The sequence below is a fragment of the Condylostylus longicornis genome, unplaced genomic scaffold (assembly GCF_029603195.1).
Source record: "Condylostylus longicornis isolate FDR11 unplaced genomic scaffold, ASM2960319v2 ptg000100l, whole genome shotgun sequence".
NCBI classification, from domain to species: domain Eukaryota; kingdom Metazoa; phylum Arthropoda; class Insecta; order Diptera; family Dolichopodidae; genus Condylostylus; species Condylostylus longicornis.
In genome coordinates, this window is record NW_026578068.1 from 600,023 (window position 1) to 661,519 (window position 61,497).

At 25.1% G+C, this 61,497-nt stretch overlaps 10 protein-coding genes across 12 annotated transcripts; 5 read left to right on the top strand and 5 right to left on the bottom strand.

Annotated features, from left to right (window-relative positions):
• The first annotated feature begins 7,789 nt into the window (after positions 1-7,789).
• LOC129614037 (beta-sarcoglycan) lies at positions 7,790-9,114 on the top strand. Its single transcript, XM_055528420.1, has one exon. The coding sequence runs from the start codon at positions 7,940-7,942 to the stop codon at positions 8,933-8,935; it is 996 nt and encodes a 331-aa protein (XP_055384395.1). The 5' UTR covers positions 7,790-7,939; the 3' UTR covers positions 8,936-9,114.
• On the bottom strand, positions 8,986-10,691 carry LOC129614036 (interleukin enhancer-binding factor 2 homolog). Of its 2 annotated transcripts, XM_055528419.1 has the most exons (5): positions 10,626-10,690; positions 10,395-10,563; positions 10,275-10,326; positions 10,089-10,217; positions 8,986-10,021 (listed from the first exon to the last, which is right to left on the bottom strand). In XM_055528419.1, exons 2-5 carry the CDS (start codon positions 10,505-10,507, stop codon positions 9,134-9,136), a joined length of 1,182 nt encoding a protein of 393 aa, XP_055384394.1. In that variant the 5' UTR covers positions 10,508-10,563; positions 10,626-10,690; the 3' UTR covers positions 8,986-9,133. The 2 variants fall into 2 exon arrangements, with proteins under 2 accessions (XP_055384394.1, XP_055384393.1); XM_055528418.1 differs by having other exon boundaries at positions 10,395-10,691.
• Positions 10,692-11,738: 1,047 nt separating this feature from the next.
• On the top strand, positions 11,739-12,969 carry LOC129614044 (proteasome subunit alpha type-2). Its single transcript, XM_055528430.1, has 5 exons — positions 11,739-11,761; positions 11,819-11,956; positions 12,060-12,392; positions 12,453-12,608; positions 12,666-12,969. The coding sequence occupies exons 2-5, from the start codon at positions 11,916-11,918 to the stop codon at positions 12,838-12,840; spliced, it is 705 nt and encodes a 234-aa protein (XP_055384405.1). The 5' UTR covers positions 11,739-11,761; positions 11,819-11,915; the 3' UTR covers positions 12,841-12,969.
• LOC129614043 (SUMO-activating enzyme subunit 1) lies at positions 12,899-14,148 on the bottom strand. Its single transcript, XM_055528429.1, has 3 exons — positions 13,977-14,148; positions 13,502-13,930; positions 12,899-13,447 (listed from the first exon to the last, which is right to left on the bottom strand). The coding sequence occupies exons 1-3, from the start codon at positions 14,066-14,068 to the stop codon at positions 12,979-12,981; spliced, it is 990 nt and encodes a 329-aa protein (XP_055384404.1). The 5' UTR covers positions 14,069-14,148; the 3' UTR covers positions 12,899-12,978.
• Positions 14,149-19,010: 4,862 nt separating this feature from the next.
• Positions 19,011-23,739, top strand: LOC129614080 (GATA zinc finger domain-containing protein 4-like). Its single transcript, XM_055528468.1, has 7 exons — positions 19,011-19,205; positions 19,353-19,631; positions 20,253-20,397; positions 20,464-20,752; positions 20,840-20,905; positions 21,085-21,188; positions 22,109-23,739. The coding sequence occupies exons 1-7, from the start codon at positions 19,060-19,062 to the stop codon at positions 23,678-23,680; spliced, it is 2,601 nt and encodes an 866-aa protein (XP_055384443.1). The 5' UTR covers positions 19,011-19,059; the 3' UTR covers positions 23,681-23,739.
• A 1,457-nt stretch (positions 23,740-25,196) lies between these two features.
• Positions 25,197-31,244, top strand: LOC129614102 (probable ATP-dependent RNA helicase spindle-E). 2 transcript variants are annotated; one of them, XM_055528502.1, is made up of 19 exons: positions 25,209-25,333; positions 25,413-25,495; positions 25,549-25,743; positions 25,807-26,460; positions 26,515-26,640; positions 26,693-26,901; positions 26,960-27,120; positions 27,328-27,494; positions 27,591-27,921; positions 27,982-28,109; positions 28,177-28,402; positions 28,474-28,846; positions 28,906-29,056; positions 29,109-29,330; positions 29,392-29,754; positions 29,869-30,465; positions 30,528-30,649; positions 30,712-30,936; positions 30,995-31,244. In XM_055528502.1, the coding sequence occupies exons 3-19, from the start codon at positions 25,555-25,557 to the stop codon at positions 31,128-31,130; spliced, it is 4,380 nt and encodes a 1,459-aa protein (XP_055384477.1). In that variant the 5' UTR covers positions 25,209-25,333; positions 25,413-25,495; positions 25,549-25,554; the 3' UTR covers positions 31,131-31,244. The 2 variants fall into 2 exon arrangements, with proteins under 2 accessions (XP_055384478.1, XP_055384477.1); XM_055528503.1 differs by lacking the exon at positions 25,413-25,495 and having other exon boundaries at positions 25,197-25,333.
• Positions 31,245-31,863: 619 nt separating this feature from the next.
• Positions 31,864-35,352, bottom strand: LOC129614051 (protein takeout). Its single transcript, XM_055528437.1, has 4 exons — positions 35,244-35,352; positions 32,682-32,922; positions 32,260-32,446; positions 31,864-32,106 (listed from the first exon to the last, which is right to left on the bottom strand). Exons 1-4 carry the CDS (start codon positions 35,350-35,352, stop codon positions 31,864-31,866), a joined length of 780 nt encoding a protein of 259 aa, XP_055384412.1.
• A 2,890-nt stretch (positions 35,353-38,242) lies between these two features.
• Positions 38,243-43,329, top strand: LOC129614052 (circadian clock-controlled protein daywake). Its single transcript, XM_055528438.1, has 5 exons — positions 38,243-38,307; positions 42,263-42,276; positions 42,340-42,378; positions 42,451-42,825; positions 43,013-43,329. The coding sequence occupies exons 1-5, from the start codon at positions 38,243-38,245 to the stop codon at positions 43,327-43,329; spliced, it is 810 nt and encodes a 269-aa protein (XP_055384413.1).
• A 256-nt stretch (positions 43,330-43,585) lies between these two features.
• LOC129614082 (protein takeout-like) lies at positions 43,586-46,500 on the bottom strand. The gene is made up of 5 exons (XM_055528470.1): positions 46,399-46,500; positions 44,839-44,928; positions 44,530-44,767; positions 44,313-44,446; positions 43,586-44,013 (listed from the first exon to the last, which is right to left on the bottom strand). Exons 2-5 carry the CDS (start codon positions 44,915-44,917, stop codon positions 43,712-43,714), a joined length of 753 nt encoding a protein of 250 aa, XP_055384445.1. The 5' UTR covers positions 44,918-44,928; positions 46,399-46,500; the 3' UTR covers positions 43,586-43,711.
• Positions 46,501-51,083: 4,583 nt separating this feature from the next.
• On the bottom strand, positions 51,084-57,158 carry LOC129614053 (uncharacterized). The gene is made up of 6 exons (XM_055528439.1): positions 57,024-57,158; positions 52,520-52,638; positions 52,331-52,452; positions 52,128-52,261; positions 51,315-51,467; positions 51,084-51,232 (listed from the first exon to the last, which is right to left on the bottom strand). Exons 1-6 carry the CDS (start codon positions 57,091-57,093, stop codon positions 51,084-51,086), a joined length of 747 nt encoding a protein of 248 aa, XP_055384414.1. The 5' UTR covers positions 57,094-57,158.
• Positions 57,159-61,497: the final 4,339 nt, after the last annotated feature.

The window sequence follows — 61,497 nt, forward strand, 5'->3', positions numbered from 1 at the left end:
CAGTTTATTAGCATAAAAATTATGTACAAGCAAAATAAAAGCAAAAAAAAAAGAATTTTTTCTCTCTGGTCTTTGGATTTTATTGATTTTTCTTTCAAAAATAATTCCTAAATGTTTTTTTTTAATTTTCATAACTTTAATGAAATATTTTATCTTTCCTGAAATAAACACACTAACAAAAAAAATGTTTTATATTTTGCCAAACTATTGTAAGTGAAAAATCTATCATTTTATTTTGACACAACTGTGACACTATCATCGCATTGAAACTTTTTCGAAGCCAAAATTAAAAATAACAGTAAAATATTTTGTTTTTGCCAATTTTAATTCAATTTTTTTTTAAAACAAATTCCTATACAATTATAGGCCATTGTTTCTATAATTACTAATTACAGTGCGGTAAGAAAAGAAGTGTCTTTTTCTATTCTAACTTACAGTGCGGTTAGAAAAAAGTGTATCTGTGTTTTGAATATCCAATATTAACTTTTCTAGTTGAATACAGTGTGTTATTTATATTTAAATAAGCAATGTGAAGAAGGTATATGCTGACTGTTAGAAACTTAATTATACTGACTTGGCAGTATTTTCGAAAACTAAGTTCAGCCCATTAGTCAAATAAGAAGTATGAAGAAGTTGGTTGCCACGTTTTTTCCTGTCAAGTATGATTTTTGTTAAATCAGTATTGCCACTTCAAATTTTTTCATAGTAGTTGACGTAAAAAATAAAGAAACTTCTTATCTTAATACCTATTTTTTTATATTTTTTTTTAATTTTGTTTTCTGCACCAATTTCCGAAATGTTACGTAAAAATTATTTTAAAAACAATATTTTCAATTTTAAAATAACCACTTCGAAATTAGTGATATATATGTATGTGTTACTTATTTTACTTATATATGTATATTGTACAGTTACGCGATATATATATATATATTTTATGGGCATTTTCACCTCTATATGCATACCAAAATAAACTTTTTTAATACATTATGTATATGTACATGCATAACTATTATCCAACAAACTGAATTCCGATTAAACTCTAATTCATGTTCTCAATACTTAAATTTACGATTCTTCTATTAAATTTAAACCTAAATCAATATTATATAAAACTTGGCAAGTAATGCTATTATCAAATTTATAAAATTATAAATAAATCACAATCTTAAAATGAGGGAAAATTTTTCATTTTTCATTTTAAAATGAAATCTGATTAAAGAAAAAAAAAAATTTTCAAGTAAAATTTATGAGAATTTATCCATCAATGTTAAAATGAAAAACAGCCATATATAAAATTTTATTTTGAAATTTCATTTTCACGATTTTTTTACAAATTTTCCATGCAATGTATACAGGATGCTTTCATGTAAGAATATTGAAAATTTTATTACTATAAATACGTAGATAAGATTTTAAAAGAAAATTTTCTGTGACGTCGAAATTGTAGTAATAGGTACTGTAATTAGTAATTAAACATAAAATTCTGAATTAAATGCTTCCCCTACATCATACACAATTATTTTGTTCTATTATCAGTGATATTAGGACTATACATTTGAAATTTTATATTTTTTTATATTCCATATGATTATGTATAATTAAAATAATTTGAATTTACCTTAGATTTAAAGTATATTTTTTTAATAAATTTTTATCTTATTGAACACACTGTATTTTATAACGTAGCCCATTTTGCTAAATATACAATTCGTCCTTCTCAGCATACATATATAGCTAATTTATTATTATTTCACAATATGTACAAACAAATACAAATCTATATACAGATCAAGTAACTAGTACCTATATATTATAAATGAAAGTAGCTATATAGACGAATTTTGAAAATGTGTAAAATTTAGATATAAAATTTTATATAAATAATGTAGATCTATTTATAATACAATAATATTACTTTTCGAATTCAGATGTTTAAAAATGTCCAACTGCTATTCATCTTAATATTTTAAGAATAAACGTACATACATATACATATGTTTATTGGTACCCACAATAACTTTATATACATATTTATTTTGTGATTATCCTATTGATATACTTATGTATATGTATGTATTACAGTATGTTTGAGGGATTTAAATTTTTTAATTTTGTATGCTCAAAGAATAAAGAGTTTAAATATCTCTTCTCAGTTTCATATAGATTTTGCTCTATTAAACTTTAAAATTTTGCTGTCTTAAGCAACGCAAAGGTTATACGTAATTTTACTTTTGTAATCAAAATTAAAATTAACTTTAAGGATACTTGTGCCTTGTAGTGCAATATTAGCAGTTAAAGTAATGCAGAATAAAAATCCGGTTGCAAGGCGTTAAGATTTCTAAGGAACCTGTTAGAAATTGAAAATCCTACAATTTATGTTTTAAGATCACTCTTAATTTCAACTGCCATTTTGTTATTTGAGTGTTTAATTATGCAGTTAGCGGCAGAAGAAGCAAACTGCTACTATTATGAGTTTACGGAATTTTGAAAAATATTAGTGGTTTTGATACATTAATTTTTAAAAAAGTAGAATTATTATAGGATTTTTAGGGTCTATAACATTTAAAGAAGGAGATTTGGGTGAAAATCTTCTATATATATGAGAAACATATTTCTAGTAAAAATCTATTCGTAAATAAAATTTTAACATCTTATCTCAAATGGTACAGAAGTTTTGTAAACAGACGCAGGCGCGAACAGACAAAATTAATACTAATAAGCATTTTTTTGTTTCAATTTTGTTCGAAAAATTCTAATACACAATCAGAGTTTAATTTTATAAATAACAAATAATTAAAAAATAATTTTATAAATTGGAAGAAAATCATTTAATTTTTGTATCTATGCCTTTAAGTATCAAATTAATCATTAGACATAAAAAAAAATCAATAGGTTTTAAGATTAGTAACTCACTTTCCAAACACATAAATGCATACATACATACATGTGTATATTTTTAAATATCAGTAAAGAAGATATCGTATCGAATCAGCTTTACTGCTTTACTGGAAGCAGATCAAGTAACTATAAATAATTTTAATATTTTCCAAAATTTTAATCCATTTGTTATCCAAACTTAAATATTACTTTAAGAGAAATTTTATTCAATGAATAACATACTCGTAGTATAGCATTATATACATACACGTATTAGCATGGAAATGCATACATAGGTTTTATTAATAAAACCATATTGTAAATGTGTCGATTACTTAATAAAGTTATAACCTTAAAACCTAAAACCATAAATTTTTTTAAAATGGATTTAAAAAAAAAAGCCTCGTGTGAATTTCTCTATTCATATGGTTTTTTTCCTTATGTTCATCTTATCATTAGTTTCAATATTTTCCTGTTTCCATTCGTTTTTTCTTTTTGTTTTTTGGGGTAAGTGAAAACAACTATCCCAGTAACAAGATTAAACCATAAATGACATTCACAATGAAAACATATTTATAAAAAAAAAATGGAAAAATATAAATTTTATTTGAGGAAATTATTATAGGATACAAATTCTCCCCAACAGTTTGGAAAAAAAACCCAGACTATGTTTAAAATTAAATTTTAAATTGAAATGTGTTAAAAATATTGCATACATTTTTTTAAATTCCCATTAAACTCTTTCGTCTCCTATTTTATGTAGTTTTTTTACATGTATGTATAGATGAAGGAGTCTGAAAGAAATGAAGGCACAGCTCTTACTTGTAAATTATTTATTTGTAATTTCTCATGTAAATTAAGTTTTAAACAAAATATCATCCTCATAAGTATGCAATAATTTTAAAAAATTTTTAAATTTAAAAGCTGGTTTTAAACTTACAAAATGGGACTTTTCAAAAATATGTACGTGCTGTAGAATATTTTAATCAAAATATTTCTAATTTCCATTAAAAATTATATTAAAAATTAATTTTAACATTATAAATGAAAAAATTCTTTTTCAATGATTTTTTATACAACAAAATTTAAAAAGACATTTTTTTTATTCTTTAAGCAACGAATAGACAAGAGTTTCTGTTAACAAAACAAATAGATAGAAAATTCAGCACAATGAATATTGGAATATAATCGCGTTATCAAGAAAATTTTTTATTTATATCCTTTTCCAAAATGTGCTTTTTGTTTTTTTTTAATTTTGTATTTATTTGGCCTTTTCTAAACACATGAAAGGACTCGATTATATAACGAATTTATTATAATACAGATAATAGAAAAGCTAAAATTTAATTTAAAAAAAGAAAAATTTAGTGTAAAAATTTCGCATTAATCATTTTAATGTTAAAAATAATAAAAACATTTTCATTAATACGAGTTAAGTACATCATAATCTGCAGCCAATTTCAATTTACTTTTTATTCTATATTTATGTACATATATAATTTTAGGCAACTTTTGTAATATTGTATGGTTAGCATGCATTATAATTATGTTCTTTAAAATAACCAATAATATTTTATTTAATTTAACAAGTTCGTCTTATTATTTTTAGGCGAATAATATAGGGAACAGCAATGGTTTAATGAAAATTTTTAAAAAATTTGAAACAATCGATTTAACTGATTCTCTCTGTCAAGTCAACTCTGAATCAACTTACATAATTTACTTCCATAATTGAGCCTTAAATTTTCGAATTAAGTCAGTAATTTTGATGATACTTAATCAAGGATATTGTCTTCAAATAACAGTATTACATTTTATATTTAACTAATTTAGGCTTAGTACCTTATAATTGCTTAATATTAGTTTAATATATTTTTCATTCCTAAGTATATATTTATGTATATAGTTATGAAAAAACGTCTTAATAAAACCAAATTTAAAAAAAATACATATGCATATATGTATGTTGTACTCGTATACAGTATACATTAGAAATGAAGATATTTTCAATTGATATAAAGGTATTAAATGAAAGTAAGATAAATAAATCCTGAATATCATCCTTTTTTGAATAAAGGGGAATATTATTATATTATACTGTTGCTGCTGGCAATTTTTTTTGCCTTCGATTTTATTAAAGGATGTATGGTCACTTGATATTTGTATTTTAACGTTATAGCCAATAATATATTTTTTATGTAAGAAAAGAAAACCAAGTCATCTGAAAGCGGACAGAATAAAAAATAAATAATAAAACGTTCACATTTTTAATATTATCCTTTGTGTGCGTATATACATAAATACAAACATACATTATATATACAACCAAGTTGTACTTGTTTTTCAATTTAAAATAAATATAGTTTAAGTTATAATATAGTTTAAGTTTTATAAGAGTCTAGTTTTGTCCCATTTACAATTCGTGTTAATTTATTTTATTTATTTATTTATATGTTATTTATTAAAAAAGGATAAGTGACGATTTTAAAAATTTTAGTAAATTCATTGATTAAAGTTATTGAGTTACTTAATTATGTTAGAATCAAATTAAAATTTGTTCAATAACTTAATCCCTGATGAAGCTTTAAAATTAAATCGAAACGTTGGTGAAAAGTTAAAGAACATTGTTTTATTTGTCCTACACCAGACTACACTAAAAATTTTAATTACTAACAATAAAGGACGCTACAATTAGAACTTCAATTTAAAGTAAAATGATTTTTATAAATTGTTCGTAATATTATTACATAATTCCCATTGAATAAAAAGATATTAAATATTATGTTAAGCGAGAATATGAATAAATTTGACTGTAGCCCCGCCTTATCATTAAATGATTCCAAATAATTGTTATAAGCATAATATTTGTTTTATATATAACTTCTATTCTTAGACATTTCGAATTTCTAGGCTGTAATATTTATTCAAATGTTAAAAAATTCTTTACGTTTATAATGTAAAAAATGTTATATTCAGTATTATATAAATATATATAATTTCATAGCAGTATGCTAAATATTAATATAAAAAATTGCCAAATGGTTATAAAAAATATGTAAAGAAAAATGCTTAATATTTTAAATACGACGAAAGCTGAACTTTGTATACAACAATTTAACAGGACAAAGAGAAAAATTTAATTGCAAAGAAAGGCCAAGACGGTATTATATAAGGCGGAAATTTTTATATAACTAGGTATAATCATATACATACATTCATGTGCGCACATACATATTCGTTTTTAAAAACGAACTTTACTTACGAAGGGAAATAATATATAATAATGATACATAAATATAATAGAAATTTTCAAGCACTTTCGTTAACACAATACTGTAAAAAGATAACCTGATGAATATGCAATATATTTTTGACAATTCTATAAAAACAAAACACTGAATTCCATAATGAATTAAGAAAGTATCAGTTACTAATTTAAGAGCCAAGATAATTCAGATAAAAAATAACATTCTCATAATATGTTGTAGCAATTACCGTAATTATTATTTCAATTGAATAACATTTAAAATCAGCAGTAATTAATAACAAATTCCTGTGCTTAATTCAATATACTAAAATGAAGGTCAGAACATAATTCCAGACATTACTTTCCATTAAAAAAAAGTAGGTATCAATTGAACACTTTTTGTTCAGGAGTACAATCGAGTGTAGACCATTCCGTGTATGCATTTAAACATTTTACATATATATATCGATATAACTATAACTATAAAAAAAACAAAACTAAACAAGATATTCATATATGTATGTATGTATTAATAAAAAACAAACACAATCTTGGCGTGAGGAAATATCAAAATAATCTTGGTCGTTCTAGATTCCATTTTTTGCGGAATCAAATCATTAAATCGGAAATCGGTGTGCCAGGTTTCACTTCCCTCAGTAAATTTTCGTTTTCATTCATTTTATTCTCAAGAATTCAGCTTTCAACAATGATGTTCTCTGTTTTGAATTCGTATAAAAAACCATGAATTGAATTCAAATTTTTAGCTTTATGTAAATTACAAGTAAAATTAATGCATGTATGTTTTATGAATTAAGTATAAGGTAGTATTTATTCCATTTATTAATAAATCATTTATTAACAAATCATTTATTCATTTATTATAACTAACTTTAATGATTACAAAACAATCAACCCTCAATTATTTAAAAGATTTTTGTTATTAATATCCGAATATTTTATTTTTAGTTTTAGAATTTGCTTCTAACATTTGCAAAAAAAAACATAATTCAAAATTTCACGTTAAAAAATTGTTTTTTATCGAAACCCAGTCACATATTTACCGTTATGGCCTTTTACCATTACACCAAATTTGTTAAATAGTTAGATTTATCGAATATTGTTTGTTGAAAGTAATTTTTTTATAAATATTTATATCGAAAATTGTTTGCTCAATTACTCAATTCCGAAAATGAAATTGAGTTATTTTAGAAAAGAATAAACGGCAAAATTGTTTTCATTTCACTCGCTTTCTGGAACAACCACGATTACTTTTTGCAATCGCGTTTGTCCAGAATATACTTAGGTATATTCTGTAAATATGTACATATTCTTTACATATGTATGTACATATATGTATATTCACATAATATGTTATTTGTTGCAAAACCTGATTTCTCAATTTTTATTAACTTTCTACTTTATTCCAGAATCTGTACGGTTTTATTCCAGAATCTTTACTAGAATTTATTAATTCCTTCCAGTTAGTACATAAATACGTACAACGTCAAAGCAATGACAAATAATGGGTAGAATTTTGCCACCTGGGATGGAAAATGGAAAATCGGAAAATCAATATTTTCAGGTATACATATATACATACACGCATATTTACATAATAGATACATACATATGAATGGATTTTCAAGTGTACTTCATTTGATATTTTGACAGACTTAAAAGACATCAAAAGCAGAAATAGAACAATTTGAACCGAAATTAATTTCATTTAATAATACTTTCAAATTTTTAAAAGTTTTAAACATTATTGGATATAAACAGTAAAAAGAAAGGAAAAGTGGCAAAATATTAAAAATGTCTAATTTTACTGAAAATACTTTTGTTCGAGGGCCATCTCCATCATATTCAGATGAAGTTTTAACAGATGGGCTACCATCTAATGAACCAATTGATCAAATTCCATTGAATAACAGCATTTTCAACAAAAAATTGCCGAATGGTTATGACCAAAATATGGTTGGAATTGAACAATATCAAATGAATATGTCGAAAAATCGAAATACTTTTGCTTTTTGGATAATTATGACTCTTTTATTTATACTTTGCATTGGAAATTTGCTAATTACGTTAACTATAATTGGTGTTCTAAAATTGGGTCGCGGAATGCAAGGAATGGAACTGATTCCAGAAGAGGAAACTATAAAGTTTTTTGGTTCAACTGATTTAGATAGAATTCTAAATAAATGTGGAGGACAAATTGATAGTTTCGTTGATGAACCCATGTCTATAACAGCTGAAGATTCGAGCTTTAATGTTAAATTAATTAGTAAAGGACAATCTCATATTAAAATGCTCATGGATAAAAGCGGAACATATTTCAGAGGTATCAACCAATTTGAAATAAAAGATCCTCATTCAGGTGACATTATTTTTACTACACATCGACCCCATTACATACTTACTTCTGGTGCAGAAAATTTGTTAACTAAAGGAATTAGTGCCACACGAATTTCAAGTCCCATCGGTAAACCTTTAACTTTTGAATCTGATGATAAACTTTCGGTGAGAGGTTCCGAAGGTCTTACGCTTGAAGGAAAATCTATGTTGTATGCTTCAGAAAACAAAATTGTGGTAAATTCAACGCAGGGATCTGTATATTTAGTGGGAGGAGATGGAGTTTACCTCGATACGTCAAAAATTCAAATGGCCAACTCTCAATATGGAACACAAATTAAGAATACTGAATATAAAATATGCGTTTGTATTCCAAGCGGTAAATTGTATCGAATTCAGTTAACAAAACACACAACTTGTGCTCATTTTAGCCCTCAACACGATCCATGCGTTTAGACCTTAACAGTGTTTCAAGGTATAATCAATACAATTTTAAAACCACATAATCACAAGCATACATAATCAATTTTTATTAAACTGCTATTGATATAAGTTCTTACATATTTATAATATACTTATTAATTTTTTCATTAAAACTGAAAACTAGATTTTCGTGAATAAAAAGTAGAATGAAATTGTCTTATATTTAATTTCTTACTCCATTATAGTATCTTCTTCTCCCATATTTTCCACAGCTTCCATATCTTCCATTCCCTCAGACTCCTTTTTATCTGCAGGCCTTTCATATACTGGTTCCACTGGAGAAACGACAACACCATCCCAAACTGACATTTCGCGAGCTATGCTTGTATTTCCTTCTAAACCTAATATATGTTTATATCCGCCATGTAAGAGAACCCTTAATAACGTTTGTGCTGTCATACAACAAGTATCTTGTTGCTCAAGCGTCATTGCTGTATGAACCCGTATATGGCCTGGTTCACATGGATCTGTTATCCCGGCTGATCCAGGTAAAAATAATCCAGCAGCTAAAAGTTGAAAAACTCTTCTAAATGCTAAGTTAATAGGCAAAGCTTGCCTGCTTGGATTATTCATAATTGCTAAATGCGCCAGCAAATCTAACATCCACGGTGAAAGAGGTGAGAAGCTCTCAAATCGTTTTGTCAAATCCCGCAAAAGTCGAATAAGCACTTTTATGGAAGAATGATGTGCATTTTCTTCAAACCATCGACTATGCCGTATGGCTGCTAAATGAGATTGCATAGCCTTTGGATCTAAGTGTATGTCATTTTCGAGTTTTCGAATATTTTGAGGTAATGTTGCAATTAAAACTCTTACTTTTGCTTGCCAGTTCGAAATATCAAAACCACGGTCATGTTGGGTGGTCGTGATTTGATCAGCCTTCGTCACAACTTCAGTTTTCATTGCATTTTTCAAATCCTCTTCTACCTTACGTGCTAATGCTTCGCAAGCCTCTTTTGTTGGCAGAGTCTTTAAAATAACAACGATATCTGCTGTATTGTTACCAGTTATCATAGTTCCTTTTTTGAAAGAACCAACTTGGCGAACTTCATCTAGTTGCTGAAATATTACGCATACTTTACATTTTCTAAGTCTCCCTATCATACGTTTAACATTTACTACTTACACATGTATTAAAATCTCCAGGTGCTACAACCAAATTGTCCAAAACTGATTGAACTTTTGTTACTAAATTTGCAATAGCAGTCTGCTCTGCAGGGGTAGGCGTTAAATCTGTGTTGCGCTTTAAAAGGGCCTTAAAAAGGAAAGACTATCTAAGTAAGCAATTAAGAGTAGGTTTCACATATCTTACCGCAGTTAAAGCTGTGTCATCTTGCTGTGGAGCCACTTTTTGAAATAGGGGTCTAAAATACCAAAAATGTTATTTCGTGAATTACTGAGTAATTGTTGTGATAAAAAATGTTAAACTTACTCAGCCAACGTTAAATCGAAAGGATGCCTGGGAACAAATGTTTTCCTAGCCGGCTTGAAAGGAGGTCTAGCGTTTCGCATAGGATTTCCACGGCGCAAATTGCCTCTCGCCATTCTAAGTTTCTTTTTAGTTTTAATTTTTACGTTGAAGTATATAACACGGGAGAACACTGAAGTTTCGACAAACTGGAGTCGATTTATTGATTTAAGTATTATGTTTGTATGTATATACCTAATTAACAGATAGTAAGTATTTATATATTCTATAGTACAAATCCACCTGCCGATCGATTCGCGTTCTATACTGAACTAAAGAGTCAAACAAATTTGACAGCATTTAAAGTTTGACATTGACAATTTATATCTTATATTCACATATTCGTTCTTTAAAGCAAATTTTAACGAATATAAGTAGAAGAGCGTTTACTTAATGAAAGTAATGTTCACCAGTATTCAATACTATAACAGACCGAATTCTAATAAATTAATTTAACCACTAAACGGTTTAAGATATCATAAATCACTTAATCAAATATATCTATGATTTCAAAATTTGCTGCTAACCATTCAGTAGACGTATTAACCAATGATAATTGACAACTAAGAAAAATCTTCAGTATTATACAAGTCAATTGTTGTACTGTTCTAACATCACAATCATGCAATTATCTCATAAGTGCAGTTAACTGCGAATTCATATTGAGGTTTATTCTGACAATCACTTAAATATAACAAAAGAAACATGAATATCATGTTTTTGTCACTTTACTTTTAAAAATCTGCTGAATTAATTACTAATTTTTAAATAGTAAAATTGTGCTATTCCCAAAAATTTAGTAAGCTAGTTGAATTTGAAGAATATGATATTTTTTGTCGTAATTATTAAAGTTAGGTTAAGAAAACCCAGAAAAGTTTTATATAGTTTTATAAGCCTGTATTATTTGAAGAGAGTAAAGGTTACAACCGTAAGGTATGCTTTATACATTTTTAAATTCTTAATTTTTTTTTTAAAGCTTTTATTCTATTTTGTATTTTTAATTCAAAATACCGAAATTTAAAGACAAATTTAGCAAAAATCAATTTTAATGTAGATTCGTGATGTTAAAAAAGTCTTACATTCGAATACGTATAAAATTGTCATAAAATTGTCATATTTTAGGTTTTGTTAAAATGTCATTCTTACAGTTCTCTCAGTATATATTCGTCATGCAAATGGTATAAGTTGGTTAAGGCAAATTTTTCAATAAAAAAGCAAAATGATAATGGTTAAAAAACATCATTTTTGCAAAATATGAAAGGAAAAGATATATTTAAAAAAAATTTGTAGGGGAAAGGGAAAAATATAGAACAAAAACGTCACTTTGAAAAGTAATTATTGTGAATTGTGATTTGTGATACGTCAAGAATTTCAGTTTTTGTTTTTAGTTTGATCTTCTCGGAGATTTTTTGAGAATCATCTTTAGTAAAATAGTAATTCAGTTACGACTTCAAAAATTTTTAAAGATATTTTGTTTATTACAACATGGCATCTGAACGTTATAGTTTTTCTTTAACAACTTTCAGGTTTTTAAAAAAAATAATTATAAGACCAAATTTTATTTTGTTTAACCTAACTTTCGGAATGACTTGTAATCTTATAAATATATACATACACATATTTTTTTAGTCCTTCAGGGAAGTTGGTACAAATCGAATATGCCTTAGCTGCAGTTGCTGCAGGAGCTCCTTCAGTAGGCATCAAGGCATCTAATGGTGTTGTCTTAGCAACTGAGAATAAGCATAAGTCAATTTTATATGATGAACATAGTGTGAATAGGGTGGAAATGATAACTGATCATATTGGAATGGTGTATTCTGGCATGGGTCCGGATTATCGACTTCTTGTACGACAAGCAAGAAAAATGGCTCAGAACTACCTCTTATATTACAGGGAGCCAATTCCAGTTTCTCAATTAGTTCAAAGAGTTGCAACTTTAATGCAAGAATATACACAATCTGGGTAATTCTTGAAGATAAATTAAAATATAAGACAAATTCAAAATATAAACTAAATTAACAGTGGTGTCAGACCGTTTGGAGTTTCACTATTGATTTGTGGCTGGGATAACGATAAACCATTCCTATTCCAATGTGATCCATCCGGAGCTTATTTCCCCTGGAAAGCTACAGCAATGGGCAAAAATGCGAATAATGGCAAAACATTTTTAGAGAAAAGGTAAAGATACAAAAAGATAAAAGGTACATTTTCACTAATTTAAAAACATTCTTTCAGGTATAGTGAAGATTTAGAACTAGACGATGCAGTTCATACAGCTATTTTGGTTTTGAAGGAAGGTTTTGAAGGTAAAATGACGGCCGATAACATCGAAATAGGAGTCTGCGACAGAAGTGGGTTTAAGCGGCTAGACCCAGCAACTGTTAAAGATTACTTGGCAAATATTCCATAAATTAATAAATTTCGTATGTTTTTACTACAAATAAAATTCACGTGAAAGATGATTTTTTTCAATAATATAATTAATAATACAGATTTTAAAATTTTTATTTTATTAAATAATATTTCAGATACAAATCCACATATATTTTTATTCAATTGCTTCAATAAAACCCTTGCAAGTGTTTGGATCGAAGAGGAACACGTTGAGATTGGGTGCTTCTTTTTTCGAAACAGTTTTAATAACTTCTTGAGCCAATTGCCCTCCTACTATAGCAGCGACGGGTGATATCTGGGCAAAAACAGTTTCAAAATCATTATCCGGCACTAATTTGTCGGCAATTTCATCACGAATTTGTTTAAGTTCCTCTATATCTTCCATCCTTTTCTCATAATTTGGATCCCTTTTATGTTTTGTCCGAAATTCTTGCAATATTCTCAATAATGGAAAGGCTGGACCAACTCTCTTCATTCTTTTTGCATATGCTGGTGTATTGTAATCAAATTCTATAACTCTTTTGAATTCTGGGAATTCTAAGGTTCTTTTCATTGTAGATGTAACCAACTCTGTTTTTGATTTCTCATGAGGTTTTGAAACCACTTTATGTTTTACTTTGTCCCTAAAAAATTTGAAAAATTATTGAAAGTTTCAATTTAATAAGAAATTAGCATACTCAACAAACTCATGAATTTGAAGGTCTGCAAATGAATATCCAAACATTCCCCAAACATCAGCCGAAAAAAACTTGATATTTTTGGAACGACATATATTATCAATTCTTAAAAGTTCCTCAATTGATGCACCAATTACTACAACTACATCAAAATTCTCAAAAAATTCATCTTTTTTCTCTGAAATATTTTCTTTATCAGCAGTAATTTCTACCATTGGATTCAGTGCACGAGCTCTATGAATTGAAGCTTCAGCTCTATTTAAACCAATAGAATCAACTGGGGACAAAAATTGCGAGCAACTATCACCTAATGTTACATTCTGATCATCTAACAAAGTAACAGATTTAACACCTGCTAAAATAATGTTTTTCGCAACTTCGGCCCCTAAACCATTAACACCAGCAATTAAAATTTTAGATCCGCGTAACCTATGAAGAGCCAAATTAACAAAGTTCCAAATTAATTTTTTTTTACCTTTTTTGAGCTTCTAAACCCCACAAACGGATTTGTCTGTCATATAACTCAGCTTCATGTTCAGTCAATGCAATATCATTATTCTCCACCATTATTTGAATATCTTTAATATTTTCTTAAGCAAAAATCTAATACTCTGCGAAATCTAAATCTAAATTAGCGGCGTCCTAACCAAAATTATATTCTTTAATGACAAATAACATTTGAAAATTCACAATAGATTATTGAACAACAAATTCAAAATAGAGTCGATTTATTAACGCCAGGCTGAACTCAGATATTTTTGTCAATTTATATATTAGACATCTTATTTTCTCACGAGATAAAATAATGACATTTTGATTTTCTCAATTTTTAAAGTTTTTTCAAATTTTATAAATAAAATTTAGTGTTTTAAAAACTTTTAAAATCTCATAACTGTCAAACATATGTTTTTCTTGGTTATGTCACAAAGTTTTACTTTTCTAAAAAAATTTTTCATCAACAATAATTTTTTTTTCAAAACTTTTCTAATTAAAAATAAACATAATTTACTTACAAATGGTTTTTCTAACTTTCACACTTTCCAAAAATGCAAAATCAATCCAAAATCATAATTTTGCATAACCAAAAAATATTTGTTTATGTTTGATAAATATTTTGAAATTTGACGTTTATCATATTTATAAAGTTTTTTCAGTTTTTCCGTCTGGTTAGTTTTGTTTTTAATGAGATTTTTTCTAAAAAATTACTTCATTGTTTCTCTTTTTAAAGTTTTTTCAAATTTCATAAATTTACCAGACAGACTACTATACCAGATGCTTAACATACGAAAACTTTATAAAGTTTTTAAAACTTCCTCATACCAGACAGACCTAATATTTTGATCAGTTTTTAAATAAAGTACAAAAACTGACAAACGTAAACGTTAACAAAACTTTTTTCTTTGAGAGTTTTGAGTTATATATACAGAAAAATTCAGTATTTTCTAAACTATTTTTAAAAAAAGCTTAGTGTTTTCGGAAAAATAACGTTGTAAATTTTACACGTATCTGCAAGTTTACATTATTATGTATATTTTCCAATGCGTTTTTTTCAAATCACAAAGAAGTCCGCTCTCTTATTGTTTAAGTTCCCTCTCTGATTATTTAGACCCAAACAAAATTTAAAAAGAATATACTTATCATATACCATATTATGTTCAATATTTGTATATGTAAGTATATGTATTATGTACACATAAGATATATAACCTATGTATACGCAAACTAAGTATAGGGCTACTGTTAAAAACAAAACCAAACGTTTTAACACTAATGTTATTGTAAGAAATCAACGAAAATCTGTGTTCTATACTGTGTTTTATTTACTTCATTTTGAGTTTACTCACAAAATTATAATTTTATGTATTTATTAAACTCTCCTAGATTTTCGAATATGAAAATTTGGTATGTATTCTGGCCTTCAGTTGTCATGGAGGACCTCCATGGTTATATACGGAACTGACCGTATTCCCAGACCATAACATGTTTTAATTACGTTAAAATTTTATTATATATGTACATATGTATGTATTTCATGTATATACTTTCATTATGTCCATTCACAAACATCCATATGAAGTTTTAGTGCGTTTAAAAACGTACGTAGTTAGGCAGTTGTGAAAACGTTGATCAAGCATTTACATATTATGTACATACATATGTGCTTATATATTTACATACTATCCTTCGAATTGGGTTTCTATCACTTATTAGAAATTAATTTTTTATCTACAATCTACAAAACTTACTTGTTTTATTATTTTATGAAAATATAAACAGTTTTGTTAGTATAAGCCGTACGTAATAATATGTAGGTACATGCATATATACTTATATGAATTACTATGAATATATAATATAATAATATGCATACATATTCATGTGAAATATGGATACAAAATCATATATATATACCAGGAAACAATATACGCACATACATGTGCATATGTACATACTACACTTGTTACCAAAATAAAATAAGCTAAATGTGGAAAAAGCTGACCAAATGTAAGTACTTTCTGGATTTTACCTTTTTGCAAAAAGTGCTTTTTTAGTATTTTTTAACCAAAAAGTTTTCTCAAACATTGACCTAGATAAAAAAAAGTACATAAAACAAAAATTAAATTCTCAAAAAGTTTAAAATAATGCACGTTTTTTATACTGTCGTTTTAATGTTAATCGTAAAGAAATTTACAAAATCTTAAATAATTTTTTTTAGAAAAGTTTTGTTTATATTGAACTTCAGCGCAAAGTAATTGAGTATGTATATATTCAGCCCTATCATGAATTTCGCTTGTAGCTCTGAAACTCGGAAAGTTACAAATATCATGGTGTCAATTACAACTTACTAGGATTTCGTTTCGAATATTCGTAATGAAGTAATCATAAATTACGTTTGTAGCAAAAATAACCCTCAAAAGTCTACGAAAGAAATAATCGCACGTAACAGTCAATTTTTTTCTTTAAGTTTTGAGTTTCTCTAACTATAAAGGGAAATAAGTTCATATTTGGTAAAAACTTTTCCACTTTTTTCCACTTTCAAAAATATTCAAAAATTAAAAAAATTTCAAAACTAATTCATACAAAAGGATATTTTAAAGAATTTACTTTTGTATGAAAATTGTTTTCACGTTCCGAAAAATGGTATTGCCATTAATGATTTATAATCTTTACAAAAGAAATTTGTGATCATTAAAAAGTCTACGTCGTTGCTAAGTTCGTAATTTGTACAATTCTATGAGTGGGCATTTATTTTGAAGTGGATATGAATTTCCATTAGAGAGAAAAGGGCTCTATCGCCACTCTAATAAATTAGTACGTCTTTGTTTTTCACAATGAAATATGACGTGTAGTGTAATATGTTTTTTTTTTTGTAATTTCAAAGAAAAATGGTTATTAAGAAAATACATACGGGAAACTTTTTCAATTTTGCCTGCCAAACAAATTAAGTAATCAGGCAGTCAAATTTTTGAAAATTTTCAAATAAAATACACAGATCTGGTAATAATTTTCTCATTTTGTACTTCTAATATTTTTACACATCTGGCTATCTCCAAAACATATTTACATATGTATGTACATAACTCATACAAGCAACTTTTTATCCTGATAAGTAATTTACATAGCATAGCAGGCTTTTATTTTATGATCAGAAAACCACAAAATTTAACTGAAATATTCATGAGAACAAATTTTCTTATAGAACAAATTGAATTATATTGCTTTTTGTTTTCGTTTGTTAAGTGTTGGAATTTGTTTCTTCCTAAAAAAAAACAATTTAGTTTGTAACCAATTCTTGCAAGAGAAAATATTTCTTATACATACTTACATTAATGAAATAATAAAATTTGATATTAATAAGTACAGTTGCCTATTAAAACAAATCCGAAATTCTTTTGCATACATGCATGCATACATAATTATGGATAAAATTGAAGAACAAACTATTGAAGACGGCGAATTAACTTCTGACTATGAAAGTGATGGCCTGACTATAAATAATCATAACAACGATACCAGTATGGATAGCCATAGTAACAATCATTCTACAAATCCGATTAAAATGAATTTGGATTTTAAAAATCTATTATCTGATTTTGAAATACAAATCAAAAACAAAAGCTTAACTGAAAATTATAAAAATAACAAGGTAATATTAAATGCTAAACCGCATTTATTTTGGCTATCATAACCTTGGCATTAAGTATACTCATAGGCAAAAATTTGAACGCTAACGCCAAACATAAGTAAATATGTATATGCAAATACATTTGTATATATGTACATATATACATACTTATGTATGAGCATATTTGCTTAAAGCATAATTTTGAAATATGACATTTTTGCATAAACCAAGTTTGAAGAGCCACTTCAATTAGATTTTGGCCTGTGGAGTGTTTCTTTTTATACAAACATATGTACATACTTTTGTACATATATGTACATACTTTTGTACATATATGTACATATACAATTATTGAAGATTTGAGGTGAAGCTTGGAAGTTAATAAGTACTGAAGTACAATTCTAAGCTGGATCGAATTTATTTGAATTGTGAAATCCATGTAAATGTCAATTTGCTATAAAAATGTTTAATAATATGTATGCATTATTATGTAATGTATACATATGTACATATACATACATAATTATATGTAACATATGTTTTTACTTTAGATTAGCATTTTTATAACGGTTCAGTTTGACATTTGAATATTTCTTAGGAAATAATACATTGAGTGGTAAATTCGAATAATACCTAAATATCTGAAATAAATATGTACATGCAGATGGTACGAATTAAATACTACATGAGTAGCAAACATTTTTGTTTTGCTTTTACATATTATGTATGCACATACATATATGTACATAAGTATGTTATAAACAAAAAAATTTAATCCTAATAAATTAGCAATTTTCGATAGCCGTTTTTAAAATGAATTGTTTTTTATTGGGTGGATTATTTACAAACATCTATGCGTTTTTTTGTTTGTTAGAAGATTTATAAGTATCCCGATGATGACCAAGCGCCAATTGAAGAAGATGATAATATTTTTGTCAGGGGTGCAAGTCCAACATCTTTTTTATTTAGTGATGCAAATTCTTTTTGTAGAAAAAAAGCGGTTTGTAAGAATAACAAAACCAAAAGTAAACGAAGTTCAAAAAAAAATTCTAAAAGCGAAAACCCTAAACGAAATCAAAATAGTCTAATAGATCAAAATGAAGTAAGAAAAAATTAAAAAATTTCATAAATATGTTTATTTTTTTTTAATTTCTTGTAGGCAAGTAATTCAAGTTCTTCCTCAACAATGTCGTCTTCTATGCAACAATTAAAAATATGCAAATATTATCTTCAAGATAAGTGCGGAAAAACTGAAAAAAACTGCACGTTTCTGCATTCACAATTTCCGTGTAAATATTATTACTTAGGATTAAATTGTCCAGACGAAAATAAATGTAAATTGAAGCATGGAGGCTTATTATCTGATGAAATGAAAGAAGCTCTTTTATTGCATATTAAAACAGCTCCCAAAGAGATTTTGGGAGATTTCAAAATGTCACATAATCATGCTAAGATGTTATTGAGCCAGCGGCTTGCAGAATTAGCATGTACTGACAAGAAATCATTAGAAAATAAATCAACATTCTACCAGACTAAATCAGAAAATAATAAAACTGATATGAATTTAGCGCATACCGGGTAAATTTTTTAATTTTATGATTTAAAACTGAATACCTATCTATTATGCATATACTCGTATATGCATAGGTATACAAATTATAATATAATACATATATCAATTTCCTATTATGTTGTTTCTTTAAACATTTGTTTTTGTTATTCAAGTAACTCTGCTCTCCCAGATCTTCTAAAAATTGAGCAGTTCAATGATATTTTTAACAAATCTCAAATAGAGGCTTTGAAGAAAATTGGAGTGCTTTTCTCATACCAACTACTTGCGCTTTCAATGATTGAATTAAATAGATGTGGAATAAGTGTAATGCAAATTGTTAAAATTCAAGAAAAAATAAAGAAAACTGATAACATCAAAGTTTTCAACACTGATAATACAAACACTGAATTGGCTGTTGGTATGCAAAGTGATGGAAACAAAAATTCTTTACAGTAAGTTTAATTATGTACAACTTAAATTTTATTTTAAAAATTAATTTTTTTATTATTTAAAATTTATATTAGCCAGTTTTTTTATTCTGTTATTTTTACCATTAGTAAGTTTTTTTTTATATTTTCCAAATAAGAAATAGAACAAGTTTGTATGGATCTATCTTATGCTTTACATAACTACATTTTCAACTTTTGGTTTAGAAATCTAGTGTTTTTGTTGATTTCAAGAAGATACCTTAAATGTTTTTAAATAGGTACATACTTACCTGATTTCAAAAAGTTCTTTAAAGTATACTAAAGAATTTTTAGACGTTCAGAATGGATTTTTGGTTGTTAGGATTGCGTAGATCAAACAGATTGCAAATAGACAGCGTAGATCAAATAACCAAATCAAAAGAATTGAGTGAAATCAAAGACATTATAATTATAGTATTTTTAATGTCTTTGGTGAAATATTATAGCTATGTACCTATTTATAAAATTTAACATTTATTACACATTATATTGAACTTACATAAATATATTTGTATGTTGCAAGTTTTGCACAGCTCATTTCATTTCTTTTCGTATTTTTTTTTCAAAAGATATACAAAGTACCTATGCATGTATTTTTTATTTAAGGGGTTGCGTTAAGGACACTTATTTTGAAAAATTGTCTCCACCGGAGTTTTCTACACATTTACTATGCAATATGGAGACAGAGGATTGTGAAGAAGAATGTGATTTAATAATAGATGAAGAAGCTTGTAGTACAAGCGATGGAGATGTAACTTGAGAATCTTAAATGTTTCATGCATAAAAATTCTTAATTATGTTTTCATATTTTTTCAAGATTGAATTTTCGAAACCCGATATTAAAAATAATGCAAAGGAAAATTATGTCAAGCAAAGTACAGAATTGCAAAATAGCAATAAACAAAATACACAAAGTTTAAAGGAAGTTGAAGTTAAGGATTTATCAAAACATTCTGAGATATTTTATAAAAAAATTCAAAAGGTTTCTAAAATTGTGGCAACTGATTTTCCACTTAAATATAATGATGATAAATTGAATACCAATGAAAGCAATGTCAGAAAAATTACTAAATGTGATCCTTTATTAGTTGAGATCAATGATTACGGTAAGTTTTAATTTCTTCCAATGATTCTTCAATGAAAAATAAAAAAAATTGTTTGCTACATAATTTTTATTTTTATTTTTATTAAAGCAAAACCCCTTAGAAAAATATCAACAAACATTAACACCCTTGAAGACATAAAGATAATTACAACCGGTAAAAATTTAAAACAAAGTTTATATTTACAATGTATAGTATTCATTATTATAAATAAGTGCACAATGTTATTATACTGTTATAATAGTATCGTTATTTCAACTTTATAATATCAATTTATGTGTTTTTCATACGTAAATTATATTATCTATAGTTGTAAATTCGTTATAATTTTGCAGGTGAACTTGATATGCGATTACCATTTAATTCAGTTCTTCAAAATTATAAGCCTGCGACAGAATGCGACGGATCCTTTGTGCCACATTCAATAATACCTTGGAAGGTTTGTATACTGAAAATTAAAATATTTACGGTACTTAGTGATAGTTATGAAAGTCTACTGGATCTAAAGAATTAATTTTAACCCTTTCCACTCCAATGTCGAGTGTCACTCGACACTGATTTTGTTCCACTAGCTCCACTTTCGTGTGAAACTCGACATGGTGTAATATCTGTCAAATGTAAAAATTTTATTGATACTACATAATAAAACTAGTTGTTATCGCACCGTTATATGTTCGCGTCGTAAACAACTTATCTCTGTGCTTCATCTGTTAGCGTGGAGCTGGTGGAATAAAAACAAAAACAGCGTTGGAGTGGAAAGGGTTAAAAGTATTGCTCTTTTTTGGAAAATTTCTGTATCAAAATTGAAAAATCCGTAATTAGAAATTTTTTTTTTGTTATTGATAAAATAATTTTTATTTCATTGAGATTTTTTTTTCATAGATATTGAAACATGTTATTTTACTTATCATATTTTTTCTTAATATTTTTTTTTTAACTCTTCCATTTTTATTTTAAGTTTATCAGAAAAGCTGGTTTTACTTCCAAACTGAACTTAAGTTAATCTAGCGGACTTTCATAATGCGAACAAGTGAATAAAAAAACTCTGTAGATTAAATGACCTATTATTAATTAATAGGTCATTTAATTTAACAGATAATTGTAATTAACGGATCTAAAAATAAATGTATGTGTGTATATCTACGTAATATGATAATATACATACATACATTTGTACGGCAATTAATACTTGTAGGATTTTATCGTTCTAGGATTTTATTTAACTTTTTCTGATTTTAATTAACCACGATTTCGTTTTTATTCTTTTAAATGAACTTTTTATTAAAAATATATTACATTAATTGAAATAAATAGCTAATCAAAGGATTATATTTGCTTTCATATTTTTACATAAACCAGCTGTTTGAAATTGTGTTACCTACAAAGGTGCCAATGTCTTTAGAACAAATAGAAAAACTGCAGCAATCAAACGACCCAAGAATTAGAAAAAGGATTATTAATCAAGAAATATATTCATTTGAAGGAAACTTTCATGATTTAAGTAAAGAATTTCCAATGGATAGTAATTGTGTTAGCAATTCTGTAGATAATAATAATAATGACAGCAAAAACAATATATTGTACAAGAAAGATTTTTTAGATCCGCGAAAACTTCATATTAGTAATTCTACATATGAACATTTTAAACAACCAACTGTCATGCAAACATTACAATATTATTTGCATCACTCAACCTGGTATAACAAACAAAATTCAAAAGCGAAAATGGAAATAAATGAACTAATAGCAGATCTGGCTGCTTATTTAAAAAAATTCAAGCAGGATAATAGGCTAAACAAAAAATTTTGCCTTAATAAATTGAAGTATCATAGTCAAATTTTAAATATTTTAAATAATTTAAAAATATTTATTGATTCTAATGGCTCTATTTTACCTGAAAAAGCAATTTCTGATATGAATTATGGCACTGAAAATACCGGATTTACGCTTTTTGGTGGTTTTGAAAGATTTTGGGGAACTTTACCGTCTAATCAACGACAATTACCAGTCATATCAAACTTAGTTCCAGTAGGTTCTTTTCAAGCACCCATGCCAGTACATTTTAATAAACCAGCATTATTGGGTTTTCATTCAAATGATATTACTGGTGTGGGATGCAATAACTCATTTCAGGCAACAGCTGCAGCTGTCCACACAAAAACTATGAATTTTGCAAATAATATTTTATATGGAAATCAAAATTTTACTTTTCACTTCGAAAATTGTAGGTCACAGTTTCCGCAATCATCTGTTGCATTAAATTCCAACTTGGAATCTTTTAAAGCCAGTAATGAAGTAAATTCTTACGGAAGCAGAAATAATTTGAAATATCGTAATAATTCAAAGTTATCAGATCGTTACAGCAATAAGAAAAATAAAAGATTTAATAACAAATATTGTAATAATAGTGAAAATGGTGGATTTTCTAATAAGGACAATGAAGAGAATATTAGTACTTTTGAAAATGACAAAAATAATAATAAGTGCGACGTTATTTGCAATAAAAAAATAAAGCAAAGGAGAAAAGTATCTGAAAACTGGGATGAAGAAGATGAACCTATAAAAGCATTAGAAAAATGTGCTAGTAATAGTGAAACATCAAAAACGTTTGAAGGGAAAGAGGAAAATTGGGATTCTGATGACGAAAATGAGAATTCAATAAATAATTCTTCTGAGCAAAAATTGAAAGATTGTCCAGTCAAAAATTTTGACAGCATTAATGATTTTGGAACTGTATCCAAAAAACAAAAATTAGAAAATATACGTTGTACTACTACTGATACCGAAAAAACAAGTTTGAAAAGCGAAAAGAGTAATTTTGAAAATCATGTTTGTAGTAAAAGTCCCAAACATGAAGAAAACTTATGTTTCGCGAATAATATAGAAATCTCCAAAGTTGTCGCTGATGATTCGGAAGAAGAGTGGGATTAATACCCAAAACAAAAAATATTAGCATTATCGTTTTTTGTATTTTGTTAAATAAATTTAAAATTTTGTATATAATTAAATATTTAAAAGCCTAGTATGGTGTTATCAGATTGGTTAACAATTGTTTATTATTCAATGTAATATTTATAAGATTTTTTATTAACTATTGGTATGTGGTACCACATGCCAATTGATTAATAAACAATGGTATGTACTTATGTAAATGTAATACGAAAAAATAGTAAAAATACATATAAATGCATACGTACATACGTATACATATACACGAAAATAGATGTTATATTCCTTAAAAAGTTCACGGTCGCTTCCCACAAAAATACCATTCAGTCCGTTATTAAACTCATGAAATCTCAAATATTCCAAGGCGTCTTAAATTCGATAAAAAATTTTAAGCTTTAACTTTGATAAGATTTTATGTAAACCGTTTCTAACGCCAAATTGTAGTTATTATTCTATTCTCATCAGATTTATTTTCCCTTTTTTAAGAAGTAAAATGGCCATAATAAATTTTTTGTAAAAGTTTTTGAGCAGCGATTTGTAGGAAATTGTTAAATTTTGACATAATTTCAATTTGACATATATAATAATTTTGAGATTATTTAAGTATAATGTGTATGTCACTAGATTTCATTGACGGCTTAAATCTTTGATTTTTTCGTATATGTAAACCCTACCTTATAGAAATATATATATATATACAGCTCGCTTACTTATATTTATTTAATTATAGAGCCTGCGGGTTTGTAAATACGTTGATTTGACGCATATGTAATAAAGGTCTGTAATCAATTACCACAGTCGAAACTAATCAACCACGATAATTCATCACGAGCTACCTCCGGATTGCTTCCCATTAGTTTTACTAATTTTCGAACTGCTGTCGATTTATTTCTTTTAAACTAAATAATTAGTATATTATGTATACAAACGCTACTTTCGTTTTGTTATAAAAAAACAACATGCTATATAGATATTTAAAAATTAAAATTTATTTCACTACTAATGTTTTACCTTTTTTCACATAGAGTCTTAAAATAATATAAACTATCAACTGAAAATCACCTTCATTTATGTGATCATCACTTAACAATTAATATCAACAATTAATTTGAACAATAATCCCATTAAAGTCTTACAAATAACAATAAAATTGACAATAATTGAAATTCACACTAGCCAATTTTCTTTACAATTATGTATTGTCAAACAATAAAAGAATTGTCAAAAATAAGACTGAGTTTATATGCAGCTTGAAACTGACTTGAAGCATATGTCGACTTCATATAACGGCTGCGGTTAACGCGGATTATATCAGTATAAATTTTTGTACGTTTTGCAACTTTTTTGACAATAATTTACGTAAGTGAACGCTCAATATATTTTTTAATGGTTTAACATAACTTTAACGAACATATCTGTAATATCAACGAATTTCGATTATTCGAACACGAAATTGCGAACACTGTACACACATGAAATGTGCATAATCTATTATTACAGTTTTATTAATTATACTTAGAATACAATACATGATTTTTTTTGACTGATATTTGGAATTTTTGTTTGAAAATATTAAGAAAATACTTTTATATTTGAAAGATTCGTTTTTCAATATTTTAAGACAAACTTAAACAGGTAAATATGCCAATTGAGAATACATTTAACATAACTTGTAGGTATTTATTTGATATTTGATATATTTTTGCGAATGCAGAAGTTCAACAGAAATAAACAATATACATACATATATACACATCCATTATATTGTATATTACTTCAATCGGAGATTTTGAAATAGTAATTGTTTTTTCTATTTGAAACTTTATACTTATATTTTAAAATATTTTTAGAACGTGATGGATGATATAAATGATTTTTTCGATTTCTCAAAGCCTTTCAAAAGAACAGTTGTCTCAGGTGGCTGCGTAAATGGAAGATGTATGCCAGATGAAACTTTTCGGAGTGAGGTAATACCGAAACGGGAAGTGATAGGCAAAGAATATTCAAAAAAACTAGCTGTGGCCGAAGAAATAAATGTGCTTGAGGTAAGTTACACATAAAAGAAATATATTTAGTTTAATCTAAGTATATGATATATTGCATTTAAGGATGATTATGCTGTATCAGCTGGTCCTTCATCTGGCAGATCGTCAAATATATCTCGCAGTTTTATGGAAACAATGGAAGACGACACAGATGAAGATATTAATATGGACAAAAAGCCTAAGGATGACATTTACGAAAAATATAATTTTTCTAAAAGAACTCATATAGATTTACCAATTTTCGATACCCGGGAAGATATTATAGAATTAATACATAGAAATCGCGTTGTGGTTCTGGAAGGAGAAACAGGATGTGGTAAAACAACCCAGCTTCCACAATTTATATTAGATGATGCATATAAAAATCGTGAATATTGTAACATTGTATGTACACAACCAAGACGTATTGCTGCAATAAGCATTGCACAACGTGTTGCTGAAGAAAGAAATTGGAAAGTTGGAACAATTGTTGGATACCAAGTTGGTCTACATAAAGAACTTAATCCTGATACCAGATTACTATATTGTACAACAGGAGTTTTGTTGCAAAAGTTGATAAAAGCTAAGGATCTCGCATCCTACACTCATATAATTCTTGACGAAGTTCATGAAAGAGATCAAGATATGGATTTTTTGTTAATCGTAATTAAAAAGCTAATACGAAAAGCACCCGATACCAAAATAATTTTAATGTCAGCTACAATCGATACTAAAGCAGTAAAAATATTTTAACAATATTATATCATGAAATTTTAAAATTTTCGATTTAAGTTTTCAGAATATTTCAAAACTGTTCGAGGTAAAATATTAATCCCCGCACCAGTGTTAAAAGTAGACACAAGAAGGTTATATAATGTTAAGATATTTTATATAGAAGATTTGAGCAAAATAACAGATGTAAAAATACTCTTGTAAAATAAATTAAAAATAATTTAAAAATTTTTTTTAGAATGAAAATTTTCGTATAGATTACGATACTCCTGGTATTTCTGATAGTTTACATAAAGTTGTTTTGAAATTAATAATCAATTTGGAAATATTGGACAAATCAGATTCTGAATCTCAGGAACTTGCTCATAAACCTTCCATTTTAATATTTTTACCAGGCATAAACGAAATTGATAAAATGGAAAATGTTTTGGAAGGTTTAAGAACTTTGTAATATTAGAATTGTAAACTGCTCAATTTAAACTTTAATATGAGTTTTGTTATTTAGAATTGCTGTACAAATGAACGTTTCTGTAATTCGATTACATTCTATGATATCACCGGAGGAGCAACAGAAGGCGTTTAGAAATCCTGCTCCAGGGTACAGGAAAATTATTTTAGCTACAAATATCGCTGAAAGTTCCATCACCGTTCCTGATGTTAAATATGGTAATTAATAAAGCAAATTTAGACATACACTTTTTTTTGCAACGGAACATACAAAATTTAAATAGCTTCATGTAATATTTTATATGTATGTATGTGCGTATAATATTCAAATTTATAATTCTAATGTGTTTTCATATTTCTAATATTAATATTTTATTAAATTAATAGTTATTATTATTAAATTATTATTATTATTAAATTTTATAGTTATCGATTTTTGTCTCACTAAGAATTTAGTGACAGATACTAGCTCAAATCTAACATCTTTGCAACTCCAATGGGCTAGCAAGGCGAATTGTAAACAGAGAGCGGGTAGAGCTGGTCGTGTGATGAATGGGCGAGTCTTCAGGCTTGTAACAAAAGATTTTTATAATGTAAGTAATTACAATGAAAAAGAAAAGTAAAACAACTTAAAGTTTACCCAAAATTTAAAAAAAAAATTGTTATCGTACAATTTATATGTTTTATAGCTTCACATGCCTGAGCAGTCATCACCGGAAATGACGCGTTGTCCTTTGGAAAATATTGTGCTGAAAGCTAAGATGCTGGATATGGGGCCCCCTAATAATATATTAGGTTTGGCGTTGGATCCACCGAATTTGTCGGATATTCGCAACACAATATTAACATTAAAAGAAGTGGGTGCATTATTTTCCACGATTAATGGAACATATGATGTAGATGACGCAGATTTAACTTTTGTGGGAAGAGTGATGGCACAACTTCCGATTGATATTCACCTATCCCGGTTAATAATTTTTGGATATATTTTCAGTATTTTAGAAGAAACTATTATTATAGGTACTGGAATCTTTAATTCTCATTAAATGTATATTCATATAGTTTTTATTTTTATATTAGCTGCTGGATTAAATGTGAAAAGCATATTTGATTTCCCATATCAAGCTCAGCTTTCTGCTTACTCTTCAAAGCTGACTTGGTCTGATGGATCCGGAAGTGATTTATTCGCTATTATAAGCGCTTATAGAGTACGTATTTTAATATACAAATTATAACGAAATACAACGAAATGGTATTTTAAACTATATTTTTAAGGTTTGGTTAAGCAAGTATGAACAGGGACAATTTAAAAATGAAAATGCTGAGGCGGCATGGTCTCGACGTTTTTATATTAATTCGAGATCAATGAAGGAAATGCACTATTTGGTTTTGGAATTAAAATCTCGTTTACAATTTATTGGTATTAAAGAAAATACAGGAGCATATCGGGTCAATTGGCTTGATCATGAAAGGGCTATTGCATTAAAAGTTGCTATAGCAGGTAAAACATCGAATTGCATTATTTTTTATTACTATCATTTACTGTTTTATTACACAATATTTTGTACATAGGGGCCTTTTATCCTAATTACTTTCTAAGAGCAACTATTGACCAATATGAAAGTGAGAAAGGGGCATATCAGACTTTATGTGGTAGAAATCCATGCAACACTGTTTATTTTACAGGATTCGATAACAAATATATTGGTGAATTTTACGTAAAATCTATTAAAGATATATTCAAAAAAGCTATGATAGCTTATAAGAATATTGAAGTAGAATTTGAAGAGGGTACTCAAAAAATATTTGTGAAGTTCAATAGAATGGAAAGTTATTCTGCGATTAACAATGTTCGATTGGCTCTACCTGGTCGTGTGCAACCTGAAGTGTACAAAGCTGTGAAAATGAGACAGCTCCATTTTCCAGCAACTATAAAAGTCATGCCGTAATTGATTTATCTTTATACATATATTAGTTTTTCTCACTAGATTGTTTTAATCTCAGCGCTCGTGATATAGCTGTTTACGCTTCAGAAAAGAATTTGGGACAAATTGTTGATGGAAAATTTGAGTTTTATAAACATAATATCAAAGAGGCTGAATTAATAGTTTTACCATCAGTTTTTACAAGATTTGAACGAGGAAGAATTTCTTATGTAGGTGTTTCAACAATTTTTTTTTATCGTTTATATGAAATTAATTTTATAGATCGAGAACTGCGGTAAATTTTGGTTTCGTCCAAAGCAAGTGGAAAATCAGCTTAAACATATTGTCGCAGAGTTAAATAATAATGAATCGTTGTATAAATTTGCAAGCGATAATCAAGTAAGTCGTGGAATGATAGTCGCCGCTAAACATAAAGGAAAATTCTTTAGAGCAAAAATTTTACGTAGAGAGGAAGAATCAAAATTAAGCAACATTCGATTTAGAGTATTTATCATATGTGAATTTTTTTTTGAGTTTCAAATTTTTAATTTAAATTTTTTTGTAGGTCATTTTTATAGATTACGGGGACGTGCTGTCCATAAGTTTATCTGACTTGTATGGTATAAATCAGAACCATCAAAATTCGGTTTTAGTAGATTTACCTCCCAGAGTTTTTGAATGTTATTTAGCAGGAATTGCTCCATCTGCCATTAATTGTACATCTGGTCATTGGATTGAACATTCAACTAACTATTTCAAAGATGTAATGAAACAAGAGTATGAAAAGAATAAAGAAATTGTACTAGAAATATATTCAGTCGTGAACGGAATATGTGCCACTTTTGTTCATATTGGTTCTGAAACTATTAATGATATCCTCGTGGAAAAAAATTTTGCTCAATATTGTGAAGAAAATTATATGTCAAAGGTAAAATATTTTTCCAACTCAACGTACCTTTTGCATATCTATATTTTTAATGAACTTTTTTATCAAATAATTTTTTATGATTCTTAATTATTAATCTTTAATAAATATATATAGATTGATAACGATTTAAGAACTCGCAAGCAATTTGAGCAAAGATACAAGAATTTTGAAAATTTTTCCAAAAATCAAGAAGATGAACGTGCTTTTCTTGAAGATTATATACGACAATCCGAATATGGTGCGAAGAATTTAAATCTCGATCCGCCCCCAGATAACAAGTGTACCATAAAATTGAATTTGCGAGGTCCTTTAAGCCCGCTTGAAACTACTTGTTTTTCAGCTACTAGAATAGGCACTTACAAAACTGTACGTATTGAACGTGATTCCGTTAACTGTGTTCTTCTTAATTCTGATCCACAAGATGGACATGAAAGAATGATTGTTGCAGCATCAATTAATGAATCTGTGGAAAAGGATACAATAACTGCCCGCCAAACAAGTTTAATGCCAAATATTAAAGGTTTCGCGCCACTAATGGTTTTGATGTTTAGTCCAAAAATGGAGATGAGGCGTAATAAAAATAAAACAAGATTTTCTTCAATATTATGTGGATTGGGATCACACGAGAATGATCCTAGAAGATCATTATTCCCCGAACATGATATTCTTTTGAATTTAAATGTGGAAATTTCTGAAAATGATATCGAAATAGTAAGTTCATTTTAAATGAAATTGTCTATTCCATTAATATAAATAAGTTACATATTTTGTAGATTAACAAAATTCGCTTTTGCATGGATAGCATTTTATTTACAAACGCTGGGGAAGAATTTCCAGCAAATTCGCAAAAGGAAAGATACAACTTTACAGCAAGAGTTAAACAGCTTTTAATACAGTAAAACGCTTCACAATATTCTCTAACATAAAGCATTTTTAAATTTACTTCTATTTTTATAGGTTATTGGAAAAAGATAGGCAATATATAGAATGTGAACAAGATTTTAATGGCACTGATTGGAATCAAGTGGAAAGTAAGGATATGCGTGCAATTAAAAACATATATATGGATAGATCTATTTTTCCGTTGCATGATCATATGCGTTTGTATAACGAGCCATATCAGCACGTTGAAAACTTACGAAAGAATTGCAAATTACTTCATGAATATAAAAGAATATACACGTAAATTTGTTACGTTTGTTAATATTTAAAATCAATTTATTATTTTCTTTTTTTTTAGAAATGCTACAATCTCTGGTAATAATATTAGATGCGAGTTATGTGGACAAAATCTGAATGATATAATGCAATTAAGGATACATTTACTATCGAAATTGCACAAGGACCGCGAAAAGCAAATTGATTTTAAACCATAATAAACTTTCTTATTTTTTATATTAATATAACTTTAATAATTTAATTTTGCCAAGAAATATGTACATATGTTTAATTAACGGGATTAAAAGTTTAAGTTTATTTGTAATGCACAACATTGTTTTTATTTATGTGTCTGTTTTTTCATAAAATAACTACTTTCTATTAACCTTTTCTAGAGCTACTGAAAATTAAAACAAAAGTTAATCTGATGTAAAATATTTTAATTCCTTTAGGCAGATCCCAATAAGTATGAATTACATTTGAATTATGTATATGTGTAAAACAATTAGCCTACTAGGATGTTATCATTATAATGAACGTTAAAAAGTCGTCGCTTTAAGTTCAAGTTTCGAATATGACTAAAATAATCATTACATACAGTAAATCTCCCTTAATTCGTTTTACTTTTGAAAACCACTTTTTGAGTTGAGCTGAAAAAATATAAATTTAAAAAACTTTACTTTATTTATAAAACAATTTTATTTTAATATTTATGGATTATAAATATATAAAATGATGTTGAAATTATGTAAAGTGTAAACATACATATATTACATTTTTTCTTAAATTCATAATAATACTAATTAAATTTATAAAAAAAAATTTTGAGTCTATACATATATGTATGTATGTAAGTAAAACCTGATACAAATTTTCTATAAGATTATAATGTAAATATAATATATTAAATTATCTAAAAGTCCAACTAAATCAAGTTTTTTTTATACAAAATCACAGTAACCATAATTTTAAAGGCATTTTTGAAAATACATTATTCCATAAAGCTTTAAAAATATCTGCTAAGCCACTTTCTAAATCATTTCGTAATTCAGCAATAACCTCATGGGCATTTTGATTCAGAAATGAATTTATTGAAGCTGCTAGTATTTCATTGCCATTAAATAAATTTGTTAAATGTATACGCATATCCCCAACTAAAAAGTTTACTTTCATATCTTCAATATGAATAACTTCCTGAAAATATAAAACAAAGTATTAGTAAAAATATACACACATACATCAACACATACTTGTAATATATTAATAGTTATACATTTTTGTAGTATGTCATTGTAAAAATAATATTTTATTACTTAGCTTAAATTTGCGCGTTAATGAGTTACATACCTCTGGTTTATTTTTAAGACTGATTTTTGTGTAAACTGATGTTTTGACATCCTTTAAAGCTAAATTTACATTTCCACTTCCAACTAATGGCAGTAACAAAATATTACCTTTTAAATTATAATTCGATCTTATTCGTAGTAAAGGAATTTCTAAATCAAAACTCAAAAGTTTCTTTTCCAAATTTAATCTGTGAAAAACGAAGATGATTATTAATTTACATTTATTATTAAAATCATTAAAATATGTGTTAAATGTATATAAGTTTTCAATATTTACTCGAATATTTGTAAAGTAAATAAGATTAAAGTACATACATAATTTGGAATCTCCTGAGATTATTAAATTAATCTATTCATTTGAAGTACTCGTAATTATTAAAGATTAAAATTTTTTACTAATAAAAAATATCTTAAAATACTCACGAAGCTCTTTTTACTGTTGCATTTGAAGGACCCCTTATAATTAAATTTTCAAATCCACCAGTTAAAACTAAATTTCCACTACCTCTTGAAACAGAAACTCCATCAATATATAAGGGTTCAAAATTTTTTATTCCAATTTCTGGTATACCTTTTGCTAAAGCTGGAAATGATTGTTGAAATAATCTTTGAAAACAAAAATTTTCATTTGGATTTTCTCGTTTACAAGTTAATAACCATTCAGCTGCAAGTAGATTCATTATAAAAATTATTAATAATTTAATTGAAATAATTTGGTATTAAAATTTAATAAATACATACATTGTGATGTGTGCACAAGATATTAAAAAAAATTTTTAAAAACTGTTGGTTATTGAAAAGTTTAAGTGAGTTTTTGTTAAAAAAATTGATAGATATTTCATTGAAATGTGGCTAAAACTAAAACAAACCAGTTGAAACGATTTGTTTTGGTTTTAGAAAATTTTCAAAAGGCACTATGTTTTTTAACTTTTCAATTGGAGATTTACAGTAAACATTTTTGAATAACACCTGGTTATTGGTGATTTGGGGAAATTTCTGTATTCTAACATCTGTTACTATAAAATGTAAGTGAACGCTACAAAAACGCTACAAAATAAAATTTTTGTCTTATATTTTTAAAAAGAACAAAATTTTGATTAACTAAGGCTTACCGAGAAATATTTATTGCGATGATGAAAAAGCAATGGAGTAAATTGTCATCATAGTTCAATGAATGGAATATTATTTTTTATATTATTTTATAATATATACATTATGTACAAGTATGTAAATAATGTATATTATATATAAAATATTGAAACATAATAAAAAATGATGAATTGTTAAAATAAAAAAAAATGTACTTAGAAAAACATCGCAATAAAAATATTGTGTAAGGTACACAAATTTGTTTCTGTATATTGCAGAAGTATGTTACTTTGTTCCAATAATGATTGACTGTCTAATTTATATATTGCATATAAATGACGAGTTCATTGCGTATTGTAACATATATACGCAGGTATACCGCGTTAAACAATGGTATAAAAGTGTATTCGTATCGTATTATTTACAGTGAATTAACAAATCATGTTATACTGGAGTAAGGTCAAATTTACATACTTACATATATGCATATGTGAATATACACATACTTAATTATATTATAAACATTTCGGCATTCCTTTTTGAATAAATATTATATATGTATTACATAATAATCATTAATCGTTTGAAATATTTTTACAATATACACATGTACATATTTCTGTTTGTAGATTATATATTATAATAAAGTATAATATTTAGATATAGCAGAGTTATTCAGTAAAACTAGAAGGTGTATCATGTGCAATAGTTTACAAAAAGTAAAAAATAAATATTTATCATTTGGCATGGTTTTAACTTCAAATAAATATTAGATAACATCAAAAACAAAAAATTAATTCACAAATAATACACATTCAGCTACAAGAAATTAATTTTCGCTTTTCGAATGAATTTACTAGAAATTTTGTAATTGTTGAACTTAAAAACATTAAATGCTTCAAGCTAGAAGAATTTGAAATATTCAAGGAACCTTTTTCATTCTATATCTTATTTCGTATTCCGCATTAAAATTATTTAATGGCTGCTTTGTAGTTTAAAGACTCCAAATATGCTTTTTTGTTCAATGTCTTTATCAGTGGTATGAAAAAGATGTCTATGTCAATCTATGATTCCAAGACAATGACAAGCATCAATATGCTTGAAATACGTTTTATTCCCCTTGCCGATAAAGCTTCTGAGCTATGGGAATGAAACGAATAAATAAAATTTATATCAACTGTCTGAATAGGAAGAAAGACGAGTTCTAATAATATGTATTACAATTGTCCAAGTAAAAGCAAAAAATGAAATAAAAAAAATATGTGCTAGTATATTCACTCTTGGAATAAACTCCACAAGCTACCACTATAGTCAATCCTTGTAGAGTTTATTCCAATAGAATTGCCTTTCTCAATCCTGGCAGCGCTTGTGAGAATAATAAGCGTCTAATAAAGGCAATAAGTAAAAAGAAAATTAGTTGGGCTCTTATAGGTCCAAATGTTCGAATTTATACAATATATTTTGGTATTTTTTTTTTAACTTTTTTTGTTCTCAAATTTAAATAATTGAAATAGTTCAAATTCCATAAAGTTTAGCTTAAAAAATTAAATTTTTAGATTTATTTTGAAACTAATTTTTTTGAAACGATTTTCGAAAAATTTTTATTTTTTTATTTAATTTGTGAATTTTAAATCACAATCGAAATTATTGAATTTTGGATCTCATAATGTAATATGTAAATTTATTTTTCGATTTTAAGATCAGGTAAATATTATATTCAATAATATTTCGATTTGCTGAATACCAATTTGTAAACAATTTTGTAACACTTTTTTTTTATTATTTTTTCTTAAAAAACAATTTTGCAATTTTTCATCAGAGAGAAATTACATTGATTATCTCGTACAATTCCTGTCAAAATTATAAACATTATAATGATTATATAATTATTCTTACGTCTTTCTTTTAGTTGCGGTGCGTTGTTAATTATTTCTCTGCCAGATTGAACAGTTAAAAATAGTGAAAATAAGGTGCCAACAGCATAAATTGTGTAAGTTTTGTACATTTTTGTTTTTTTTTTGTTATTTATTATTTTTATTTAATTAATTTATATTTCTTTTTTATTAAATAATACAACTAAAATTTTTTATTAACTAATATTTTAATTTTTATTTTTGTATTTCAGGCACAAGAAGTACAATTAAAATTTTCACAACGATCAAATTCTCCAAATTTTTGGTATATCGAGAATATCGAGATATAACGCTTTTGGTACACACGGATTGCGTAACGAAATATTCTCGTTTTTAAAGAGATTTAAGGCGTAAACGTAAAAAAACATTAGAGTTAAAAAAAAAAATTAATAATATATTTTATTTATTTTCTATGAATTTTTTCTTCCAGTTGGTAAGATTAAAATTTTACCGAGCGACCGTTTCTCATAACGTATTAAAAGAAAGTGTTTTATTAAAATGATTGTTGTTTTGTCCAAACTTCCATATCTCTTTAATATTTTGTATATTTTTTTGTTTTTATTATTTTTGTTATTTATTCCTCACTCTTTTTATTCTCCAATTTACCATAACGAAGAAAAGAAAATAAATAACAATATCTTAAAAAAAATTTTGTTGAAAAATCCAAGTTAATGGTTTATATCTGAGTGCACATTGCAGAAGAAATGATTTTTATTTCCACTCCTTCCTTATTATTTATTTTTCTAGTTATATGCGGGTTTTTGTATTTTATACGTAATATTATTTTGGAACTATATTTAAACATATAGATAGTATAACATTGGTACATATTACTTTAGTGCGTTAACATATGTATATAACTATACATATGTAATGTTATGTTACAATTTGCATATATGCATAAGAATTAAAGAAATGATTTATATTACTTGCTTTGTAAAACTTTCATAGTGGAACTAGAAAGACAATACAGAAATTCAATGAGAAATTCAAAACAAATTTTGAAGATTAATCTTAAAAAAGTCTTAAGACTTATTTAAATTTTATAATAGAAGTAAAGGAGTTTTATTCGTAAAGAAGTAATCGTAAGGAAAAAATTTTAAGTTTTTATATTATTCAATAAGAAGTAGAATTTTTTTATTATAGATGACTCAATTTTGTATCTTCTTAATGGATAAATGAAAGGATAACAGGAGAGACGAACTGATTGTGAAAATATAATTAAATTATTTTTGAGGTATATATATATATACAAAAATATTTAAAATATTACTCTAATAGTTTTATACTTATGCCAAATAAAAATATTGTGTATATTTGTGTATAAGTGATGAATCAGATTTTAATAAAACAAAAAATTACATAATTATTTATAAATACTAATATTGAAATAGAATTGAAAATAATTGAAATTTTACTTGATTAGAAAATAAATAAGAGATATACTTTATAATTACATGCTTTTATGCTAGTAACATAGGACCATAAACAGGCAGGCATTAACGTACGAGTACATACACATCAGGAACAAATTTTATATCGCTAAACAAATTGCCTGTAATAGAGATTAAAATTATAAATAACTGTTTCCATACATATATATATATATATTTTTTGTGTTTTTTTAATTATATTGTTATTAATTGTAAAGATTTTTATTATATCAATATTACAGTTTCAGTGACAAGTCTCTTATACAAAATTAGAAGAAATTCGTTTGCATAAAATTTAAAAAATCTACTATTCATAAATAATCTTAAATATTATGTACCCGTAATGTGGTATATATAAAAAATTAATTACATACATAATTACTATAATGATTTTAATAAAAAAATTTATTATCATGTTGCAATATTATGGTAATTTTACAAATAATATTTAATTTTGGAAGTAATTCAAATTTTAATAATAAAAATTTTATTTGATAGAGAAGTATAACAGATTTGTGATGACAGCGTTTGTATATTGAGAGTACTATAATTTAATATTTTACCCTTCTAATTCTCTATACGTCATAATAAATTGATTTATAATAGAAAATTTTTCAATGAGTTTAAATAAATGACAAACGATTATAATTTACGTTATAGTTAATTTTCTTAAATAATTTTTGATATTCACATGTGATATGGGTGAGTATGATATATGTATAGGTAAATCTCTTAAAGAAATTACCCAATCTATTGTTAGTTAGAGCGTAACCATATATTTACAAATGTTTTATAAATTTTTTTAACATTTACATTATGTATTTGTCTTCTTTTCAAATTACATACGATGAGTTCATATTCATATATTGAATAATATTTTATAACCTTCAAATACATATTGTAGCTATTCATGGTATTTAATTTACTAACACAAAAGTGTGTTTAATATTTTTTTGTTAAATGTGTAAAGTATCATATATTTAAATAGTATATCGATTTTGGGTTTAAATTTTAAGGAGATTTTTTTTAATAATTTAACAACTGTGGTAGTTTGGTTTTTAAATTTTAAAGTGATTTAATATGCCTTTAACGTTACAAATATGAAAAAAACCGAAAAAAAATTATTTATTTATTGTTGATTAGGAAAGTTTGACATTGACCAAATATTTTTTTTTGCTTAATTTTTATATCAAAAAATCAATTTAAATGTACATGTTATGCAAATGTATAAAATAATGTTATACATAGTAATTTTTATATGAATATTTTTATATTTTTTTTTTGCTACATATAAAATCTATGTAGTAATTAAATAATCAATAGATTCGTGGTATTGATTCAGATATTGTAATGTTTTAATAATTTGATTTGCAGTCATACATATTTTCATTTTAAAATAATATATATATATATGTTAAAGTAAAAACATTTTTCAGATTTTATTTTGAAAATGGCAAGCTACAGCTAGTTCTTACAAAGTATTTTTAATCATTTTGATTGTATTCTTCCTTTAAGAAACAAATGATCTAATATTTTCGTTGCTTATTAAATGGCGCATACTATACAGAAAATTGTGATTACAATAAGTGTCTGGTATATCATAGTTTTAAAGATGTAATTTTATACTTTCGAAGTAGGTTATTGTTTCATTTAAATGATGATTAAATCTTTAAAATACAAATAAATATGAATTCATAAGATTAAAAATAACGAAAAATTGCATACTTTTAGGTAACGCGTTAGGTACTTTTAGGTATACTTTCTATGTAATTTGAATTAAGAACGGTCTATGAATATTAAACATGCAGAACAGTAAAAAATATTAAAATTTTAAATATATTTGACGAAATAAATTGATATTTTTAAATTAAATTCAATAATTATTAAACCAAAACTACTTTTTTGAAAAATAATACAATGTATAACATTTAATATACTTATACTTTTTCCAAATAAATTTTATTATTTTTATTTAACTGTATAATGTAAATAATTTATTTCGTAGTCACAAGTTTTGAGATATTTATGGTATTGTATATATAGTTAATTAAGTACATATAAACATTACATTTATATTATAAGTTAATAAACCTATTTAAAATAAAAATTACTATATAACACAAAAAACAATTATATGTATTACCATTCCATTACCATTCTCGTTTGGCTTATCCATTTCTTATCCATTTTTGGCTTATCCTCCTATATATAAGGATGCGTCATATAAAAAAAGAGGTTTTAGTAATTAATCATAATAAATTTCAGATGAAAATAAATTTCTCATTTTTTGAGCCCTTTTATTAAAAAAAATTAACTATATAAACCTAAATATTTTCATTTTATTTTTGCATTTTTAAACTCTTGTTAAAGAGAATATTTATTACCATGTTTATCACCGTTTCTAAATGTTTATCACCATTTCGAGTCCATATCTTATAATATTTAATACGGTTGATTGGATGAAGAAAGTGCTTTTTCTTTGGATAATATACTTGTTTAAATTAAACAGCCCATATTTGATTATATAATGTATTTAATTTCGCTTGTTATTACACAGTTATAAATTTTTTTAAAAAGAAAAAAAAACATAAAATAAAAATTACGTATACATAGATTATTAAAATTTTATTTAGAAATTTACCGGAAATTTCAATCAGTCAAGCACTCAAGCAAAGATATTTTCAAGGTTTATTATTTTTACCAAACTTATTTAATGAAAAAGAATTGTATACAAACAAAACATTACACCTGTTACAAAAAAATTAAGATTTAGGAACGTAAAAAAGAAAGTTTTTTTTTTTTTCGTTTTTATTTATTTATTTATGTTTAGTCCAAATATTTAATAATATCGTACTCATTATTATGTAAGAAAACAAAATAAACGCCTCTACGCCTATATGTACGGCAATATTAAATATGGTAATGAACAATACATTAATATCATGTACATATACGCTTACATTGAATGTAAACAATTAAAAATGAGATTTCTGCAAAAAAAATTTTTAGGTCTTTAGGTAAATTTAAAATTTCTTATAAATAAAAAAATATATTTTTAGCTAGCTAAAATGTTATTTTCATCATTTATGAAACTGGTTTATTAATAGTTTAAAATTCATGTCATATTTTTTATAGTTTTGAACAAGTACCAATATATTTTATTGTTAAAGATTGCATGGAATGTTTTAAGTTGGAATTTTTTGGTTTTTATTATTTCTTTTTAGTGTATAACATAATATTAAATAGTCTGTTTAATAAATCTGTTTAATATGTTACAAATAATGCGGTTAACACAATTCGTCTACATTGTAATTGTTATATGAGTAATAAAATTTATACTTTTATACAAACAGTTTCTTTTTGTTAAAGTAATTACATATTTTTAAATCGTTACAATTTAAAACTTGTTCATATAACTTGTTTATAAGTTTTTTATTTACTTAAAAATTATTTTACATAATATGTTAGAGCATTTAAAAAAAAAACAAAAAAAAAATTTATTGTTTTCTTTTTCTTTTCATCTGAAAACGAAAATTGTTACTTCCTATATTGGGGAAAGTAATTACAAGTTATTAAAATAAAAATAAAAAGCCGTAGTTCGAATTGCCAATAATCAAAAAAATTTTAATATTAAAAATTAGTAGCCGATTTTAAATATTTTTTTTTTTTATTGGAAACCATTTATTTTTTTAACTTTAATTGTAATTATTTTATTAAAAATAGAATATGGTTTGGAATAGAAAATAATTTAAAGTCGGAAAAAATTTTGAGAATAAATGTGAAAAATTTAAACGTCATTATAAAGAAATTTATGCAAAATTTAATAATTTTCAAAATTTTCGGTGCATTATTATTATTTATTAAAAGTAAAATGGCCAAGACCTTAATTTAGAAAGATCAATTTAAAATCATATAACCGCATTGCCGTCATCCACAATTAATGGGTATTCCTTATGTGATTTGAATATCTGCCGAGTAGATTATTCACTGTTGTCGTTTGATCCGCTTCATATAAATTTAAAGCAATCATCTCAATTCGAAATTATCGATTCCTAGTTGACTCACCCGTTTTACTTCATTTAAGTACTCCTTTAATGTTGTGGTGACTTGTGTTTTCGTTTGTTATTATTTGTGTTTCCAATGCACAAACCCGTGTTTCTACATTAAAACTTTTTAAAAATGTTATAATTTTAATCCTATTATATTCTTTTGTTTACAAATGTAATAAATTATTTTTGAAATTAAAAATTTTGTAAATATTATTAAAACATACAAAATAGGAAAAACAAAATATATTAATGAAATTTTTGAAGGAAATGGAAAAGAAAACTAAAATTTCGTTGTAGATATCAATTAATTAATATCTGAATAATTCTTCATTTGAAAACTTTTATTCAAAAATATACAATAAATAAATTATCAGTAAGACACAATGAAATCCGGAAGAGCGCACATGTGCGTGCTCTTTATATTTTTTATTGTTTATTAATTTTAGAGAGAAATATGATTAATGAGAACAAATGTGATCGAAATTTCATGACTCTTAATCTTTCAATTATAATTTACACTTACATAACTATTTTCACTCATTATAAAATTTTGTAATATATCTTCAGTTTTCCCACGATTGCCGTCGAACTATCTTTCTTTTTGTAAGTCTTTTTATAAGTATGTATCTTGTTCGCAATTAAGCTATTGTCTTGATTATTTTAATATAATACGTTTACATTTTATGCTCTACTAAATATTTTGTATTCTCTTAATCATTTCGAATTATTTATTTTGCTATGTTATACTCGTATAGATATTGATATACATATAAAACCATTAAAATTTTTAGAAGAAAATTAAAATTTTCCTATATACATACACGTATGAAATCAATATGTGTTTCAAAGATTAATATAAAATTAGTTGAATGTAATTATATTCAAACAAATTCTAAAACAAAATACTATAGTATTTGTAGAATAGTTTGTCTACTATATTACTCAATTTAGTGTTTACTGCTATGTAATTTTATATTACTCGCATAGTTCATTAACGACATGAATGTAATTTTAAAAAAGTCATTGTATGTGATTTGTAGTATGATTACTACTCCAAAGTATTTGCAATAAAACTTAAATTTTTGGGAATTATTAAGCTTTATAAAATAATTTACGTGTATAAAAGAAAGTATATATGTATATACGTTGTTACAATAGCATATATGTTATACAATATTATTATTGTCCAAAAATTAAAATATTTATGAATGAAAGTCATTGCACTTAACATTGATTTTTATATTTTTATAATAAAAAATTAAAAAAATTATTAAATATGTAATAATAACGCATTTACAATGTAAACAAATGTGTGTATTCTATAGTAGAATTCTTAAGAATTTTTAACTAAATAGCTGATTAATAAAAATATTTTTTCGTTTGTAAATAAAAGTAGTTTCGCTTATAAGAATTTATTTAAAAATTTGCTGATTCAACAAGGCTGCAATATATAAGTGATAAAAAAGTGTTATTTTAAATATAAAATTAAATATTTAATTAGTTTAGATTATGGATCGTAGAAGAAGACATAACAGTAATATTTTATTTTTTAATAATACTAAAATGAGAAAAATTATTTTATCAATTGGAATTTTAGTAATTATTAAGGGTTTTGTTGAAACAACACAAAATTTACGTAAGGTTTTTTTTTTATCTATTTAGTATTTTAAAATTTAAATATTTTTTTCTTTATTAAAATTTTTAACAGCATCATATTTGAATATTTGTAAGCGTTCTGAACCAAATATCGATGATTGTGTATGGAAAAGTATTGATAAATTAAGACCATATTTAATATCTGGTATTCCAACATTAAATATACCACCAATGGAACCATTATTAGTACCATTAGTTAAAGTTGACCAATCAGTTGGACCAATTTATGTTAAATCACAATATAATGATGTAAAAATTATGGGAACATCAAAATTTGTTGTTGAAGATTTAAAAATGAATTTTGATGATAATTCATTTTCATTACAAATATATTTTCCAACATTAAATATAACATCAGATTATAGTATAACAGGAAAAATTTTAATAATGCCAATTATTGGAAAAGGAGCTTTAAATGCTAATTTTAGTAAGTGAAAAAATTATTGTGTATAAATATATAAATATATTAGATTATTGTGTTATAGTTAGACACATTTGCCATATTATGATTTAAATCGATTGCTATTAAAAATTATCAGTTTTAATATTAATTTCTAATAATTGAAATGAATATCCCAATTAATAATATTTTATTTTAATTTTTTGTTTTTTAGCTGATGTAGTCGTTACAAGTGTATTAAGTGGAGAACGATTTAAAAAGAATAATACAAATGGTATAGAAGAGGAATATTTTAGAGTAACTGATGTTAAAGTTCATTTTAAAATTGGTGGATCAAATACACATTTAGATAATTTATTTAATGGTGATCCAAGATTAGGTAATAGTATGAATAAATTTTTAAATGATAATTGGCATATAATCGCATATGAAATAAAACCAATACTAGAAGAAGCAATAAGTGAAATGATAAAAGAATTATGTGATGATTTCTTTAATAATTATAGTTATGATGTTCTATTTCCAAAATAAATAATTATACATATTAAAATTTTATAAATTATAATATCATATACTTTAAATAAATATAGAATTTAGAGATTTTTAAATAAAGTATTATATTAATTTTGTAAATTTTAAAAAAAAATTATTTTCTTGTTTTTTATTGAAATTGAATTTTTAATTTTTATTATAGTGAAATATTAAATATTATACATACCTTTTAAATAAATAATTATATTTCTTCTGAAAATTCTCAATATTTTAAGAATTGAAATAAAAAATCAAATATAAGTATATCTTGGTTTTTAAAATTTTTATCACATTTCAAATAATTTATTTTATTTAAAATTTATAAACAAATTACAATAAAAACTAATAATAATAATAATAACTTGTTAATGTTTCTAACAATTTAATTTGGTAATAATTGTTCTGTTGTATATGTTTTAAATATTTGATTACCAATTTCTAAAAATTTATTTTCTAAAGCTCTCTCGGCTGATGGTAATATTTCATTAGCCATTGCTACTATATTTTCATTAATTGATTCATTAATAGCTTCTCCAAGTTCTTTATTACCATTAAATAAATTATCAAAATGTATTTTTCCCGTGCCCATTTTGGCTTTAATATTAATTTGTTTAAATCTAAAATATTCTTTGTCATCTCGTTTTACTGTTTCAATAATCATTTTTACTTTAACTTTTATATTTTCTGAAATAAAAAACAAAAAATAATTTATTTATTAATTTTTAATTTTGCTAATAAAATTTTATAATTTTTATTTATGATATTGAAAAATAATCGTAACAGTACACTGTTACAATGATAATTTCAAATCTCTAAAAAAATATTGCTTTTATCATAATCATTAGCCTAAATTTATGCAAAATTTTTGTTGTTGTTTTGTATTCAGATTGCAGTACTATTTTTTATGTAGCTAATTTAATAGAAATTTTAATTCCAAAATTAATAGTACATAATAAATGCTATAAAATTCTATGTAATCTTACCAAAATCTCCAGCGACATGACCTTCTCCTTGTAGTGGAAGAGCTAAAATTCTACCATCTAATTTATAAGTTCCATCAATACTAAAAACTGGCAATGTTAATTCAAAATTCAAACGTTCAACATAATTTTTATTTCTGTATTAATAGATAAAGGAAACCATAAATTTTATTAAAATAGAGACGAAATTTTTTTTACATAATTGCATCTGTATACTTACTGGAAATTAGCAACTTTAAATTTTGTAGCATTGTATACATTTAAATGTCTCACTGTTATATCAATACCTGTTTCTTCTTTCTTAGATATTATTAAATCACCTAAATCTAATGGTTCAAATGGTGGTAAATCTAATTCTGGCATACCAGATGCAATTTTTGGTCGTAAAGTTTCAACTGCTTCTAAGAAACATTTTGTAAAATCTGGATCACTTTTATGACATGTTTGTATATAATCCGCTTTAAATTAAAATTTTGAAAATTTTTTAAATTTGGAAAAAAAATAATAAAATTATTTGTATTGAACTTACGAAGTGGTACCAAGTCAGCCTTTGATAATGCAATAAAGAAAACTATTATGCAAAATACTCCATTCAATTTGTAATTCATATTGGTAGAATCTGAAAAAAAAAAATAAACAAAAATAATAATTGAGCTTATTGTTGGCGAAGTTTTGTATTCACATTCTATTGCTTTTTAAAAATATCAGTTTCGTATTAACAAGTAACCAGTGTAAACCAATTGTATATTTGAATTATAAATAATAAAATATTTCAAATTTTAATTTTCATAGTTATTTTTATTTAATACACTTTTATCGTATATTATGAATTAACAAATTAAATTCAATTAAAAGCCACTTATTGGTGCAATTTTTGGCGAATTTTTAGGGATTTTATTTTGCTTAGGGTAAGTTCATAAATGAATTAGTTCTTAATTACTAATGAGTATTGACAATAATTTATTTTTTGTAGTTCTGTTTTCTATCTTTTTTTTTAACTTGAGTCTTATTGAAAGTTATTAATTATCGTAGAAAGTTTTAAAGTATTAATTATGGCCGTTATGGGTATATAATATAATATCATGTATAAATTGGTTTGTGTCTACAATAGTAGTAATATCGAACTATTCATGCGTCATTGTTATTTTTAGTGATTTACTTTTTCGAATCCAAATCGTTGAGAAGTTGAACTTTAAAATAAGTTTATGAACGTTGCTAAACGCATTAAAATAATTTTACTTTTTATTTTTAAAAATTAAGTTTTTTAAATTATTCAAAAGTTTTCGTAAAATTAAGAATTTATTTAAGATTTCTATTTTAATTATTTTTATTATTATTAAAGTATATCATATTTTGAAATAAATTTTTGATATTTGAATTTTAATAGTGTTTGTTTTTATTGGATAAGAATATTAATCCTGTTTCTTCTTACTTTTTCACTTTTTCACTTCCTAATTTCCAATGTATTTAAACTTTAATTGGCCTCTCAAAATTAAATTTAGTGAAATTAAAATTCATGTTAAAAAATATTCCAAAACAATTACTAAAATATTTGTATGATATTTGCTTTTAATCCAAATTTTGTGGTACATGAAGAAATTTTCATAATTATTTTTTAAAAATTTACGATATAAATTGTACGATATAAATTTTACGATATAAATTGCTCTCTGTGTGCAATAGGTTTATTAATTGAAATCCTTTTTTCAATTCATTAAAATTTTTTATTTAAATTCAAATTATAATATTTTCGTATATAGTGGAAATATTTAAATGGTAGTAGAATATTTATTAAGTAATAAATTATTTATTTATTATTTTTTTTTTTCATAACCATAATTTTTCCAGCAATAATATGCCTTTCTTAATAGATGCACAATACGAAGTAAATCACTTGTTAATATTCACTAGTTTTAGCAAGAAATTTTAAAATTAATTTAATTTTTCATTATTATTTTCCTATTATTAGAAAATCACTTTCATTTTATCGTATATTCTTTTTTTATTTCAAATATTTTTCCTTTAACAATTTTTTTGTTTTGGCATAGAATTTTATTTTTATTACACAATTGGCTCTCTATATACTTACTTTTTGAATAAAACTTTTTCAATTTATAATTTAAAAAAAAAATGAATTTTTTATTTTCCTTTTCTGAAACTGATCTGACGGAAGTTTAGATATGAACTGCTCATAGAATATATTCTTAATCTTAATTTATATTAAAAAAGTTTTCAACTTTTTCTATTTTTTATTTTTTCCTTAATCATTACAAAAATATATTTTTTAACTTGCTATTATTATATTTTTCGAATAATTATTTAAAGAAAAAAACGTATGTACCTCTACTACATGTTAGTACTTAATACATAATATTTGATTTTTATGCAAATTCAATTTATTTTTATATAAATATCATATAGTAGCAATAATAAACAGATACGAGCTATTTGTAGCTTTATCGTTAGAATTAAATATATATATATATAGAATAAAAATATATTAAATATTATAAAATAAAAAAATATTAATGGAAGCAACTTTAGGATATAAAGTGAAAAATTATCTGCATAATATGGGTTTATGAAAATTATATGAAATTTTAGGGTATTTTAATAAATATTGCATACAATTAGGATGAAAAAAAAATTGAAGAAACTCGAAAACCTTGTACTTTCAGAAATTATATAAAGTGTCGAAAGTCAAATTTGGCGAATTTCGACAGACGATAATTTGAGATGGAACTGAGATGGGAACAAATTTTCTTTTAACGAAATAAACTCAAAGCCGCTAAAATTTTAGATTTCTAAATCATCTAAAGGACAAACTTATCATTTAAAGGATAAACGATATTAAAAATACAAAAAAAACAGTTTCAAGATAACTGTTTATTTCAATGGCCATTTTGTTTTTCTACGAATTAATTAAGTAGAAGAAGCATGTAACTAATTTTCATTTGTTAAGTTTTAACAACATTTTTTAAGTTATACTATTGCTTTAGTAATACCCTGAGGTGAAATAGTATGACTTAGGAAATTTGAAGAGAAAACGCCTTTTGATTTCGGCATCGAATCCACCGGCGGAAAATACTTGAATTTTTAAGTCTACATTTTCGAACTTCGAGTCCGTAGCTTCATTTGCTGTTCAAATTATTAAAAATGATACATATTAAGTCTTTATAAAATTAACAAATTAATCTAATTGCTGTGTTTTTAAAATTTTCCTCTTTTTGAAAAACACTTCATTATTATTTTAATATTAATTAATGATGAGCAAATAATAATAATTTTTCTGCAAAAAGCAGCAAATTTTAAATTATCTGGAACATTTTTTGTATAAAAATTTCTAATTTTGTTAACGGAGTAATGCCATTAAAGTAACGAAATTTTAATTTACTAAAATTATAAACGTTTCTAATAATTTATTAAACCAGTAAATTTTTTTATAAAGTACGTGTAAAAAGCTCAAATAAACGCATTTTTTTTGTATACTTATCACATTAAGAATTTTCACTTTTTGTTACCCATGCTATAATATTGTATATAGTAGCTTCGTTTAAGTAAAGAATTTAAACAAGAATAACAAAAAAACAAAAATAATAAAATAAAAAAAATCATAATAGATTTTAAGAATGAAATATACACAATTACAAATATTATACATTTCAAAGATTTATTTAGGCTCTATATATTTGTTCAAGGAAATTTTACTTTGAATCAATCAAAAGAATAAAGTATAAGTTAAATATTTAATTGTAAAATAAATTGCTCATAATGTATTTTTACATACTTTTAACACTGGGTCAAAAGTACGTAAAAAAAGGTATTTTGAGTATCGAATCACTATAAGTGATAGTGATATATTTACCGTGAAAGTTTCAAAAACTTAACTATATCGAAATTTTTGCAATAATTATCACTATTAAATAGTGACTCGATACTCAGAATAGGTTTCATTTAGTAATTCGTTTTCTCTGCCCCAAATACATGTCTTATATATGTACATATTAGAAGTTGGGGTTATACAGTACAGAGAATGTTGATAACTGTAGAATAGCTATAACGATTAAATTTTTATTTAGCCCGAAAATTAAAATTAAATTGTGTTCTTTGATTAATCTTCATGAAATTATTTTTTTTATGAAAATTCATACTCAAAAAATATGAACGTATTTTATACGATAAATAGAACATTTTTGCGCTAGACGCCTTGTATTAAAATTTTATTGCATTCCACAGAAATATTTTCATATTATATAGTTTATCATACACCATAATCGATATTAAAACAATATATATGGAATCTCTGAGCTTATTTATACTTGGCTTTATTTTCATTTAGAATTTATAAAAGTTAAAATACAAGAGTTTTAAAGAATGTTTTAATATAAAAGTAATTAATATGCTGGTCTACAATAAATAATGTTAAATAATTAATAATTTATAAAATTTAAAATATTTTTATATTATTTGTAAAAACATAATGTATTATAGAATATTTATAAAAATAGTTCAAGATTATTATTAGTATGTGCATATATTAAAATGACTTAATCAACTAAATATGGTACATATATGCAACATTTATTTTTTATTAATAGTAATTAGATTAAAAATCCAATTTGTGTTGACCATACATATGTCATAATATACTTTAATAATATATAGAATATCTTAATTAATTTATATTTATATACCTATTTACCAACATAATTTTATTCAGAAAAAAATTTAAATAAACGGAAATAATAAATTTAATTGTATCATAATTAATTGCATGTTATTCAATATTAATTAGAATATTTTCACTCAAGTATAACACATAATTTGAATATACAATAAGATTTATATTTTACATGTATAAATTTTTAATGCGTAATTCAAGTAAGCTGTTAGAATATTTTATTATGTGAAAATTAAAACATAGATGAGTAATTGAATTAGAAATATTAAAATTCCAATTGAATATAAACATTATGCATACGAGTAGTATACGCATTCATACAAATGCAGAGACGGGTTCGCTATATCAGAAGCCTTAGGTTATAAATATGACACTACATTTTAATATTATATGTTCAATTAATATTATACGCGTTTTAATATAATTCAGTGGAAGAACATTTGATTAAATTGAGAGGACTATACTGAAATCCAGATTTTGGCATAAAAGTTGGTATTGATAAAATATAATTTTATAGCTTGATAACAAAGTATATGGTGCGTATATTTTCAAAACTAACCATTTTAATTCAAATTTCTAAAGGAATTCAAATTTTTTTATAATTCGTCATTCTTAGAATAGCTTATTTTACATATTTACTATATTTAGTGAATTGTGCGATATTTTTTAACATGGAAATTAAAACAAATTGATTTTTATAATCTCCCGCTTCAGCAGGCCTTGAAAATAAATCCGACCCTGCATATTTGTATATTTTATACATAACGAATTGAATACGCATATTTATGGTCCAATGCAATTAAAACTGGTCTTAAAATTTAAAAGATATTAACAATAAAATGTATTATAATCTGTAATAAGGAATTGAAATTTAAATAACATTGGTTTAATATCTATATATATAAGGGATACTCTATATAAAATCTACTAAATTTCTTTAGCTATACTAAGATTTCGCAAAATAAAGATTGTTTAAATCAAAAAAATTCTGTTAAGTAATTCTATTATATTTTGTAAATATTAATTCCCCAACTATATTTAATTTTTACAATTTGCTTCTTTAAAAATGAAATTTATATTAGGTACTTCTACGGTAAAATTCCCATGAATTATGTATGAATTAGAGTATCTATCTAATAAAATTTAAATAGATGGGTTGAACTAGAAATTCAAACTGAATTAAATGTCATTGTCAAATAAAGAAATTAACCTTTAACGCCATTTAAATCAATATAAATTTTATGATATTTACGCCATAATTATAGGGCAGGTTTTATCTGTCACAGGCAGCTTATAAGAAAAATAAAACAATGTTATAAGATGATTCCAATTATATATCGCAAATCATATTGAAAATATACGTAATTATTTAATTAAGACGAATTTATATTATCGATTGTTAAAGATTATTTAATTTTTTATTTACTTTAATTACAGTTAATAGGAGAACTAACTGTAATTGTATAATGTAGTGATTGTATATTTGACACAATTAAAGTTTCTTACTTCGATCAATGTTGCATAACAGTTAAGTTATTTATCTAGAATTTCAAAAGTAAATCTAGAATTCGAAATTTATATAAACATGAAATTTCTGTTAAATTTAGATGGAAAAAATAAATAAATTTATTTAATTTTTTACTATATAGAATGGAGTTGCATTAGAAAATTTTTTACTATATGGTTAATTAAATCAAGTAAATACAAAAACTCGTATATTATTTCACACTTTTTGTGTATATAAATATCAATTTCTTAAAATATGGCTGATTTTTAGCAAAAAAATCTAATAAATATTTAATAGATTTTGTTAGTAAATCAATTTTGTAAATCTACAACATACTTTAATATCAATAAATTTACGATATCAATAAATTTAATATCAATAATTTTATATTTAAGAGTAATTAAGGTACACAGAAGTAGAAGTTGAAAAGTAATAGGGTATATGAGCCCAGTTGAATTATGAAAAATAAATAAATTTTTTATATAAAATACATTTTATTATAACTATCTTAAATATTAATTATTTTACAAAAAAAAAAAAACCTAAATTTAAATACAAAAATTTTATTTATAAAATAAATTTCATATTAATAAAACCATTGTTCCAATGGTATTTTGTCCAATAATCGATTCATAAATTGACCAATAACAGCTGTAAGTTTTGATCTTAAAGCTGGTTTCATTTCCTTTAATAATTCTTGAGAATTACTATTTATAAAAAGATTTAATGCCGCTTCTAAAAAAAAAATTTATAAAATTATTTTATTTTTTTATATAAAAATTATAATAAAAATTTAATATTTAATATATGGATATACTTATAACAGAGTTTCCATGTGCAATATTTTCAACTCCCATTTGAATTTCTTTTACATTAAAATCCATTTTAACTTGTTGTATTGTCAAATAATGTAATCCATCTTTTTTAACAATTGGCATACCTTTCAAATAAATTTTGGCACGAACACCATCTATAGTAAAGGAAAATTAAATTTCAAACTTGTATAATGAGTACATTTTCGAAATGCGTTATAACAGAATTAAAAAATAATTTGAATAAAGTAACAGTAATTAATTTATTATTTTTCAATCCAAATTGAGTGAATACGTTTGTGGAAAAAATTCATTCGAAATTTATATTCAAACTCAATTAAAACTGACAAAATCTGACAGACTTTATGTCAAAATTTAAAATTTTGAAACGAAAATTATAACCAAAATAATGTTTTAATATAATTCTTTAAACTGATTAAATTGAATTGCGAATTAATAAAATTTGAGTAATCTAAAATAAGTTAAGCTAATTTTTGCTATAAGAAATCGAAACTTCAAATAGATAATATGCAAATATTTAATCTGAACTAAAATTTTAAAAATTTCTGCGTGATAAATGTGAATGTACAATTTTGCATATTATAAAGATAGGTGGCGTATATTAAATGTACTTGTCATCTTTGACTGTATTTATAAATAAATCAAAATTTACTCATAAAGTTTTATGAATAGATTACTAAAAGCTTGTAAATATAATTTATTTTTTAATATTAACTCTATAAGTTTTATAAATTATTACTCACAATTATATTCATATTTCAAAACAAGTATGTATGTGTACATAAATTATTACTTACTATATTCACCCCAATAATCACCAGCACCTGAAGCTCTAACAAGAATTAATACTCCAGATGATCGATATTGTGCTGTCGCCCGTATTCTTGGAATATCAATTGTGAATTGAAATTGATATGAATCTAAATCGGAACTAAAATTTGTATAAAAATAATTGAAATTACATGGTCGTCTTTATAATTACATTAATTGATATACTTACCGTACATGACTTATTGTTAAATTACTAACACCATATGCTTGAATATTTCTAAAAACAGCTCTATATCCATCCGGTCCACCACCTAATGCGATTCCAATTTCATCTACAATAACTGGTTCTACCTAAAATCATATGACGATTTTAATTAATTTTTTTTTTTTGGGAAAACTATTTTAAGTTCACATTTACCTCAAGAATACCAATTTCAGGAATACCTTTTCGAAGAAATTGGACAAGATTGTTACCACTTTGCAATAAACATTCATTAACAACCGGTTCTTCACGAGGACATTTTTCAATGAAGTAAGCTGTAAGTATAACATTAAAAAATTATTAAAAATTTTAATTGTCATATTTGATTTTAAATTTATATTTGTTTAAGTTTTAAAATATTTTATTAATTTTTGTTGATGAATTTATTTACAAACTAAATTATTAGATCGATTCTTACATATGTATATGGAATTAAAAGAGAATTATAGGTATTTAAAAAAATGATAATTTACTAAAATTATTTGCAAAATTTAAGTTATTATTCAATTTTGCTTATCATCTACATATTAATTTTGTTATCTAGTTAAAAACAGTTTAAAATTTCCATAATTCTATAATTGATATTTCTAAACTTGACACTAAAATTAGTCAATCACTTTTGATTCGAATGAAATCTATAATTAAAGACTTAAATTTTAAGACACAACATTATAAATTAACAATTTCATATTAAAACATCAAAGTCATGGCATGACTTCCTTAGATTCCAACAAGTTGTTTTTAAATTAATGGAAAGTTTTTATTTAATTATCACCTAATTTTTTTTAATACTTGTTATATAATTGTAAAAATCTTTGAATTTCCCTTAATATACAGGTTCGAAAATTAATGGAATTTTTTTAGAATTGAATTTGATGCGCTTTGGTTATGCAAGATTTGAAATTCAATCAAAAAATATGATCTTTATACAGCTTCCAATTTCAAGAGGAATAAATTTGTAAAAGATCAACCGCCACAAAAAAAAAATAGGGAAAAACTAAAAATACATGCAAAACTCTTGTACAGTTCTCCCTTTATGATTCCATTTATCTACTGTTATAGTCCCCATACAAATTGTTAGTACCTATAGTAATTTAATTTGTAAATTTCGTTTAAAAGCAGTTCTATGTAAACATTCACTTATGACTAACTTAAGATTAAGTGTTACCAGTATTTTGATATTTACTTTTTGAATAGTTTAATGAATTTATAAATTTTAAGTATTGCCATAATTATAATTTTAAAATTAATATAATTAAAGCCACGTGTAAATTTAATTAATTTTCAAGCTTCTATGCATTGCATATATACTCGCAGTTCATTAATAAAATGATGGAATTTCAAAATATTGCATCTATTCATAAAATATTACTTAACATTTATATATGTACATATGTGAATAGCATCAAATATTTTAAAAATCAAATCAATTAATGAATATGAATGAATTGTGTAAGATGACCACACATCATTTATAATAATCTCACACGTCAATACACTTGACCTTAATATCAAATAAAATAAATTGCAATTAAAAAACAAAATAACCACAAACCCAAACAACAATAACAATAATAGTAACCACTTGTAAAAAATGAAATTCAAATGAAATTTATGCAAGATTTAAAAAAGAAATTATCACAAATTTTGTAAATTTTCATTTGTAGGTTAAGGTGAATTATGATAATAAAATCTTAAAAATTTCATTATCAATATATACAAAAAAAAAATAAAAACAAAAATTATTGAAATTTTTGAAATTATTAAAAAACAAGAAAAATAAAAAATATTGCGAATAAATTTAAATAATTTTTAACGGTAAAAACAAATTTTTTTTTGCAACATGTGTTTTTAAATTTATTCATAATCTCACGTTTGAATGTTTTTAATTTGGATTTTTATCGATCGCATTGCATATAATAAGGGAGGTTATGTGATCACACAAAATTTTGCATATCGAGTTTTCATTGGAAACACAAGTAAGAAAGCTTAAATGCACTATTTTTAGCAAGATATCGATCTGTCGGTCTGTGTGTGCAAGCGTTTATCTGAAGTTCGACTAAACCGATATTAATGAAATTTTATATGAGAGCTTATTTTTATTGACTATGGCACAGATTAATTAACTTTTGCAATAGGTCAGACCTCGGGAACTGGACTTTTTTACGAGGTGATTTTACATATTTGTTCATTTTTAAGAAAATAATTAACAGATTAACTTGGAATTTTTATATATAAAAGCTTTGTTCGACAGTACGAGAAACAGCCTAACTTTTGGGAGAAATCAGGTATCACCAACTTGACGTTTACTACGGGCCAATTTATCTATGAGCATATAAAGAGAAATAATCAACCATTTTCTCCGAAATTTAATATATGGATACAAGTTGTTAAAACAATGAAAAAAGTTTTCGGGGCTCGGACACCGATCTACATTTTTTACCATATCCAAGGAACTAACTGAGGAGATTTGTTAATTTATATTTGAATTTATTTTGCTACTGGAAGTTACTGATGAACTTTTCAGAGACTAGATAATACGCCTTGCGGTCAGTTATGTGCTGACCAGATCAAATATTTTTTTTCACATACTTTCATATTTGTTACAATATTACTTTTTTTCAACCTCCGTACGGGAGTAGATTTGATATAAGACCTTTTAAAGGCATCTTTTTATCACTAAAGAGCTACTTATTACGGATTTTGAAATAAAAAACCGGCTGCCAAGTATTAAGTTATCAACAAATAAGAATAATCGATTTATTACGATTTGATTCTATTTAATTTGGACTGTGCTATTGAACTTTGTACTATTATTTTTCGACCACACTAATTAAAATATCGTAAGTTAAAAGAGATCCATGAAGTATATGCAAAATTACTAAATGGAAAGCTTTATGAAATTTTATATTTGGTACATTAATTAAATGATTAATTAAATTTATAAATTATTTTTCAATATGCTAAATGAACATAATTAAAAAATAAAAGATTGGGAAGAAAACATTTTTGTCCAGTTTATCTGTGAATTTTAATGTTAAGCAAATATGTTAAAATATTTGTATGTAAATGGCAAAATATTTCAGTTTCTCATCACATATCGGTTTTGAATAATAAATGAAGTAGAAAAAATGATGGCAATGTAGTGCTACTGGGGATAAAAAAAAAAAGAATTTTCAGGATATATATGAAAGTGTGTTATTCTCGTACTATGATAAAAACTTTTAATTTACAAACGAAATACCAAAACGTTTGAAAAAGTTGTTGTGTGCTTACTATGAATTAATCGTGTAGTGTTTAATCATAGCTGATTTTTATATCGTAAGTGGTCATAAACTTTTGTTACCATTAATAGATAATGTTAAGGGCGAAAAGTTCTGTAAATCGATTTTCGAGCACAAAAATTTTAGTTTGTTTGCAACAAAGCTCGTAAATATTTGAACCTGAAGTGCTTACAAAAAAAAAATGTTTTACGAAAAAAAATTTCATCATGCTTTCCTCGAATCTAAAGGAATAATTTAAAATCATAAAAATTTTATAATAAAATCTTGAACGTTTAAACGCCTACATATGTACGTGACAGCATACAACTATGTTTGCTATTTATCATAACTATGCTTAACACATTATGAGCGGCCTAGCATGGACAGCAAAGTTGCGTAGCGGGCGAATATACAATGTATATATCCGGATACATAAAAAGTTTGATTTATTACTTAAAAAATAACAAGTTTTTGAAAAAAATATAAGAATAAAAAAATGTCTAGAATAAGTTTCTACATCCATATTGCCTATAATAGGATCAAGTGACAATCCTCACAAGCGGGTACTACTACCCGACCCGCTTATAATGTGTTAATTTCGTAACATTATATGAAAGACTGATTGTCTCTTATAATTTTAATCGCAAATTCTTATGATTTGTATCAATAATTTTATTGAAAATTAAATAAAATTTTCTTCTATACTCTTGAAAATTATTAATTTGTATGTCAAAACAAAAATGTAGAGTACAAAATGAACTTTATTTAAAATAATTGAAATTTATAGATGTGAATATACTGAATATGTACAGAATAAATTTGAGTTCCATGTTTGATCAATATAGTTCTTAAATCTGATTCTACAAGGATATGAATTGATGAATTCAACCTAAATACAAATTTCTAAATTTTCTTTTAAACATTGTATCACTGCAATATAGAATTAATGATAACTATTCCTTCTACATAATATATGTATATACTTAGCTTTAACTTTTAAATTTCACATATGTAGAGAATGATATCTTACTTGAATAAAACTTAAAATTAAACCTAAAATTTTTTTGTTATTGGCCTCTCAAGAAATGCAGTTAACGTTTTTTTTTAATATTGTTTTTTTGTTTAACACTTTTACCATTATTATAATTATTGTATTTATTATATAAATATATTTGTATAATTAACAAATATTTGTAATAACAATATATTTAACTATAATGTATGGAAGCGTATGCAAAACGCGTAACTCTTTTCAATAAATACTTTCTATATTTTAATCAAATATAAATAAATTTTTTCGTAGGTTGGCATAATGTAAACCTAAAAATTTCTCTTTTCATTTCATTATTATTTCACATATATTATTAAATTTGTATAAATTAAATGAAAATACTTACGTTGCTCTTGTTGTTGTCCAAGAATAGGGCCAACACAAAGTGAAACCATTAATAAACAGAATAGCAACATGATTTTGTTTTCTAGATTTTAGCACAAAATCTCAATATGAAAAGATCAATAAAATTAAGTTCTGATTTTCTTTTCTTATATGTATTTCACTTTTTTCTTTTTTTCTTTCTTCTTGGCTGTTCTTATTTTCTCTTCGGTTGTTTTTTTCTTTTTGCTTTTTTGAATTTCTTTGGCAGATAATCGCAATCAGTAAACAGATTTAAAACCTTTTACTTTACAAAAAATTGTCACTTTATACCACAAGAGGCTGTTTTTTTATGAAGTTTTTGTTCTTTTGGATTTTGCTGACCGTTTTGTGTTGTATTGAAGTTGATTTATTTTGTGTAAGAAAAGAAGGTCGAAAAATGTTATCTTTTCTGCAAAATAACTGGAATTAACTGTATATTTCGTTCTGATTTTTTTCTTTGTATATTTTATTGCAATTTAATTAAACGTCTTCTGTTATTAAAAATTGTGTCACTGAATTAATTTAGCACATCACATTAACATAAAATTGTAATTAACTTGTATTATTTTTTGAAAACGATTTTAAAAATATTGTTGGCGAAATTGAATTTATTAAAAGAGAATTTTTTAATTTCAATAATTTAATTGTGTACAAATATTGTGTATATTTGGACTGATCTTGAATTTGATGTTATAAATAATCTATCATCGTTGAAATGCAAAAGCAGACTGAACAAGAATTGATATTTGGTAAGCAAGTATAAAAAGAAATCTGAATTTATTTGTAATACCATCAAATTCAGAAGTAAAAGAAGAAAAATAATAAATAGTATTGATAATTTTTTATAATGGTGGTGTAAAGAAGAAAATTCAAGAAGAAATAAACAAAAAAAAAATAAAACTTTGTTATTAAAAACAAGAAGAGAGTGGGTAAGGGAGCGAATAATGGTAAGAATTACCAAAAGCTTTAATTATTATTTTGAGGAGCGTCACACTTGCATTTATTACCATTTTTCGATTTATTGGCTTTTTTTATTTTTTTTTTCGTTTTTCTTTTATTTCATTTGTTGTAATTTACATACTGACGTTTAAAACGAAGGTGAATGCCATTTTACAAATTTACAAAAGAAATGTTAAAAAAAGAAAATAATAAATAAAAAGTAATGACAAGGTGCAAAAAAAAAACTAACGATTTTTCTTTTTTGTTTTCTAAAATTATGAGTAAACTGATGAAATTGATAGTTTGAATTAAAGGTTTACGAGTTAATCTTAGAAAAATCAATCAATATTAAGTTTCCAAATCTATATAATAAGTTTTCCAAATCCATGAATTAGGGTTGGTTGGGTGGTTGACGTGGCCGGTGCAGCACGTCCACCTCATCCAAATTAGCACAAATATACAGTTTTTTTACCACGTACGATTACAGGTAACCTATCTAAACAACCTGGTTCTTTTTTTTCGTTCAGCCCCGTCATATATGTTCTGCTCCACGTGATTAGCTTGGCTTCTTGTCCATTTGCAGACAGCTGCCTCACATTGCTGTCCTGCATGTGGACATGCTATCCACCGGCGGTTGACGCACGATAAATATATTTATGTTTATTTCTTTCCACTGTGTTTCTAAGTATATTCCTTTCCACGGCTGAGCCACATCTATAAGCATATATTATTAAGGGTCGGGACGCAAAGGAGTGTGACACATTGACCCACCAGGTTCGAGAATATCTTAGGTGATCTTAGAGTAAAACTTGCGGCTTGGCTATTGATCGACATTACTAGCTACAACAGGAAATGAATTGGGGTAATTGTAGTGAACAAAAATTAATGTTCTTTTCATGCCTTACAATTGCAATGTGTAAAATTTTTTGGCGCATTTCAAAGAAACAACAGCTTTAAGTGTATGTTTCTCTGGTGCTACAATCTCATAATGAAACAGTCGGGGTCGCTTGATTGTTATCATACTCGAATTTATCAGAAATATAAGTTTCAAGTGAATGTTTGAGACTTTGCACTTAAATACGTAGTTACAGTAGAGCTACGTTTGTTTTGTAAACGCTAACTTAAATTAATTTATTCATACTAATATGTGAATAATTTCCTGGTCTAGGTGTAGAGGAAACCCAGGAGTTCATTTTAAGATTCTATACTTTTAAGCTTTTTTACGCATGCTCTTCTTTCAGTATTAAAATCACTATCAATTTGGTGATGTGACTAACTGACCTGTAATTGATAAGAAATTATGAAAATTTTCGGAAATCGCATTTTTATGGAATGTTGCTTCGACCCTTCTTCGACTCCTGTACCTAAATTGGATATTTTCCTTGAATTTTTATTCTTTATTTTCATGTCTCATAAAATACAAGTGTGAATGTTCAATTAACTTAAAATTTCCAAAAAAAGGATAGTGTAGTTGTTTTTGTTTTTATACATATTACATTATTGTATTACAATATTGTATGCATCCTAACATACCATAATAATATCTTTAATAATTTAATAATTTTACCAAATTAAAATTTGACATTTCATTGACCTAATCCATCAACATACCAAATTTTTTTTTGAATTGTTATTATAATGTTAATGCTCTATTTATTATATGACAAAAAAAGAATAATTGTATAGGAAATCATTCTAATAAGGTGTTCGCAAAACAAAATTTGTCAAAACAAAACGTTCCTGAAATAAATAAAAATATTAGGCTTTTGTTTTTAGAATTAATTGTTTTTTAAATAAAACACAAAAGTGGAATATGTTATAAGTATAATTTCCACAACACGACAATATTTAATACTTAAAAGTGATAGAATTAATGAATTTCATCGAAAAAGAAAAAAATAAACAAAATGAACGACTTGAATGTGCTTTGAATTTTAAAAAATAATTTAATTTCCAAAGAAAGAATTGTTAAAATAAACAAACATACTTTAAAGTTATTAAATGATTGATAAGCTTTATGACTCAATAAATGTTTCCAATATTCTTTGTAAATAGTGTTGTTCTATTGTAATATACAATATGTTTAGGAAGTATCACACTTAAAAATATTATAATTGCTCATTTCTCAATTATATTACATTTGTTTAGAAAAACAATGATTGGAATAGGAAACAAAATAATGCATAAAGATCTAGCCACACATATTATGTAATATTATTTTTCTAATTTTTGTATGTAAATTTATGAAAAATTGGTATAATCTTTCATTGTCTTTGCTCATCAATTACATCATATTAGCTCCCAACTGAACTTAGTAATGTGAAAATTTTCTATAATTGGGAATTAAATTTGAAATTTATATCAATAGGTGGCTTTGGTATTTTTATAATAAATTTTACATGTTTCTAATATTTGAAATTTTTACGTTAGTTTTGGATCCTCCGGTATTGCATTTTAATAGAAATTACTCTGCTTTCATCAGATTGACGGTCACATTTTCTAAAAAGTAAAATGGCGACAATAATGGTTACTGTTACAACATTAAGTTTGATAAAGTGCATTTCTCTTTTTTACTTATCTTTTTTATTCACTTTCAGAAATCAGAACTCATAATTCTCTTTTTTTTTATTGTGATTTTCCATTTTTAGATTTTCTAATTGTATTTCAATTTAACTGGGCATATTAAAAACGAGATTTTTTTGAACTATGTTCGCAAATAAATTTTAAATTACTGCTCCTTTGAATTACTAATTAGTTATTGAGATCCTGAACTTAACTTTGAAACCTTAATTGAAGAATTTGTTTTTATACTTTAGACAAATATTTACGTTAAAATTTAATTTTCTCAGTTTAATTTAAATTCAAAAATCTGTGAAGTTTTTAATAGTTTGAAATTCATGTTTATGCAATTTAATATATCGTAAAAAATTAATATTTTGTTTCATTACAAGTTTTTTAAAATTTGCATACTTTTTGGATAATATTTTTCTCATGGTGAAATCGATGTACATAGCTATATAGCATTTCATTACATTTCATACCTTAGCAGAGCTATTTTGTATTTTATTGGTTATAGTTATATATTGCATACTTTAAAGATAAAATATATTAAGAATAAAGTAATTATGAGTAATAGTTGAGCCGATATGGCACTATAAAAAAATTTGACTTCGTGGACTAAATTGAAATTAGTGTACCTATACTGTATACAATCAATTTCACTTTCTTCATTTAATTTCAATGTGTATCAAAATTCAGATTAAGTTTTGTTCAATTCTGTATATTTTCCAATAGATTTAATTTAATAAAAAAAAGAATACAGTTAAAAAATTGCATTTAATTGCAATATTGAATTGATTTTTGCTTTTTAAGGAATTTAAAAAGCTTGAAGTTTCAGAAAAATAAGGTTCCGAAAAAAAGGAACGTTCTTACAGGCGACAACATGAAAGAAAAAGGACTAGATAACTATTAAAATTTTGAACTCTCCCATATCTAAGAGAAAATAGAAAAATTCAATC

Bases quoted from the DNA above. Each gene is read 5' to 3' on its own strand.
- LOC129614037 (XM_055528420.1), top strand. From the start codon at position 7,940: ATGTCTAATTTTACTGAAAATACTTTTGTTCGAGGGCCATCTCCATCA.
- LOC129614036 (XM_055528418.1), bottom strand. From the start codon at position 10,507: ATGGCGAGAGGCAATTTGCGCCGTGGAAATCCTATGCGAAACGCTAGA. The intron at 10,327-10,394 runs GTAAGTTTAACA...TTGGTATTTTAG, and splicing joins TTCGATTTAACGTTGGCTGA to ACCCCTATTTCAAAAAGTGG. The intron at 10,218-10,274 runs GTAAGATATGTG...TTCCTTTTTAAG, and splicing joins ATGACACAGCTTTAACTGCG to GCCCTTTTAAAGCGCAACAC.
- LOC129614044 (XM_055528430.1), top strand. From the start codon at position 11,916: ATGGCATCTGAACGTTATAGTTTTTCTTTAACAACTTTCAG. The intron at 11,957-12,059 runs GTTTTTAAAAAA...ATATTTTTTTAG, and splicing joins TTTTCTTTAACAACTTTCAG to TCCTTCAGGGAAGTTGGTAC. The intron at 12,393-12,452 runs GTAATTCTTGAA...CTAAATTAACAG, and splicing joins CAAGAATATACACAATCTGG to TGGTGTCAGACCGTTTGGAG.
- LOC129614043 (XM_055528429.1), bottom strand. From the start codon at position 14,068: ATGGTGGAGAATAATGATATTGCATTGACTGAACATGAAGCTGAGTTA. The intron at 13,931-13,976 runs GTAAAAAAAAAT...GGCTCTTCATAG, and splicing joins GGTTTAGAAGCTCAAAAAAG to GTTACGCGGATCTAAAATTT. The intron at 13,448-13,501 runs GTATGCTAATTT...CAAATTTTTTAG, and splicing joins CAAATTCATGAGTTTGTTGA to GGACAAAGTAAAACATAAAG.
- LOC129614080 (XM_055528468.1), top strand. From the start codon at position 19,060: ATGTCACATAATCATGCTAAGATGTTATTGAGCCAGCGGCTTGCAGAA. The intron at 20,753-20,839 runs GTAAGTTTTAAT...TTTTTATTAAAG, and splicing joins AGTTGAGATCAATGATTACG to CAAAACCCCTTAGAAAAATA. The intron at 20,906-21,084 runs GTAAAAATTTAA...ATAATTTTGCAG, and splicing joins CATAAAGATAATTACAACCG to GTGAACTTGATATGCGATTA.
- LOC129614102 (XM_055528503.1), top strand. From the start codon at position 25,555: ATGGATGATATAAATGATTTTTTCGATTTCTCAAAGCCTTTCAAAAGA. The intron at 26,641-26,692 runs GTAAAAATACTC...AATTTTTTTTAG, and splicing joins ATTTGAGCAAAATAACAGAT to AATGAAAATTTTCGTATAGA. The intron at 30,466-30,527 runs GTAAGTTCATTT...CATATTTTGTAG, and splicing joins CTGAAAATGATATCGAAATA to ATTAACAAAATTCGCTTTTG.
- LOC129614051 (XM_055528437.1), bottom strand. From the start codon at position 35,352: ATGTACAAAACTTACACAATTTATGCTGTTGGCACCTTATTTTCACTA. The intron at 32,923-35,243 runs GTAAGAATAATT...ATCTACTTGCAG, and splicing joins ACCGCAACTAAAAGAAAGAC to CTGAATGGTTATTAACTTGT. The intron at 32,447-32,681 runs GTGAGTATTTTA...CGTTTTTCACAG, and splicing joins GCAACAGTAAAAAGAGCTTC to ATTAAATTTGGAAAAGAAAC.
- LOC129614052 (XM_055528438.1), top strand. From the start codon at position 38,243: ATGGCGCATACTATACAGAAAATTGTGATTACAATAAGTGTCTGGTAT. The intron at 42,379-42,450 runs GTAAGGTTTTTT...AATTTTTAACAG, and splicing joins TGAAACAACACAAAATTTAC to CATCATATTTGAATATTTGT. The intron at 42,826-43,012 runs GTAAGTGAAAAA...TTTGTTTTTTAG, and splicing joins AGCTTTAAATGCTAATTTTA to CTGATGTAGTCGTTACAAGT.
- LOC129614082 (XM_055528470.1), bottom strand. From the start codon at position 44,917: ATGAATTACAAATTGAATGGAGTATTTTGCATAATAGTTTTCTTTATT. The intron at 44,447-44,529 runs GTAAGTATACAG...CTATTAATACAG, and splicing joins TTTAAAGTTGCTAATTTCCA to AAATAAAAATTATGTTGAAC. The intron at 44,014-44,312 runs GTAAGATTACAT...TTTTTATTTCAG, and splicing joins TCATGTCGCTGGAGATTTTG to AAAATATAAAAGTTAAAGTA.
- LOC129614053 (XM_055528439.1), bottom strand. From the start codon at position 57,093: ATGTTGCTATTCTGTTTATTAATGGTTTCACTTTGTGTTGGCCCTATT. The intron at 52,639-57,023 runs GTAAGTATTTTC...TTATACTTACAG, and splicing joins TGGACAACAACAAGAGCAAC to CTTACTTCATTGAAAAATGT. The intron at 52,453-52,519 runs GTAAATGTGAAC...ATATGATTTTAG, and splicing joins CTGAAATTGGTATTCTTGAG to GTAGAACCAGTTATTGTAGA.